This window comes from Lygodium microphyllum, chromosome 17 (assembly GCF_053477565.2).
Source record: "Lygodium microphyllum isolate KBCC chromosome 17, Lygodium_microphyllum_v1.1.10, whole genome shotgun sequence".
Taxonomy (NCBI): Eukaryota; Viridiplantae; Streptophyta; class Polypodiopsida; order Schizaeales; family Lygodiaceae; genus Lygodium; species Lygodium microphyllum.
In genome coordinates this window covers 126515023-126587111 of record NC_141151.1, presented here as the reverse complement: position 1 = coordinate 126587111, position 72089 = coordinate 126515023, and the positions used below count along the sequence as shown (strand labels likewise).

The following is a 72089-nucleotide window of genomic DNA, read 5'->3' as shown; positions in this document are numbered from 1 at the left end:
GCAATTGTAAGTGGGATGGTCTAGTAAGTCACTACATATGTGCCAATTGACTTGCCAATGTGTTATCTCTTATCCTCAAGCTTTGTTATATATGTCACCACATAGGTCAATTGATTCCCTAAATGCATGCATTGATTTCCTACATTGTTCTTGCGCGTCTGTAAGTGCGTGTAATAGGAATTATTTGCACATATATACGCGCAATTACACGCGCTTACAGACACGCCACGCAGGTATAGAAAAATTTTAAAAAAGTTGTGGCTTTCTTTCCAAACCTGTACTTTCCTACGTTTTTTGCACATTTTCTATAGTTCGAGCTCGACATCACTACTCGTGTCTATCTATCACTTCATGAAGACAACGAGGCAAGGAAATAAGAGTAAAAAGAGGAGAGGAGGAAAGAAGAGCCAAAGAGTAAAGAACAAGAGCCAAACAGCAAGGAAGAGAAGAAGATTCAAGCAACTTACTAAGGGAAGGGAGAAGGAGGACAAGGAGCTTGCAACCTAGCCGCCACCCGTTGGAACAAGCAAAGAAGGTGAGTTCTTCTTCTCTCTCTCAATCTTGTTTGCTTTCTCTATTTGTTTGTCTCTCTCTTCTCTCTCTTCACATGCTCGATCTTGTCATCTATGGAGGTTTTTTTGCACATTTTTTAAGCAAGTTTGAAAAGAAATGGTCCGACTGTGAGCGTCTATCAGCGCGTCCAAATGATAGTATAGACGTAGATGTAGATGCGGAAGTAGACGCACTGACAGACGCCCACAGAGACGCGCTGATAGACGCCCACAGAGACGAAGATATAGACGCACACAGAGATGCAGGTATAGACGCTGCATGTAATATGTTTTATCTGCACAGGGTAATATGATTTTTCTTGTGTAGATGTGGAATCTTGGAGCCTCTAGCACCCCATTCAACAAGGAGCAATTCATGGGGGAGATGATCAATTATCTTGGTCGCCCTCACACTGCAGAGGAGATTTTCAATGTGATGTCTGGGAAACCTATCACATCTTTGCCTACACAGGGATCAACTGAGGTACATTGATCGGCCGAAGCACATGCATCTATAGAAGCACATGTATCGAGTGAGGTAGAGGATAGTGCACGTCGAGGGAGGAGGGAGAGTGGTGCGGGAGGATGAGGAGGTCGAGGGCTTTGTGGGGGTTGCGTAGGTGGTGGATCTCGATCACCCTCACCGGAAAATGAGAGAGGTGAGCCTCCACAAATGTACTACTCTATCACTGATGTTGGTGGTATCTTGCATGACTTTGAGGGGAGGGAAGTGATAGCCTACTTGAGGAGTGTCATGCATGCCACATACAAAGATTGTATGATTTCCTTCAAGCACCAAAAAAATAGTTTGTGGAAAGAGGTGCTGCGGGAAGTACATTAAAGGTACCCTAATCCTGAGAATTCACGATTCTCAGATGATTGGGGACGGTCAAAGGTGAGAGACGCGCTTCATAACAAGAGGTCTCACCTTATGACGTGCGCCAAGGAGTCATTGCGGAGATAAGAGTAGGGACGCCCTGGATATGGCCAACCACCCAATTGCAATAGCAAGGAGTGGAAAGAGGCCAAGAAGAGAGCAACGGAGAAAATGACAAGTCACCAACATGCAGAGGTGCGACGTATCCAGATGGCAACCATGGGATTGTCACATTATGGATCAGGTGGCAGGGAGTCATGGGAGGCTGAGTTTGTAAGTATTATTTAGTTTCTTTTTTTAAATTAAATTTTGTAATTTGTTTCACTTCATTATGTAGTGTGTTTTAATACGTTGTATGTTCAAATTGTTTTGTAGTATCATATCGTTGTGGTAGGATGCCTACTCCTAGAGAGGTAGGCTACCATCGATGTCATAACTGGGCATCCACTTGGCAGCATTTCTACGAGAAGGGACTCATCACAGAGGAGCAATATAATCGCGCCATGAGGATTCCACCACCAGAAGAGGTATGCTTTATTTTTTACATGAAAAGTATAGATAACTTTAATTTATTGTTTGTAATGGTATTTATATACCTTAATCCTTTGTGTAGGCGAACCCTGATGCAGTTGAGGATAGCGAAGGGGGGACAAGCAGTAGCAGTGGCGGCAACGGCAGCGGCACAGGCACTGGTGGTGGTAGCAATGATGATGTCTCTTCTGAGAAGATATAGAGGAGCCCCATGCATGCATGCCTCCCCTTGGCTTGTAATTTTCATTTTTGATATGTATTACTTTCAGCTAGTGCTTGCGACCATGACGTCACAAGCACTAGAACTCATAATGTAAAAACGTTTCATCTATATATATGAAATTTCGTGTTCTACATACATTGTTTTGTTTTCAGTATCCAATCTTCAAAATAGTCTTTCTCTTTTTTCCCTAAGCATACAATTTGATGTTGATGGGGGGAAAAAAACCAGAGAGCATGTGGCTTGCAAAGCCACATGCTCTTTGTTTTTTTTTCCATACCTCTGTTTTGCGCGTCTAAATTGCAGGATAAATACGCGTCTATTCTCGTCAAAAACTTGCAGAGTAAACACGTTTTTAGATGTGTAGATACACGCGTGTATAGACGCACAATATGAATATATCCACTTTTTTATAAATATGATTATATATTTACATAGCGCGTCAATACGCACGTCTATATGCGCATCTAAGTGTGCATGTAACTCTGATCATAAGTGCGCTTTTAGACGCGATATGGTAGACGCAGAAATAGACGCGGTAATAAACGCGCGCGACATGTTTTTTCACAATTCAAATATTGTGTCTACAAGCACATCTATGGAGTCTTTTTGTTGTAGTGCACCACACTTGGGACATGTGGCCAACAATTCAAACTCTCCCCGGAAGAGAACACAATCATTGGGGCAAGCATGAATGCAATTATAATCCATACCTAGCTTTCCGAGAACTTGTCTTGCATCATCACGAGACTCAGGCATCGTGTTTTGGGTAGGCAAAATGTAAGATTTCAACGTTCTACAAATTGCAATGAAGCACGTTATTAGAGTACTACATAGCACATTTTAATGGCTTTCAATAAAGAATCATACACATCTAATATACCTGAATAGCTCTGTCACACTCGCATCGCTCCATCCATACTTTGTTTGTATGCTCAACAATGCAAGAAGTGTCTTCAAACGGGATACCCAACTCCCATCATACAATGGAATGGCAGCCTCCGCAATTAAAGGATCTTGGGATTCCGAGTCCGTTGGAAGCAATGATTCGATCATGTCCTCTAACTCGAGCTCCAAAAAAGTAGGAGGATCGTCCATGTCTCCAGGATTCTAACCCATAGAAGGGGGTTGAGAGTTATCACCTTCTATGAGACAGTTAGTTATCTCAGACGGCATTTATATAGAGTGCGGACGAACCCGTCTTACTGGACGCAAGAGATCTACAGACTGCAATGTATCATCATGGCCCTAACCCTGTAAAGGACCTTAAGGAGCTAACTTATTAGATAACCCCAAATTGTTATACTTAAATCAATTACATGTCATATAGTAATGAGAGAGAACTTACCGCAAACATGGCCCTAACCCTGTAAAGGACCTTAAGGAGCTAACTTCTAAGATAACCCCAAATTGTTATACTTAAATCAATTACATGTCACATAGTAATGAGAGAGAACTTACCGCAAACTCGTAATTCAAGACTGCTTGGTCGATTATCTCAACTCGAAACTCTCCATACCGTTGCACATGCTCTATGGACAAATGACGTTTCTGACGAATGGCTAATTTGTATTACGTGCATGGACAGGAGACACATTGATTGAGCCAAGCCTCACGATCCCCACCACGTTGGTCGTGAGTGCTAGACATCTTGACAGTGATGTAATGGAATGATAATTTAATAACGATTATATATTGTATATTGGGACCACTCCACTATATATATTTCAGGTCTTTTTTAAAAAATTTTCGTACCTATCTCTTTGAGTTCGGCTCTAAACTTATCTATCTTTGAGGTCGGCTCTAAACTATGCTCACATACATACATTTTTATAACAGTTAATAGATCTTCCACTATGCCTTGAAAGGCACAGCTCCTTTTGAAGCCTTTATTGGTCAAACGCTAGTAGTGAGTTGTTTGAAAGTTTTTGGAAGCATTACTTATGCTCATAGAAAGAAATTAGACTCTAAATCTCTCAAACATATTCTCATGAGTAATAGTAGCATCACCAAAGCATTTTACTTTCATGATCCTAGAAAAAGAAGTATGTCTACATCTAGAAATATAGTTGTGGATGAATATGTAGTTTAGAAAGATCTTGCAAAAGATACAATCCAAACAAAACAAGCATCTCATTTCTCTTTCTCTACAACTTTATCTCTCTCACTCTCTCTCTAAAATTATAATCAAACAAAACAAGCATCCCCCTTCACACTCCTTTCCATTTCTCTTTCTCTCAACACTTCCTACCCTATATATATTGCAAAGATTGAAGAGAACCAACACAAGAAAAAATATAAAAACACTTCTTCCATTTCTCTCTTTCAACACTTCCTAACCTACATTGCAAATTAAAGCAACACAAAGATTGAAGAAAAACCAACACTTTCTAACCAAAATTGCAAAGAATAAAAACTAACACAATAAAAAATTTGAAAACACTCGCTTCCATTTCTCTCTCTTTCAACACTTCCTAACATACATTGCAAAGCAACACAAAGATCGAAGAGAAACCAACACTTTCTAACCTATATTGCAAAGCAAAATAAAGATTGTAAAGAAACCAAAACAGGCATACCGTCGTCCTCGCGTGCGGCTCACGGCTTGCTTCCTTGCTCACCTCCCTCTCTTGCTCACCTCCCTTTCTCTTTCTCTCAGCCTTCGCCTTGCTTCTGCAGTTTGCACGCGCATTTGAAAGAAACATTCGGGTTTCTGCGAAATGTTATCAGAGTAAGTCGTCGCTATTAGCGTCGCTATTTACGTCGCTAAATAACAACTCTAATAGCGACGTTTCTAGCGATGCAGATAGCGACACTAATACCGACACATTTCTTGACTTAAAATATTTTTAGGATTAGCGACGTAAATAGCGACACAAAAAAAAAACGTCGCTACTTAGTGTCGCTATATGTGTGTACCCTTGTAGTGAGAGAGGGAGAGGGAGGGGGGAGGAAATGAGAGAGGGGGAGAAAGAGAAAGAGAGGGAGAGAAAGAGAAAGAGAAAGAGAAAGAGAAAGAGAAAGAGAAAGAGAAAGAGAGGGAGAGGGAGGGGGAGGAAATGAGAGAGGGAGAGTGCATTCTCTCTCTCTTTTACTTTCACTTATATGATTTGTGTATATATATTGAGAGAGGGAGAGGAAATGAGAGAGAAAGAGAGGGAGAGGGAGAGGGAGGGAGGGAGGGAGAGAGAAAGAGAGGGAGAGGGAGAGGGAGGGGGATGAAATGAGAGAACGAGAGGAAGGGAGAGTGTATTCTCTCTCTTTTTTATTTATTTTTTGTATAATTTGTATATAATGAGAGGGAGAAGAAATGAGGGAGAGGGAGAGGGAGAAAGAGAGGGAAATTAAAGAGAGGGAGAGGGAGGGGGAGAGGAAATGAGAGAGGGAGGGGGAGGAAGAGAGAGAAAATGAGAGAGGGAGAGGGAGAAGGAATGAGAGAGGGAGAGGGAGAGGGGGGAGAGACAAAAACATAATAGGGAAATGAAAGAGGGAGAGGGAGGGAGAAGAAATGAGAGAATGAGAGGAAGAGTGCAAAAGGAAATGAGAGAGGGAGAGGAGAGAGAAAAAAGAGAGAATGAGAGGACAGAGAAAAAGAGATAAGATGTTAAACATAATAGGAAAATAGAGAAAGAGAGGGTGTGGGTGAGGGTAAGGGCGAGGGAGGGAGAGGAAATAAGAGAGGGAGAGGAAGAGAGAAAAGGAAATGAGAGAGGAAGAGTAGAGAGAAAAAGAAATGAGAGAGAGAGGAGAGAGAAAAAGAGAGAAAGATCATTCAACCTAATGGAAAAATAAAGAAAGAGAGAGTCAGGGTGAGGGAGGGAGAGGAAATGAGAGAGAGAGAGAGAGAAAGAAAGAAAGAGAAATGAGACAGGGAGAGGAGAGAGAAAAAAATGAGAGAGGGAGAGGAGAGAGAAAAAGAGAAAAAATTATTAAATCTAATAGAGAAAGAGAAAAAGAGAGGGTCAGGGTGAGGAAGAAACAGGAAATGAGAGAGAGAGAGAGAGAGAGAGAAAGGTAAATGAGAGAGGGAGAGGAGAGAGAAAAAAATGAGAGAGAGGAGAGAGAAAAAGAAAGAAAAATCATTAAACCTAATAGGGAAAGAGAGAAAGAGAGGGTGAGGGCGAGGGAGGGATAGAAAATGAGAGAGGGAGAGGAAATGAGAGAGAGAGAGAAGAGAGAAAAAATGTGAGAGAGAGAGGAGAGAGAAAAACCATTAAACCTAATAGGGAAAGAGAGAAAGAGAGGGTGAGGGCGAGGGAGGGAGAGGAAATGAGAGAGGGAGAGGAGAGAGAAAAAGGAATGAGAGAGAGAGGAGAGGGAAGAAGAGAGAGGGAGGGAGAGGAATGAGAGAAAGAGAAAAGAGAAAAGGAAATGAGAGAGAGAGGAGAGAGAAAAATAGAAAAATCATTAAACCTAATAGGGAAAGAGAGAAAGAGAGGGTGAGGGTGAGGGAGGGAGAGGAAATGAGAGAGGGAGAGGAAGAGAGAAAATGAAATATTATGTACTAGGTACTGAGTACTGGATACTAAATACTAGTATTCTATGATACTATATGCTAAGTCATAGAAAAAGAGAGAGATGGAAGGAGAGGATAACAATCTAAAAAAAGAAAAGAATGATAACAAAAACAAATTGTTTGTTGTAACGTAGACAAAATGAAAAACGAAGAAGGTCCTGTTGTTCAAGATTGTGAGACGTATCTTAATCAGCGTGTCCCATGTCCTTGCTCTCAATGCAAGCTGGCAATTCGACGAAAACACGGATTGTTTATAGAACACGTACGATGATTTGGAGAGTTTCAATCTGAGATCATTGATCTGGCGATTGTGGATTTTCAGCAAATGGTAATTTGAAGTTAATATCAATCACGCATTGTACTCGCAAGCTAATTGAATACCATATACAATAAGATTGGGTCTCGCTGGCAAATTTTCTATCCAGGGAGATGATGTCTCATCCCAAGGGGGAGTTTACCCTTTGCGGCCAATTAGAAGAGTATGTGGGTGTGCGATGGATGGAGTGCAGGATCCAATCCACCACTCGCAAGGCCAATCTATACCGTCAATGCCAGAGGAGACAGGCAACCTTCCAGACCTACCTACAAACTTGGAGCCTGAGATGGATACAATGATCGATGCATTAATTCCCATGGATGTCAAGACTTCTTATCCGCTTAGAGAGGAAGCATCCATACCATTATATGATGGGTGCCGAGTATCTCGGCTGAAGACACTGCTTGCACTCTTAAGTGTGCAAGTAAAATACGGGTGGAGCGACATGTACCTTGTACATACGCTTCATTGAAATTTTTTTTTGACACTATTATTACAAATATTTGTGCTTTTTCAAGGTGTTTTATGATTTTTTAAAGGTTATTAAAATATCATATATTACCACCTGCAAATATCATGCCTGAGTCTTGTGATGATGCACGACATGTTTTACAGAAGCTTGGCATGGAATACAATAACATCCATGCATGTATTAACGATTGCATACTGTTTCGAGGAGAATACGAGACTATGGAAACCATCCCTCAAAAAGTTCTCAGACACTTTTCGCTTATCCCTCACATAAACCACATGTTTCGTACGTCTGGCATGGCGAGCTTGACAACATGGCATGCGCAGAATAGGTCCACGGATGGAGTTCAACGAATATCAGCGTATTCACGCACATGGAGCCACATTGACTCTACCTTCCCAGGCTTTGCCCGAGAGCCAAGGAATCTTCAGCTTGGTCTTGCAATGGATGTCGTGAACCCATTCGGTCTGCGCTCAACTTCTTACAATGTGTGGCCCACAGTCCTTGTCAACTACAATATCCCTCCATGGCTTTCTACGAAGAAAGGACATCTCATCCTTAGCTTGCTCGTCCCCGGCCGTTACAAAGTAAAAAATATGGACGTGTATCTTCATCCATTAGTCGATGAGCTTAAGATTTTGTGGGAGGAGGGGTCAGCGTGCAAGATATGAGCAGGCGCGATGGTCAGCGGCTAGCCAATATTCAAGCCATTCTCATGTGGACAATGCATGACTTTCCAGGATTTGGAGAGTGCTTAGGTGAGCAGGCCTCCGTTCTCGCTGGTAATATCTATATTTTATCTCGTTCAAGCAAGTATTCACTAGGTCGTGGTATTGGAATAGGTCTGGTTATCTCAGGTTATCATGCATGTCCATTGTGCGGGCCACAATTAGACTCCCGAAGGTCATAAACCATGAAGAAGATGGTATATCAAGGACACACTGCTTTCTTACCAGAGGATCATGAACTTAGGGAAGGTTTCCTTGGACGACCTCCAACATGTATGAATGCCGCAAGCTAGTATGAACTGAAAATGGTCCACGCGGAATCACATCAAAATGGAATGCGGTGGTTGTCAATTTTCTATGAGTTGCCATATTGGACCCACTTACAGGTCAACCACTTGTTGGATCCCATGTATATTTTCAAGAATGTGGGCAGCTTGTTATGGGACCACATCACAGGAAAGAGAGACACTATAGAGGCATGAATGGATTTGGAGGTAGGTAAGATAGAGACGCTTTGGCCGCCGTTGAGTACTCATGGTCACGTGCAGCTTCCTTGCACTCCTTGGGTTTTTTCCACTAAAGAAGAGCGCATTGTGAAGCAAGTAATCAAGTCTATCCGCACTCCGACAGGTATGATGCGTTCTCTCAGGACCGCATTTTCTAAAGACGACCAATTATCAGAGCTAAAATCCCATGACTGGCATAAGATATGTCACGTTTGTACTACAAATGGATTGTAATTGGAGTGGGCATTTTGCTATTTGGAATGTAGCCATTATTCATAATTCTTTCTTATTTGTGGCAATTTGTACTACCGATCACGATCGCAGGATGTCTTACTCCAGAAATATGCAGGGCCATTTACATGTTGTCGAGTTTGGTATAATGGATCTCATAGAAGGAGATTAAGACGTCCTCTATTGAATCTGCGAGGCGGGGAGCAAGGGAGATGGTCTGTCTCTTTAAGAAATACCTGCCCACCAGCATGCTCATATTACAAATCCACCGTCTTGTGTATCTTGTAGATGAAGTGGAGATTGCTGGACCTGTCCATATGCGATGGATGTTCTTCTTGGAGCGCTTCATGAAAACCCTGAAAGGCTTTGTGCGACAATGAGCTCGGCCAGAAGGTAGCATGGCTGAAGGTTGGTTAGTGTCCGAGGCACTAGTGCATATTTCACAATGGCTACCAACGGTGAAACCAGACAATGAAATGCTATGGTCACTGAAGGACGATGATAGATTGACTGGAGATGTGGTGGTTGGAAATGGGGTAGAAAAAATAATGGATTCGTCAATGGAAGAGAAGGTGAATCGCTTTTCTATTTTTCACCATGCCTCTATGGAGCCGTGCCGTGCCAAGTACCAGATCGCTAGGCAAGATCGAGAGAAATCACGAGCTGAATTCTGACGTAGTACGCATCATCAACCAATTCGATATCCCAAGGCATGGAGGAGATGCCACGGTTCATGTCAACGTGATGGTTGCATGGAGCTTTGATTGCAGTGTCTCACGAAGGGACAAAGGTCTCAATGGAGGAGTGGGAATTCTCGAGGGGATGTAGTCCAAAGGTGATGAGGGGTTTAGAATCTGTCGTATCTAAATTTTATATGCAATATCTAATTTGAGTGTTTCAATGTACATTACAAAATATATAGTGCAGCGTGGTCGCATGGACGGCATTTTCGTGTGGAGCGTATTGACAAAATGCGCTCCACAATGGATTGTGTATCATGGCAAGGTTCGAGCAAGAGAGCTAGCGACGAGCAACGGATCCAAACACGGTTGTGGATGAGATGGAGTATTTTGGGAACTTGCAAAGTATTGTTAAGGTGGATCACTGTAGCTTCTCCATGATACTATTCGATGTGCAGTGGCTCAAAGTGGTACTTGGAGGAGCTGGAGCAACAATTCGACAAGATAATGATAATTGGGGTTGGTAGGGTATAAACTATTGGAAACTGTGAGAAAGACGAGAGACGAAAGGAAGAGAGGAGAGAAGAGAGATATGAGACACCGAAAGTGGAACCCCAGAAGTGTGTCAACTGAGCACACATGATAGGAATATATAGAGGGGACCTGGGGCGCTATATATAGACAGACTATATATAGCTAACATGGGCACTATATATAGACAGACTATATATAGCTAACACCCCTGCTCAAATAAAGGTCCCTTACTATGGATGAAAAAACTCGTGGGGGCTCAAGGGAAAAACCCACAGCTCTATATAGGCTTACCGTTATATCAATATTCAAAATATAAAATTACAAAGTTGAACTTACAAGAGCCTATTCATAGGCATCAAAGGAGCTACATCACTCGTGAATTATAACATCAACAGAGAAGGAGCTACATCACTCAGGAGCTACATCACTCACATCACTCCTGAACTACAACAGCCTAATCAGAGGCATCAAAAGAGATTTATCACTCCTTAATATACAACATGTAAAATAAGGATAAGAGACATCACTACAAAAGATAAAATCTCCAAGAAATTTCTTCAATTGAACTTGGGATGTAAGCAATATATCTGTCACATCAAAACTTAAAGAAAAACATTACAGTGACATTAGAACAACACAAGGTCCATAGAGACGGTTCAAAACGCCGCTCTATAGACAACATAACATATGTGGGGCCCCATGAATAGAATATAAATAAAACAATTTGTCATCAGCTGGAATATAGATGGTCATCAACTGGAAATAATATAATGAAACAGTGTATCATAAGCTAGAATATAGACGCTCATCAATGGAATAACGAACGAGAACGATCATCATGAAGCATGTCAATATCAACATCCAAAAGTAATGTTGATGTTGAAATATAGAGAGAGAGAGAGAGAGGAATCTTATCTGCTAAGTGGCTCTTGTAAGCTACCAGGTTTCTAAACAACCTCTCTGTATCATCTCCCACTCTTATTTTGGGCAAATAGAGAATGGCCTTCTTAGCATCGAAACTAACTGAGTTCATGTAACTTGGTGCTACATGTTGGAATTTGATACCACAAATGTGAAAATCAACTGCAGATGGGAAGTGGGTTGGCTTCTCCTCAAGCTTTTGAGTTTGGGAGCCAATGCAAAAAGTAAGCTCTACACCATAGTATTAACTGTGCAAGACCTTCAGATAATTGACTATACCATAATAAGGGGCATGCTAACTCCTTTTAAACATCTAGTCCAAAGTCAGAATCTATCTTATCACAGGAATTCTTCATTTCCTTGATGGGACATCTTTCATTTGAATCAACTGAAACATAACCTGAGATATGTTCTTGTCTTTCGCATGAAGCTCCTGCTCTAGAATGCGGTTTTGAGCTTGTAGACGTTGCCACCCTCGCCCCAATATGAGAAGCCCTAACACTGCTGTAGCTATAGCAACTGACCAGAGAATCTTTACATGACCGCCATTGTAAACCTTCCACTGGATCAATTTTTTGTGTAACCAGGCTAGAGAGAATATGGACTTGAATGACCTCTCATGACCCATCGTCTGTGGAGGGCTGTCTAAATCATCATTCTCAGATATTGTGACTGCAAATCCCGAGTCCAATGCAAGAAACTCTTGAAGGACAGAGGTATGCTCTATGCCCTCACCATGCATAGCCACCTCCTCTTCTCGATCGCTGCTGTCTCCAGACTGCAAAACCGAGGGCAGAGATATGCTCAATGCCCTCACTACGCATAGCCACCTCCTCTTCTTGATCCCTGTTGTCTCTAGACTGCACAACCAAGGAGCAGCTCTCTTCAAAACCAACCGATTGATCTTCCTTTGTGCCTCCGATGTCTTCTACAATCCCCCTGTTCTCAATCCTTACTATCTCCAGGCTGCACAACCGAGGAGGAGCTCTCTTCAAAACCAACCAACTAATCTTTCTCTATGCCTCTGATGTCTTCTACAATCCCCTGTGCATGTAAAGCATCATACACAACTTCAGGGGTTACCGCAGCATCTGCATGGGTTAAAATGACATTAGAGGAAGTCCCAAGACCTTCAGATAATCGACTATACAATAATAAGGGGCATGCTAACTCCTTTTAAACATCTAGTCCAAAGTTAGAATCTGTCTTATCATAGGAATTCTTTATTTCCTTGATAGGACATCTTTCATTTGAATCAACTGAAATATAAGTTGAGATATATTCTTGTCTTTCGCATGAAGCTCCTGCTCTAGAATGTAGTCTGTCTATATATATAAACCCTAGCCCAAGGAAAAAGGGTAAACAAGAAATGTAGCTTTCCAAGCCCTTGGAATCTTGCCAAGTCGTGAACAATCCAGGATCGAATGCTGGGAGCATTCGGAAAGAAGGAATCACACCTTAGCAGTTGGTCATACGAACGACCACAAAAATGATTGTGATTGTACACTTAGGTACATTGTTTGAACTTCTTTGCTCAAGGAACTAATTCAAGGCCAAACACTTAATGCTTCAGGTCAATAGCCTAGAGGGAGAGGTAGGTTCAGTTACCTCTGACTGTGTGCTTGGCCTTATCCAAGGGGTTGTTAGCCGTGCCGAGTACATGGACCGAACCCGCCGTGAGAGGTCTCTCCGTGGGTGCTGCTTCAAGCGGGGAAACACTTGGGTGCTAGGGGAGGCTCTGGCTATAAATTCCTTGCCTCTGGATCCTGCACAAGAGGCCGACGTGACTTGAGATGGGATCTTAAGGCCCATGTACTAGTCTATTGGCAAAACTTGGAGCAGCAATCCTGATGATTGCTGGGATAGCCTTCGGACAAGATATTTGATATATTTCAAGACTATGATAAATAAAGAATAAATATTTGAAAAAGGAACTTGCTTGACTTTTTTTTTTGGCAGTGCCTAAGTTACATGAAGGAACCTGTGTTTAAATTGGTTAATTAAGGAAGCTGCCTTTGCATGTCAAACATAATGTGGTAGGTAATTAGATAACTAAGCAACCCGAGGAAAGTGTAGTGGACATGACTTGGGTCCGTCCTACGGAAGGGTGGTCCTGATTAGTTGGAAACTTTTCTCCAAAGATGTGATAGCAAAACTGTGAAGACCTAGAGTCAGTAGAGCTAGAATCTCGATTTATGTTGTTTTAGGGGAGCAGAATGTAACTATGCCTTATGGGCAGAAAGGTTGAGCTTCGTATCCCTCTCGTTTCCCATTCTCCATGAACCAATTGCAACATAAATCCACTTTGACTCTATTGTTCCTATGCAAAGTGGTTCATCTGAAGCTTGATGCTAGCTACTTCCTAGAGACTTGGCTAATAGGAAAACACCATGACTTCAGGTCGGTTGTAAGTGGGAACGGCTGGATACTTCCGTTTCGGGGCAGAGTCGGGAAGACCTAGATCGCAAACCCTGTGACATTCCTTGTGAGTGCCAGGTGGCGCTTTCTAGACTCTCTTCCCGATGGAATTCTAAGACGTGTCCCATAAGTGGATAAGCGGACACGTTACAATTCGTATTAGAGCCAACCAACAAGATGTAAAGATTATAAGGAAACTTAATGGAGAAAAATAAAGGGAATTTGGAAATAAACAGGGAGTGAGTAGAATAGAGTAGTGCTTTCTATTGAAAATATTTCTTTACTCACTTATGGATGCTAGGTTGCAGAGTCACGAAGCATGGAGCAAGTTCTTGGTGTTCCAGGTCATGTTCATGACTGCAATGCATGCTTCAAATTATTGTCAGAGGCTTGGCATGATGAATATTCTAGACTGCATCTATAATCCTTCGCCCCTATATGAGGAGCGGAGATGGATGGGAGACTCAAGAATATACCACATAGTAGTCCACCAACTTGCGTACCTTTAGACCAACTTGAAGAGAATCAAGTGGATGGAAAATTTAAAGATCGTAAAGCTGTTCATCTTTGTCGAAGCTCACATAAATGCAACTTTGCATGTTAGCAGTCGGCAAGTCAAGCAGAACAAGTATGTCTATGAAGAAGTGACCCATGTGATCTCTGCTGACAGAATCAAAGTGTTAGGGTGCTATGAGAAGAACAGGTATCAAAGGAAGGGATACCCCAAGCTTCCTATGACTTACCATTTCTTGAAAATCCATGACCCCACTCCATATTATTATTCTGTCTGTAGCCAATTGTAACACAATCCTATTTTTCCCAAACTGATGTATCAATCAGCCTATCCTACTTATCCAAAATAAATGTACTCAAAGGGTTATGCCTTCATGAATAAATAAGACTTTTTATAATTGTCTATCTTGATCATAAATGTTAACTAAGGTGTTAAGTGATTAAATCACTTAGCTAAAAAGTTGTGCTAGTCATATTAGTATAATATGAGAACGTATGATAAGATGTTAGTGTAAAGAATCTTATTATTCAGACGCAACCCCAAGTGCAGGTTCCAAATCCGACTCCTGCACTAAGTCCAGCTGCAGCTCAAGAGAAGAAATTCCTTCTCAAACAAATTAAGCCACCCGAGTTTGATGGCAAGGGAAGGACTGTTCAAGCCAATGCGGAGATCTGGATTGAGTCCATGGAGGACTATTTTGAGGCAACAGGAACTGCACCTGCTAACCAAGCCATGCGTGCCAACTTAAGCTAACAGGCAAAGCAAGACTTTGGTGGAAATAGTGGTGCAGAGACCAAGCAATCTCAGAGGGAATAGTCACTTGGGATAAGCTTAATGAAGCTGTGTGAGGGAGGTATCTGCCACCAGCCTACCGCACACAAAAGATGAATGGATTCTATGACTTGAAACATCTAGGATTATCCCTTGAAGCATATTATTCGAAGTTCGTCTCACTTCTAAAGTATACACCTCCAATGGATATGACATAACAGGTGTCAAAATTCTATATTCGATTGAATCCACCCATAAACACTCGATTGGAATCAATGTGTCCAACGGACCTACAAGATGCACTCATTCGAGCTACTCCAATAATATAGGAGGTGCAAACCAAACGAAGAAACAACAGGATTTGGCCTTACAAGGATCAAAGTAAGGGCATGTCTAAGTCTCAGACTAAGAGAACATAGGGTCAGAATCAGGGCCAAAGAAAGAAAGCTAGAGTCAAGGATGTTAACAGCTTTGTTCCAACACAAAGCAATGATCGCAACCCACATTGCTTCCATTGCAACGAGCCCGGACACTTCAAGAGGTAGTGTCCCAAGCTTGGCAGAGGGCATCGGCAGGGGAAATTCCAAGGTCAAAATAGAGGCGCTCATGGCCAAGGAACCACCGTTATGGCTAGAGCGAGAGCCTCCAATGTTTCCACCAAGGAGCTGGACAATGAAGAAGATCCATCCATGGATGTTGACATTGAGAGGGCAACGGTTCACGCCACTCTTTACAAGAAGGGTCCATGGTGCACAGATCGGATGACCTAAGCGTGCGTAGTGAGCGTCAAAAGGTCCCCAAGAACAAAAGAACTCTACGTTTTGCACACAAATCAATGTAGAAAGCATGCATGACATGAATAAGAGACCAATTGGGTGCAATCTCTCCCCATGCCTTGTGTGAGCGCTCCACAAAGCATGTATTTCATATATTATTCATCTTCAAGCTCAAATAATAGCCCAAATTACAAAATAGCACGCTTTAGCTTTTAAGTTCGCTTTTGTGCCAATAAAGAATTAAAGCTAATGGACGCCCAAGAAGTCAGGCGTACCCAAATATAATGTCCAATACAAATATATAAGTCGTGCGTCCATGCATATACAAAAATAATAAATAAATATCAAGCACTTTGATAAATAAGCACGACAAAATATAGGCGCCATGCCTAAGATACGCGCCCATCAAAATATTGATGATAAATTTGAATGCATGCTATCCTCCAATGCTTTCCACTGCCACCGCTGCTATCTCTACACATCAACTGAAGCATTCACAATTGTTAGAAAAATAATACAATTAAATCGACAAAAGTGAATACCTAGCAGTCTTCAGCTACATAAATAAATTGGTTAGAAGTCAATCCTTACCTTAATTTATCACGAGTGCACACTCTAAACTCATAAACTTTTATTAATTTAAATATGTATTTTGCAGAATCACCCGCTATGAAATCACCCATGTACACATAAAATCAACAAAATGCCCGAAAAGGATAGGTGTCCCCATTGACTTCTCGCACAAAGAATCCACTTTGTGTATGAGCCTCGGTAATAAAATTTTATGGAATCCACCGCAAAACCTCACGGAATCCACCGTGGCATAGAATCCACCGTGGAATATGCCTCCTGGCATCATACCCCCGGGGTGGGATAGCAATTGTCCTCAATTGCTATTAGCTCAATGTGGCGCTAATAGAGTGGGGAAAGCATTTAAGTCTCTAGCGTGCATCCATTGGGGCTCTTCAACAAGATGGTTTTTAATCTTGACCAAATATCTAGAATATCTACGGTCAGTTCTAGTGGTCATAAAGTCAGTATCTATAATAGTTTTAGGCTCAAGGATTTTAGTTTCATCATCTAATAAAGGAGGGTTTTCATAGACAGGGTGTATAGGTAATTGGCCGCTAAAGGGTCATAATAAATTGATATGGAAGGTGTTGTGGATTTTCCAATGTTGTGGTAGTTCTAGTTTAAATGCATTGTCATTGATTTTGTGTATGATCTTGAATGGTCCATAAAATCTAGGTGCTAATTTCACAACTAGGTATTTATCTACACTTTGTAATCTACGTTTTACTATGCGTAACCAAACATAATCATCAACTTTAAAATTCATAGCCTATCTTTTCTTTTTTTCTTGTTTTGTATATGATTGTTGGGCTTTGAAAATCATATCTTTAACTTGATAAAAAATAGTAGCATGCATGTTAGCAATATCATCAGCAGTTTGAATTTTGTTTGATAATGATGCAACAGGTGTAGACAATCTATATCCATAAATAACTTCAAATGGTGCTTTCTTTGTAGCTGTATGTGGTGTATTGTTATATGCAAACTGAAGTAAATGTAGATGTGTATCCCATGTGTGTGGTTTTAAAATGGTGTAAGTACATAAAAGATCTAAAATAGTACTGTTAGTAGCTTCTGTTTGACCGTTTGTTTCGGGATGAAATGCAGATGAAAAATCAATCTTTGTTCTTAAGTTAGCAAACAAAATAATCCAAAAATTATTACAGAATCTAGAATCACGATCAGAAATATTAACTTTTGGTAAAACATGATTAGTGAAAACAGTTTTAAAAAACAATTGAGCAGCTTGAGATGCAGTTAAAGTTTTCTCGCATGGAATAAAATATTCTTGTTTGCTAAACCTGTCGACAAGAGTCCAAATCATATCATGGTTAGCCTTAATGTTAGGTAAACCAGTGATAAAATCCATTGAAATTTGTTCCCATGGTCGTGATGGAATAGATAATGGTATTAGTAAACCATATTGTTTACCGTGGTGTCTTTTAACTCGTTGACAAACTAAACATTCAGAAACAAAGTTAGATACATTAGTGTCCATATGTGGTCAATAAAAATCTTTAGTCAATGTACGCAAAGTAGATATAATACCTCTATGACCTTGATATGGAGGACAATGAATCTCATGCAAAACAAATGATCTAAATGGAACTGTCACACATAATCTCTTTTCATAAAACATGAATCCATTATTGTAAGACAGTGAATCAATAGGAATCCAATTATTTGCAACTAATTTATTCCAATCAGCTTGAAAAGTAAGATCCTGATGATAAGTATCTTTCATAGGGATAAGGAAATCAAATGATATCACAGAAATATTATGAATTGTCGGTCTTCTACTTAAAGTGTCAGCTACAACATTCTCTTTTCCTGGTTGATATTGTATAAGGGGATGAAAACTTTGAATAAAATTGGCCCATTTAATGTGTCAGTTAGATATTTGTGGTTGATTAAGAAGATGTCTAATACTTTGTTGGTCAGTTTTGATCATAAATTCTGAATCCATTAAATAATGTTTCCATTGACGTAAGGCTTGTACTACAGCTAGCAATTTTTTATCATAAGTAGAATATTTAAGTTCATATGGTTTGAGTTTACAGCTAGAGTAGGCTATGGGATGATTATCTTGCATAAGGATGACTCCTATTCCAGATCCACTAGCGTCAATAACTACTAAAAAGAATGGTCTATTGTAGTCACATAGTTGTAATATAGGAGCATGGGTTAATGCATGTTTCAATAAATCAAAGGATATTTATTAATTGTCAGACCAATTATACACAATACCCTTCTTTAAAAGTTTAGTCAAAGATAATGCAAGTAATGAAAAATTTCGTACAAACTTTTTGTAAAAACTAGTAAGACCTAGAAAAGAACGTAACTCATGCACATTTTTGGGTATGGGGCAATTTAAAATTGCTTCTATCTTTTTAGGGTCGACTTTAATATCTTCTGATGAAACAATATGTCCTAGATATTCAATTTCCGTTTGAAAGAATTAATTTTTTTCTTGGATTAGCATACAATTGATTGTCTTTTAACAACTTGAAAACTAAAGACAGATGTTCATAATGCTCATTCTCATTTTTACTGAATACTAATATATCATCAAAGAAAACTATAACACAATGCTGATGTTTCAAGAATATGCAATTCATCATATGACTAAATGTAGCTGGTGCATTAGTTAGACCGAAAGGCATAACTAAAAATTCATAGTGTCCAAATTGTGTATTAAATGCAGTTTTGAATATATTAGATTTATCCAATCTTACTTGATGATAACCAGATTTAAGATCTATCTTACTGAATATGGCAAATCCTTATAGTTTATCCATAAGATCATCTACCCTAGGAATCGGATATCTATTCTTAACAGTAATTTTATTTAGGGTATAATAATCAATGCACATGCGATAAGTATTATTCTTCTTTTTCACTAATAAGGTAGGTGCACCAAATGGAGAACTACTAGGTCTAATTAATCCTCTGTTAAGCAATTCCTCTATTTGATTTTGAATTTCTTTATGTTCAATTTGGTTATGTCTATATGGTGCTTTACATGGTGGTTGTGTTCCAAGAATTAAATCTATTTTGTGATCTTCAAGACATGAAGGTGGTAGTCCAGGTGGTAAATTAGCACCAAAATAATCTTGAAATTGGGCAAGAAATTGTGTATACCTAGGATCCATTTGTTTTTCTTTAGCTTGAAGTTCATTCACCCATATTAAATAAGATTTGCTACTTTTACGTAATGCACGTTTAGCTTGAGTATGAGTAAGCAGTGGAAATTTATTAGAAGCCTGCATACCATGCAATGTGATTTGTTTTCCTTGGAAATAAATTTTAATTAAATTCATAGAATAATCTATGTCAGGATTATATTGATGACGCCAAGGCATTCCTAAGATAATGTCACTAGACTGCAAAGGTACAACTAGAAAATTTCTTCGTTCAGTATATTCACCAATTTTAATTTCTAAATTATGCACCTCTTGTGTTCCATTATATCTCGTGTCTAGAAATGCAGCTTTAATGCGATAATGTGTAGAAACAGTTTGTAAATTCAATTCTTTCACTAACTTTGCAGAAATAAAGTCATGTGTGCTATCATCATCATGTAAAATAGTCTTTTCTTTAGCATGCACAAAACATTTCATTGTTAACAAAGAATGAGGAGTTGGCATACTTGGCAAAGTAACCGAAGTAGTACCAATGTCGTCATCATCTTCCGTAAAGTCAGGCATTTCCTCGCGTTCTTCTTCTTCGATTGCTCCAAGATAATTGATATGGACAGGTGGCTTTTTGGTTTGACAATTGGTTGCTAGATGTCTAGGTTGATGGCATTTGTAACAAACTATGGGTTTGGCTTTAGATACATTATTGATAATGGCAGGAAGTTTAGGAATGTTGGGATTTGGTTGTGAGGATGGCTTAGGGTTTGGATTGGTGTTTGATGGCAAAGCAGTTGGTCGTGTCCAAGACTTACGGAATGAAGGTTGAAGAAAACGACTTTGATTGAAGCTTCAAAAATTTGAATTGAATTGTTTGGAACCATAGTTACCATTAGTTGGAAATTGTTGTGGTCGCTTGTCTCTTCCGTGAATCTTGTCTTTAGTGTCATGAGCCAAGGAAATTGCATCTTTAAGGGTTGTTGGCTTGAACATATTGACTTCAGCATAGAAATGTCTAAGTAGGCTAGACATAAACTTGTGTTTGTGAGTCGCTTCAGGTACATCTTCGAGCATGTGTAGTTGCAGTAGGGCATTCCAGAAATGTTCAGTGTATTGGGAAATAGGTTCGCGATCTCTTTACTGTAGAAGATCCCATTGCTTGATGGCTTTTTCATGGAATTGAGAAGGAAAGAAATTTTGCAAAAGCTTCTTTTGGAAAGTGTCCCATGTAGTGGGACAATCAATGCTCTTGCAGACCACAATCCACCACAAGGATGCTCAATCAACTAAATGATTCGTGACACATTTAATTTTGTTTTTCTCGGCATATGTTTCTTCATGGAAGTAATCATCAAATTGACTGATAAATGCAAGTACAGTTTTTTCATCTCGTGATCCATTGAGAGTACGAAATTTGAAGTTTCTTTTACTTATATTTGTTTCTTTGCGAATGGATTGGGTTTCAAGTGTCGCATCAATGGTACATCGTATAAGATCTTCGTGTTGCGGTCCATCTTGGTCAGTGGTAGATCGTTGCAAATTGGCCAATTGAACTTGCAAAGCTTATCGGGCTCTTCGTTCTTCTTCGAGCTGCATCATAATTAAATCCAACTTTTACTCCATCGTTGGTTCGGATAAATCACCTTCAGCCATAAAATCGTCCATGTTTGGATCGGTCATCCTGTAAAATCCAAAAGACCTTACACTCTCGAAATCCGATTAGTGGAATCAGCGTAGCTCAAAGGCGGGTATACAAGGCTTGTAAATTTTGTTTGGCTTTTATGGTCTTTGTCCTTTGCAATTGCGGTATTGGTTGTCACAACCATCTTTGTAGAAACGACGTATAATCTTCGTATGACCTGCATATGAACTTCTATTTTTGCTAAAATTGGTTCAGCAAGTCTACAGGTATGAACAGGGTGTGCTAGAGAGCAATAGGCTAGTTCTGTGCTTCTACGTATGAACTGCCTTTATGGGAGTTGTTGAATAAGTCTTTTATGGACCTCTATGACTTAGGTGACTTGCAGGAATAAGGAGGCTTAGTGGACTTGGGGGACTTAAGAGCTTAAGGATCTTTGTGATCAAGCGTGGATTTTTAGAACATGAATATGTCCTTGGCCGTTTTGACGCCGCCCAGTTGATACCATTGCCGCCGTTCATCAGATTCCTTGATTGAAGCTTTTATAATCTTCTTATAAAGCTTACTATTAAGCTTCATATGCTTTAAGCTAAAGCTTTAAAACTTTAAGCTATGGAGTTTATTGTTAACTCATGACTTGATAAAGGAGATGTCCACGTGGTCCTTCGCCTCCACAGGCTGGTCCTTCATGATCAGAGTGTGCAGAAGGGGATTCTTGACCACCATGAACGCACTGGTATTGACCGTTCGTGATGAAACTGACTATAAAACTCGATCTTTCCAAGAGCTCCACCTTTGCACAAGATGGTAAGCGATTGGAAGCTCTCGATCTCAGCTTCGCTTTGATACCACTGGTGCACAGATCGGATGCCGTAAGCGCGCATAGTGAGCGTCAGAAGGTCCCCAAGGACAAAATAACTCTACTTTTTGCACACAAATCAATGTAGAAAGCTTGCACGACATGAACAAGAGACCAATTGGATGCAATCTCCCCCATGCCTTGTGTGAGCGCTCCACAACGCATGTTTTTCATATATTATTCATATTCAAGCTCAAATAATAGCCCAAATTACAAAATAGTATACTTTAGCTTTTGAGTTTTCTTTTTTGCTAATAAAGAATTAAAGCTAATGGGTGCCCAAGAAGTCAGGTGTACCCAAATACAATGTCCAATACAAATATCTAAGTAGTGCGCCCATGCTCATACAAAAATAATAAATAAATATCAAGCGCTTTGATAAATAAGCGCGACAAAATATAGGTGCCATGCCTAAGAGACACATCCATCAAAATATTGATGATAAATTTGAATACACGCTATCTTCCAATGCTTCCCACTGCCACCGCTGCTAGCTCTACACATCAACTGAAGCATTCACAATTGTTAGAAAAATAATATAATTAAACTAACAAAAGTGAATACCTAGTAGTCTTCAGCTACATAAATAAATTGGTGCACTCTAAACTCATAAACATTTATTAATTTAAATATGTATTTTGCGGAATCACCCGCTATGGAATCACCCATGTACACATAAAATTAACAAAATGCCCGAAAAGGATAGGCATCCCCATCGACTTCTCACACAAAGAATCCACTTTGTGTATGAGCCCCAGTAATAAAATTTTATGAAATGTACCACAAAACCTCATGGAATCCACCGTGGAATATGCCTCCTGGCATCCGAATCGCCAATTCTTGGTGATTCAAACTCCATCATAATATCAAGGTAAAAGCTTCAAAACCTTGATTGACTGTGGCAGTACACATTCCTTCATTTCACCAATTTGTGCAAAAAGATTAGGGATAATAGATGCACCTACCTTATTTGTGGAATTAGCAAATGTGGTGAGGTCACTTGTACTAAGCAAACTGCTAAGGTGAAATTCCTACTAGGTGGGAAGCCAACTTCTATGAGATTCAGGGTAATGAACTTAGGTGTCCACGAATGTTTACTCGGAGTGGATTGGCTAATACCCAATGTTGCTCACATCCACTGTGGGAAGGGCCAAGTCTCCTTCTGCAATTCTGAAGGGAAACTAGTCACGACTCAAGGTGAGGCTGGTAAGCCAAAAATACAGTTGGTAAAAGCAACACGGATAATAAAAGGTGTTCAAAAGGGTCTACCTCTCTATCTGATTAAACTGAATAAGCCAGATCAGAATCAGGAATCCAGAGAAGAACCTTCATGGTTAAAGGATTACGCAGACGTATTCCCTGAAGATCTGATCATGGAGCTTCCTCCCCAAAGGGAAGTCAACCACGAAATCAAACTTGTGCCAAGAGCTGCACTGATCGCAAAGAGGCTGTATAAGATGTCCATCCCGAAAGCTATCAAACTAAAAGAGTAACTCAAGCAACTATTAGATCAAGGCTACATCTGTCCTAGCAGTTCTCCATGGGGAGCTCCAGTGTTGTTCCAAAAGAAGAAAGATGGAACACTTCACCTATGCATTGACTACAGAGGGTTGAACCAAGCAACCATAAAAAATAAATACCCCATTCCAAGAATAGATGAATTACTTGACCGTCTTCAAGGGGTGAAGATCTTCTCAAAGAGAGATCTCAGATCTGGATATTATCAGATAAGGATAAAAGAAGAAGATATTTCGAAGACTTCATTCAGTATAAGGTATGGAAACTTCGAATTCCTATGGGTCTTAAAATGGATTCGCAAGATGCCTATGGGTCTTAAATCATAATCTTAGGTCATAATCCCGAATACTACATTCAGTATAAGCACCTCTAACTGATCTACTAAAGCAAAGCTTGGTATCAGCACCCATCCTGAAACTTCCTAACCTTAGTATGGAGTTTGAAGTGGTAACTAATGCTAGTGCACTTGCTTTAGGATGTGTACTTATGCAATAAGGTCATCCCGTAGCATATTCTTCAAGAAAATTGAAGAGCCATGAAAGGAATCATGCTATCCACGACCTAATACAATATTAGTGAGTTTGGGAATCTCCTAATTTCCATGTTTTGAATACTAAAAAAGTGGCACCCGAATAACATGCCCATAAGTTTTCCAAAACCATATGATCTGACCTATCATTGGAAAGCGCTTGAAAAATGGAATCTATTGAGCTATAGAGTGATTTGGAGTTATAGTGTTCAAGTTATGACAAATCCAAAGATTTGACCACGTGTCCCAAACTTATTGTAAATCCCCATATTTCCCAATATGGTGTTACCTAGAGTTATTGGCTGTCATCCATGCTCTCAAACTTTGGAGACATTACTTGCTAGGTAACAAATATTCCTTAGTAATAGACCACAAGATTCTTAAATGGATTTTCACCCAGAATGAGCTCAATATGAGGCAACGTCGATGGATTGAAGTGCTGGAAGAATATGATTTTGAAATCAAATATAGGCTTGGAAAAGAGAATGTAGTTGCTGATGCACTCAGTCGCAAGGCATTTCTAAATTCTCTCATTTTGCAAGATCCATCAACAGCAAGATCTCTAGCTATAAAGGTATCAATGCCAAACAACCCGATTCTTGAGCTAGAAAAAGAAGGGGCATATCATGACTAAGTCTATCAAAAAATGCTAAGGGAGATCCCCATCAAGGATCAAAACCCAAAGCTAAAGAGGAAGTATCAAGATTTCTCCATCAGTAATGGACTTGTCTACTTTAGGACAAGATTATGTATCCATGCAAGCCAAACTCTCAAGCGGAAGATACTTTGGAAAGCCCATGACTCCCCTGGCATCCTGGTCATGCCAAGACCCTTAATACGGTCAGAAAGAGCGATTATTGGGAAAGGCTCAAGGGAGACGTACTCAAATATGTCCCTGAATGCTTGTCTTGTCAACACATTAAGGCAGAACATGTTAAAATGCCTGGGAAATTGCAACCACTTGACATTCCATAAATGAAATGGGAGTTTATTAGTATGGACTTTATTGTTGGCTTACCCCAAGTTCAAGGAGGATATAACTCTATTTTGGTTGTAATAGATATGCTCACCAAGGTCGCACATCTCATCCCTGTCAAGACGAACTATAAAGCTTCAGACATTGTAAGATTATTCATCAAGAAAATATTCAAACTTCATGGGTTACCTAGAAGAATCATTAGTGATCGTGACTCTCTTTTTACATCATACTTCTGAAGGGCTATCTTTGAGGCTATTGGAACTCAACTCTATTTCAGCACAGCTTACCATCCCCAAATTGATGGTCAAACAAAATGAGTCAATCAAGTCATTGAAGATATACTTAGGACATACTGCTGTCGAGAACCCAAAAAGTGGATTCAATACTTACCATTGATTGAGTTTGCTTACAATGCTTCTTACCAACAGAGTATTCAGATGACCCCTTTCCAAGCATTGTATGGGCATGATTGTCGTACCCCTTTGAACTTCTCGAATCCAAATTTGAGGGTAGAAGCTTCAAGAAAAATGCTGGAAGACATGGATGATCAAATCAAATCAATAAGACAAGACATTGAAGCTGCCAAGGATAGACAGAAGGCCTACGCTGACTTGAAATGGCAAGACATATCCTTCGTCGAAGGTGATATGGTCTTCATCCATGTACGCCCTAAAAAGAGTTCACTGTCCTTGGGAGAGTACAAGAAGCTAAGTTTGAGGTGTATGTGGACCTTATAAGATCATCAAGTGCCTAGGGCCTAATGCTTACAGACTACAGCTACTCGTAACTCTAAAGATTCATAATGTATTCCATGTTAGCCTATTGAAAAAGTATCTACCTAATTTGAATCATGTACTTGATGATCAGAAAATTGTAATGCCTAGCCAAGGAGTCCTTGAGCTACGGCCTGATAGAATCCTAGATGTTATGGAGAGGCATTTGAGATCAAGGACCTTGAGAGAATACCTCATCTAGTGTAAAGATTATCTCGAAGAGGATGCCACCTAGATGGATGAAAATAATTTCAACCAATAATACCCCCAGATCTTCTTAAGATGAGGACATCTCGATTCCTCTAAGGGGGAGAGGATGTAATATTTCGCGTGCCTCTCCCATAAGAACCCCCCCTTTTCAAAATTTTAAAATTAGCTCAAATTTTTTTACCTCTCTCTCCCCCTACCGACAGCATGCCGGGGCGAGAGAGAGAGAGAGAGGGAGTAAGACTGGGAGAGGGGGTATGCACCCCCCTAGGTGTGGGGTGGCGGCCCGCCAAATGGTTGCCAAATGGCCATCTCCCCCACCCATGAACCACCCCCCCACTATATAAGGGGAGCCCCCCTGGATCGGGGACTTCAGTGCCACCCCCTGCTTCTCCTGACACACCAAGCACCCCCCTACTTCGCCTACACGCCACCAGGCCGTCGGACTGGCGCCCCCATACCTTCGTTATCAACATTTTCTTCTTCTTCATCATTCCCAGCACGATTGAGGAGGAGGAGAAGTTGTCAGGCCGACTGACAGAAAGCACGAATCTAAAGAAGCTTCTTGAGAAGCTTTCTAGAAGCTTCCACTAAAAGCTTCTTTGGGGTACTTCACCCACAGATCGCGTGAAGGACACAACTCATTTGTGAAGGGAGTTCCCTTGCGGGAAGGAAGGACTGCCAACTTGTAGAAAATTTCAGCACACCCTCCACCTACCCGACTTATTCCCAAATCGCAATTGCGATAGCCCCAAAGTGCCACACAAGAGGAGCACACACAGGAGTAAGAGGAGCATGTGTAGGAGTCCCGACCCGAAGCACAATAATCGATAATACCCCTCCTGCGGATGTTCAGGTTCCATCAAATTCTCCCTTTTTCATTTCCGCATGATATGAGTGCATTAAGTATAGATTCGCATAGGAAAAACTTAATTGCATTGGAAATTTACTACATTAGAGCCCTTTGTTTTAAAAAGATCATAGGAATGTTCAAGAAAGTTTTAAATTGCATGTCAAGGTACTTATATTTATCGTACCATCATAATGAAAGGTTGTTGCACTTTGAATATATGGTTCATGTGTTAAAAGATGCACTTATGCAATAATGCTCTAGTCGCATCTCACATATAGGTTAAACTCTAGGATGGATTATCGATCAAGGCCTACGCCTTGGACATTTGGAGAGGATAATTCTAAACAATCATCGGATTGTTTGATTAGACAATCTTACTAGGGACAAGTGGTCCATAAGGGAAAAGGATGTGATCTTAGGGTTCTCATCTTAAAGATCGAAGGACCAAATGTTCAGATCTCACAAGAAATCCTAGAGCTAAATCAATCTTCAACCTAGTGGGACTAGGGTTTTGGATTTGGGTCAATGGAATTCCCAACTCCTATGCCTTGATCAAAGGTATTCTTAATCAAAGAATTCCATATGACATAAGATGTAATTTCTTAGGATAGGTATTGCTACCTATCTCGTGCAACAAATCTGCAAGGTCATATGCTATTGCAACTAAATCATAAGATGCTACTACTACATCTTAGGTCAAGGAAGGCGAGATCTAATTACAAGTTACATTCGTTAAGAGTCGAGTAGTCACCCTACTAGAACTCTCTCTCTTGGGGACTGATTTGTCAAACTTAGGGCAATCGTAAATTTCCAAGAAGCAAATTCACTAACCAAGGACGACGGGGTCGTCCAAGATCTATTTGACTATAGTACAATGATACCTAAGGTAATGATAATTGGGGTCAGTAGGGTATAAACCCTAACCCAAGGAAAAAGGGTAAACAAGCAACCTAGCTTGCCAAGCCCTTGGAATCCCACCAAGTCGCGAACGATCCAGGATCCAATGCTGGGAGTATTCGGGAAAAAGAAATCATACCTTAGCAATTGGTCGTATGAACGACCACATAATTGATTGTGATTGTACACTTAAGTACATTGTTTGAACTTCTTTTCTCAAGGCCAAACACTTAATGCTTTAGGTTAATTGCCTGGAGTGAGAGGCAGGTTCAGTTACCTCCGACTCTATGTGTTTCCCTATTCAAGGGGGTTGTTAGCCGCGCCGGGTACATGGACCGAACCCGCCACGAGAGGTCTCTTCGTGGGTGCTGCTTGGAGCGGGAGGATGCTTGGGTGTCAAGGGAGACTATGGCTGTAAATTCCTTGCCTCCGAATCCCGCACAAGAGGCCAACGTGACTCAAGATGGGATCTCAAGGCATGTGTACTAGTCTACGGGCGAAACTTGGAGCAGCAATCCTGATGATTGCTAGGATAGCCTTTAGGAAAGATACTTGATGTATTCCAAGACTATGATAAATAAAGAACAAACATTTGAAAAAGGAACTTGCTTGACATTGTTTTTTTTTTGTCAATGCCTAAGTTATGTGAAGGAACCTGTGTTTAAATTGGTTAATTAAGGAAGTTGCATTTGCATGTCAAACATAATGTGGTAGGTAATTAGATAACTAAGCAACCTGAGGAAAGTGCGGTGGACGTGACTTGGGTCCATCCTATGGAAGGGTGGTCCCAGTTAGCTGGGAACTTTTCTTAAAAGACGTGATAACAAAACTGTGAAGACTTAGAGTCAGTAGAGTTAGAATCCCGATTTATGTTGTTTTAGGGGAGCAGAATGAGACTATGCCTTATGAGCAGAAAGGTTGAGCTTCGCATCCCTCTCGTTTCCCATTCTCCATGAACCAAGTGCAGCATAAATTCGCTTCGACTCTGTTATTCCTATGCAAAGTGGTTCATCTGGAGCTCAATGCTAGCTACTTCCTAGAGACTTGGCTGATAGGAAAAAACCCTGACTTCAAGTTGGTCATAAGTGGGAACGGTTGGATACTTTTGCTTCGGGACAGAATCGGAAATACCTAGATCGCAAACCCTGTCACATTCCTTGCGAGTGCGAGGTGGCACTTTCTAGACTCTTTTCCCGATGGGCTGCTAAGACGTGTCCCATAAGTGGACAAGTGAACACATTACACACTGTTCTTTACTCTAGCTAGCATGGCAGAGGCGAAAAAGGCCATGGCTCTTTTTGAGGTTCGAGAGACACTCAAAATAGTTATGGATAGCATCAACAGAATGTCTGGCATGGCAAAAATACACAGGTCCAGTATGGATCTGGCAGTTTTAGAGGCAAGGGGAGATCACGCCATGGTAGAGGTGATGGATGTGGTTCATGGTAGTCAAACGATCAGTCAAATAGAGACAGTAACTGTCATTATTACAGTAGATATGGGCATATAGGCAAAAATTTTCCTAAGATACAGGTTGACATGAAAGCCAAGGGTCGACAACATGGAAATTATGCTTCATCTAGTGGAGTTCCTGATGATCAGGGTGACAAGTTGTTTGCCATATAGCATGTGTCTAAGAATGCATCTAGGTAGAACAGAGATGAGAGATGGTACATTGATTCAGTGGCTTGAAATCATATGACACCCCATGGAGAATGTTTTCATGAGATGGTTCGAGGTTCACATGGTTATGTGTGTACTGGGGATGATACCCAACATGACATTCAACACACAAGAATTTTTCCATTGTTATTGCCTGATGTAAAATATCAAATGGTTAAATGCAAATTTTTTTATTCCCCTCCCCAGCCGACTGTTGTGCTGGAAGGGGAGGGGAATAGAAAGGAGTCGGAAGCTCCTCGTTGGGAGCTTGCAGGGAGTAGTGCCATGCATGCTGACACGAAGGAGAGGGAGGATCCCCCTCCCCTCCCCTATTTAAACCTTGCGTTGCTGCCGCTAGGGGGGAAAAAGGAGGAATCGGACGGAATACGTGAGGAGTGAGGGGCCATTCTAAACGTTGAGGGAGAGAGAGGAGGGTAAAGCTAAGGCCACTGCCATAAAGAAAGGTAGGAGGTACGAGGGCCAGAAGAAGGTGCTGCCAAACGACACCAGCAGCAGCTGCCGTGAAGGGACGAAAGGAGAGAGTGAACCGCCGCCATAACGCCGTGTCGTGCTGTTGCCCTAAGGAGGGAGGGCCACCTCATTGCCGTGCTATGGACGAGGACTGGGCTGCCATGCAGCTAAAGGGAGTCGCTGCCTTCCTTTTTGCTGTCGATAGACGGCTCTCACATCCCCCCCCCACGTAATCTTTTGGAAGTTAGAAGCTTCCAAAGGGGGGGGTCTCCTTAGCCCCCTTCCTATACCTTATTATCCCCCTCTTGGTTTTAATCCCCATAAGCACCCTTTCACCCCCCTTGTTGTTGTGTCATCAAATCCTTTCCCCCCGGGTTTAAAATCCTCCTAACACTTCACCCTCGTGCTAAAACCCCTTCCATGGCATTTTGGAACCCCCTCGTGTTAAACCCTTAAGCCCCTTCTTTTGGGATTATTAACCCCCCGATTTTCAACCTTTATAAGCCCCCTTTTTCCTCTGGAAGAACTAAGGCCTCAAAGGTCTTATCACCCTCCGTGTTCTATAAACCCTTAGACCCCTTTTTGCGTGGATATTGGAATCACCCCTTTCTTTTTTCCCCCCGTGTTTAAACCTTCTCTAACCCTCCCCTTGTGGCGTATTGAGAACCCTTTCCTCCAAGTTGACCTAACGGTCCTTCGACCTTATTTATAACCTTTATGGTTACTATATTCCCTTAGAGTTCTCTCCCGCACCTTGTGTCTTTTCCATCCCTTTTCATTCCTCATTTGAACGAGTCATTAAAAGGCCATTAAGCCTTCCCCATGGCTTCAATGGGTCTTAGTCGTAAAAGATTCTGAAACACCCTTCCGAATTTCCGACTTCAAGGAGGGAGCCTTCCAAAAACTACTTTCGACGGACGGTGCAAGGGAGCGACGGTGGAATTCTGAAAAGGAGTGTAAAGCTGCTTCCACATTCAAAGGACTACAACTGTGATGCCTCCTAAGAAAGTCCAAGGAGTAGCTGGGGAAGGTGCATCTCCCGGTATCCATGTGGATATCTCACCCCAAAACGAGGTTTTTCTTCTTGGCTTTAATTCGGTTTTAAGTTAATCATGCAAAGAGAAATTGTTAGGGATAGGATATATTTGTCCGAGTTATTTGTAATGAAGGAGTTTAGCTTATTTGAATGAATGATAATGTATAGAACTTAGTTTCCTTCGAATAGCATCATGCATTATAAATTATGAGCAAGATTGTCTATTTACTATAGTAGTATATTTCAGTTAAATCCTAAAGGTATAGAAATTATATCTTGCACCATTAGTCTTATTCCTTTTCGCAACGAATCATTGTAAATGATTAAATTCATGAAAGGTTTCTTTCGTTGCTCAAATTACTAGGAAGTTATCATTGCTAATTGCACATCTTAGCAAGGGAAATGATTGTTATTTGGCATGAGTTCGTCTACAAGGAAAAAGGAAGATTAAATTGAATTGTATTGACTGAAAACTAAATTGTCACAAGGATAGCAAAACCGTGACAAAGCGATTAATATTAACTTCCAAAAGATAACCAAACCAATCTAAACATAGAAATACCATGCTGAAGAGAAAAATATGCCTTGAAATGATTTAAATACCAAAGAAACATTCATACCCTAAGCACTTGACTACTTTCCTTATCGTAAGGTCAAAAAAATTTCGTAAAGATAAAGAACTAGGGTTGTCCCCGAGATTCTTAAAAAGAAACCCTAGGCCCGACATACGTCAGCTTAAAGGATCTAAAACGGATTATTCCATCGCACGACTTGTGCAGCAAGTATGAAATCATTTAGTCTTGTGATTGATTCACAAGGAGAAAGGGTAAATACCCTCAACAAGGATGGCAGATCCCTATGCAAGTTATCTTAAAAAATGACGTATTTTTGGATATCCTTCTAAATAAGGAAAGTTGTAAACCGTAAACTAGCATATCTAAAGAAGTTTAGGGTTGACCAAGCTAGGTTAATAAGGTACGCCCTACACCGGAATATAAAGGATCTTGCCAATTTACAAGACACCTTGGGAACGAGTGCTGATACACTCAAAAGAAAAGAACACTTCCTTAGCAGTTTGCCAAACAACACGGTTGATTAATGAAAATGTTTGTGCTTGCTAGAGATTTTAGGGCTCTGTTTGAATTATGAATTACAAATTAAATGAGTACCTATACTTCAGGTTAAAGGCATGAAGGAAGAGGCAGTTTCAGTTACCCCCGATTACCTACCTAACCCTAACCAAGGGGGTTGTTGACCGTGTCGGGAACGTGGACCAAGAACCCATCGCGAGAGGTCTCTCTGTTGAGCTCTACTTGGAGCAGGAGGACGCTTGGGTGCCACGAGGGCTCTGGCCGTAAATCCCTCACCTTCCGGATCCTGCACAAGAGGCTAACGTGACTCGGGATTGGATCTCGAGGCCCGCATACTAGTTTACGAGCGGAAGCTTGGAATAGTAATCCCTGCGGATTACTGGATAGCCTTCGGGCGGATTATGGACAAGCCTACGGGTGGAACTCATTGCATTTCAAAGATAAAATGATGAAATCTTAACAAAGAACTTGCTTGATATTGTTCTATATGTCACGTGATAAGATTACGTGAAGGAACCAGTGCTTAATGGATTAATTAAAGAAGCTAATTGTTATATTTCAAATCAATGTGCTAGATAATTATATAACTAAAAATAAATCGAGGAAAGTGCGGAGGATGGGCCATGGGTCCGTCCTACGGTTGAGCTTTGCATCCCTCTGGTTTCCCATTCTCCTTGAATCAAGTGCAACGTGAATGTGCTTCGGACCTGGAGTTACTGCGTAAAGTAGTTTGCTCGAGTCCGACGCTGGTTGCTGTTAGTTAATGACCAATCAGGAAAACCCTAATTCCGGTCGATCCTAAGTGGAAATGGCCAGGATACTTCCGCTACGTGGCAGATGCGGGAAGACCTAGATCGCAAATCCCGTAACATTCCATGGGAGTGCCGGGCGGAGCTTTCTAGACGTCATTTCCAATGGACTTCTAAGACATGTCCTAGATGATACTAAGGGGACACGTTACAGTTGGTATCAGAGCCAACCAACAACAGAATTGTTTTTATAAGATCTCAATAAATTGAATTAAAGAAATTGTTGTTGTCCAAACATTTCATTACCTTCAATGCTGTCTTGCAGAATTATGAAGCGTGGAACAAGTTTTTGGTATTTTGGGTCCTGTTTATGACTGCAATGCATTCTCTGCTTTACAGACAAAGAATTGGGATGATGAACATCCTGGAGCAGATTTATAATCCATTACCTTTATACATAGAATGAAGATGGACGGGGTCTTCAGGAATCTACTATATAGCCGCCCACTGGTTTGCTTATCTACAGACCAACCTAAAGAGGATCAAGTGGTTGGAAGACTTGAAAATCGTGAAGCTGTTCATTTTTGTGGAAGCTCACGTAAATTCGACTTTACATATTCAAGGTCGGAGGGTTGAGATGAACTCATATGTATATGAGAAAGTAACCTGTGTAATCCAAGCTGACAGGATTAAAGTGTTGGGCCGCCATGAGAAGTATGGATTCCAACGGAAAGGGTATCCTGAACTTCCAATGAATTATCGATTCCTAAAGATCCATGACCCAAAACCCTACTATTACATAGTTCTTGTAGACAAATGCAATACAACATTGTTCTCCCCAAACTGAATGTAATGATTAGCTTATCATCACATGAAACGTTGTATTCAAAAAGGCAATGCCCATGTAAATACAAATAAAGACTTCTTTTTATCAATATCTAGCTGTGCATAAGAGTTGTTAAAAAGTTAAGTAGCTACATTGTTTATGAGATAGCTGAACTAAAAATGAAAGATAAGCTAACATCGATTATCATATAATAACGTTAAGAAAACCTTTATCCAGGCACAACCCCAGGTACAGGTTCCAAATTCGCCTCCTACATCAAGTACTACTGTGACCCAAGAGAAGAAGTTCCTCCTCAAGCAAATAAAGCCACCCGAGTTTGACGGGAGAGGCAGATTCGTCCAGGCTGATGCTGAAATTTGGATTGAATCCATGGAGGATTACTTCGAAGCAGCTGGTACTGCACCTACCAATCAGGCCATGCTCGCCAAGTTAAAGCTCATCGGCGAAGCTAGACTTTGGTGGAAGCAATGGTGCAGGGATCAAGGGATTTTAGAGGGGTTCGTTACCTGGGAGAAGTTGAAGAAAGCCGTGCAGGGAAGATACTTACCACCTGCATATCGTACACAGAAAATGAATGAGTTCTACGAGCTAAAACAGCTAGGACTCACTCTTGACGCATACTACTCTAAATTCGTCTCACTTTTAAAGTATGCGCCACAGATGGACATGACGTAGCAGGTTTCCAAATTTTGTGCCAACTTAAATCCACCAGTAAATACCCGTCTCGAATCTATGCGTCCATCAGATCTTCAGGATGCACTCATTCGAGCGGCGCCTATAATTCAGGAGGTGCAAGCTAGACCAAGGGGTAACAAAACTTGGTCTTATAGTGACCCGAACAAGGGAGCATTCACACCTCAAATGAAAAGAGTTCAAGGTCATAATCAGGGACAAAGAAAGAAAGCAAGGACAAACAACGTCAACAACTTTGTTCCTACTCAAAGTAATGGCCGAAACCTCCATTGTTTCGACTGCAACGAACCTAGTCACTTCAAGAGGCAATGTCCCAAGCTCAGCAGAGGACATCGTCAAATGCCTTTCTAAGGAGCAGGCCATGGTCAAGGATCCATTACCTGTGGAAGAGGAAGAACCTCTTGCATTGCCAATAGGCAAAGATGCGAAGAAGAAGAAGAGGAAGATCCGACTATGGAAGCTGAATTCGAAAAAGCGACAGTCCATGCCGCTTTACACAAGAAAGGGCCGAATCGCCAGTTCTCGGTGATTCAGACATCGTCGGACTATCAAGGTAAAGGTTTCAAAACCTTGATTGATTGTGGCAGCACACATTCCTTTATCTCACCAGCATGTGCAAAAAGTTTAGGAATAACCACAGTAGAAGCACCTACCCTGCGTGTGGAATTGGCAAATGGTCGTGAGGTAACTTGTACCAAGCAAACTGCTAAGGTGGAATTCTTTTTGGGAGGAAAGAAGACTTTAGTCAAATTCAGAGTCATGAATTTAGGTATCCATGAGTGTCTACTCGGGATGGATTGGCTTAAACCCAACGACGCCCACATTCACTGGGAAAAGGGTCAAGTTTCCTTTCAAAACTCTGAAAGGGAATTTGTCACAACTCAAGGTGAAGCAGGAATGCCAAGAATCCAATTGGCCAAAGTATCTCAGATCATAAAAGGTGTCAGAAAAGGATTACCCGTTTACCTGATCAAACTCAACAAGTTAGATCAAAAGCAAGAGTCTCATGAGGGACCTTCTTGGCTAAAGGAATACGTTGACGTATTCCCTGAGGAATTGACTAAACTTCCGCCTCAAAGAGATATAGATCATGAGATTAGGCTAGTGCCTAGAGCTGCACAAATTGCAAAGAGACCTTATAGAATGTCCATACCAGAAGAAATTGAGTTGAAGGAACAACTCAAGCAACTGTTAGATCAGGGTTACATCCGGCCTAGCAATTCACCGTGGGGAGCTCCAGTACTATTCCAGAAAAATAAAGATGAGACACTTCGACTATGTATTGATTACCAGGGGTTGAATCAATCAACAGTCAAGAACAAGTATCATATTCCTAGAATATATGAGCTTCTTGATCGTCTTCAGGGTGCAAAGATCTTCTCCAAGATTGATCTCAGGTCAGGTTACTATCAGATAAGGATCAAGGAAGATGATATTCCAAAGACAGCCTTCAATACAAGATATGGGCACTTTGAGTTCCTGGTTATGTCATTCGGGCTTACCAATGCACCTGCCACCTTCAATAGATTAATGCAGGATATTTTTAGACCATATCTTGATGATTTCGTGCTTGTCTTTTTCGATGACACTTTAGTCTATTCTAAATAGGAAGAAGATCATGAACCTCAACTTTGGATTGTCCTTGAGACAATGAGGTCACATAAGCTTTATGCAAAAATGAAGAAGTGTGCATTCTTTAAGCGGCAGATTGAATATCTGGGATTCATAGTATCATCACAAGGAATATCAGTAGACCCAGCCAAGGTCAAAGATGTGCTTGAATGGCCAACACCAGTATTTGTCAAAGAAATACGCAGCTTTCTTGGATTGACAGGATGGTATAGGGTCTTCATAAAAAACTATGCTTTGATTGCAGCACCTCTTACAGACTTATTAAAGAAGCAGACTTCCATTACATGGTCAACTTCTGAACAAAATAGCTTCGACAAATTGAAGCAAAGTTTGGTATCAACACCTATTCTAAGACTTCCTAACCTCACTAAGGAGTTCGAGGTAGTAACTGATGCTAGCATTCTTGCCTTGGGGTGTGTACTTATGCAGGAAGGTCATCTAGTAGCATACTCTTCAAGGAAATTGAAGAGTCATGAAAAGAATTATGCCACGCATGATCTGGAATTACTAGCTGTCATCCATGCTCTAAAGCTTTGGAGACACTACCTATTGGGTAACAAGTTTACTCTAGTAACCGATCATAAGAGTCTCAGATGGATTTTCACCCAGAACGAGCTCAACATGAGGCAACGTCGGTGGATCGAAGTATTGGAGGAATATGATTTTGAAATCAAGTACCGACCAAGGAAGGAGAATGTAGTTGCCGATGCACTCAGTTGCAAGGCATTCCTAAATTCCCTAATCTTGCAGAATCCATCAACGGCCAGATCTCTGGCTACAAAAGTATCTATGCCAAACAACCCTATAATTGAACTAGCTAGAGAGGAAGCATGCCATGATTTGGCCTACCAAACAATGATAAAGGAAATATCTACCAAGGAGCAGAATCAGAAGTTGCAAGCTAAGTATCATGAATTTTCCATTGATAATGGACTTGTCTACTACAGAACAAGGTTGTGTATACCAGCAAGCCAGTCACTTAAGCAGAAGATATTATGGGAAGCTCATGACTCTCCTTTCGCAGGACATCCTGGCTATGCTAAGACTCTAAATGTAGTTAGGAAGAGCTACCATTGGGAGAGGCTTAAAGGTGACGTTCTCAAATATGTCATTGAGTGTTTGTCTTGCCAACGTATCAAAGCCGAGCATGTCATGATACCAGGGAAACTGCAACTGCTTGACATTCCCCAAATGAAATGGGAATTCATCACTATGGATTTTGTTGTGGGCCTACCCCAAGTCCAAGGAGGATACAATTCCATTATGGTTGTAGTTGACATGCTTACTAAGGTTACACACCTTATTCCAGTAAAGACAAACTATAAAGCCTCAGACATTACAAGATTGTTTATCAAGGAGATATTCAAGCTACATGGTTTACCCAGAAGAATCATTAGTGATCGTGATTCTCTTTTCACGTCACACTTCTCGAGAGCTATCTTTGAAGCTATTGGGACTCAACTCTGTTTTAGCACCCCCTACCATCCCCAAACGGATGGCCAAATAGAGCGAGTAAATCAAATCATCGAAGATATGCTTAGGGCATACTACTGTCGAGAGCCGAAGAGGTGGATTCAATACTTGCCATTAGTTGAGTTTGCCTACAATGCTTCTTACCAGCAGAGCATTTTGATGACTCCTTTCCAAGCATTGTATGGTCATGATTGTCGAAGTCCCCTAAACTTTTCTGATCCAACCCTAAGGGTTGAAGCGTCAAGACAGATGTTGGAAGACATGGACGATCAAATAAAGTCAATAAGACAAGACATACAGGCGGCCAAGGATAGACAAAAGGCATACGCAGATTTGAAACGTCAAGAAAGAGTCTTCGAAGAAGGAGACATGGTCTTCATTCGTGTATGCCCTAAAAAGAGTTCTCTATCCCTAGGAGAGTGCAAGAAGCTAAGTCCAAGGTATTGTGGGCCGTACAAAATCCTCAAATGCCTAGGACCCAATGCTTATAGATTGCAACTCCCTGAGAACCTAAAGGTTCACAATGTATTCCATACTAGCCTATTGAAAAAATATGTACCCAACCCTAATCATGTACTTGATGACCAACAAAATGTAATGCCTAGTCAAGGAGTCCTTGAACTAAGGCTGGATAGGATCTTAGATGTTAGGGAGAGACAGTTAAGATCTAGAACCTTGAGAGAATGCCTCGTCCAGTGGAAAGATTATTCCGAAGAGGATGCCACCTGGGTAGATGAAGGCACTCTCAACCATCAGTATCCCCAGTTTATCTCGAGATGAGGACATCTCGATTCTTCTAAGGGGGAGAGAATGTAAAATATCAAATGGATAAATGCAAATTTTTTTATTCCCCTCCCTAGCCGACTGTTGTGCGAAGGGGAGGGGAATAGAAAGGAGTCGGAAGCTCCTCGATGGGAGCTCGCAGGGAGTAGTGCCATGCATGCTGACATGAAGGAGAGGGAGGATCCCCCTACCCTCCCCTATTTAAACCCTGTGTTGCTGCCGCTAGGGGGAAAAAAGGAGGAATCGGACGGAATACATGAGGAGTGAGGGGCCATTCTAAATGTTGAGGGAGAGAGAGGAGGGTAAAGCTAAGGCCACTGCCGTAAAGGGAGGTAAGAGGTACGAGGGCCAGAAGAAGGCACTGCCAAACGACACCAGCAGCTGCCGTGAAGGGACGAAAGGAGAGAATGAACCACCGCCATAACACCATGCCGTGCTGCTGCCGTAAGGAGTGAGGGCCGCCTCATTGCCATGCTGTGGACGAGGATTGGGTTGCCGTGCAGCCAAAGGGAGCCGTTGCCTTCCTTTTCACCGTCGATACACGGCTCTCACACCCCCCCCCCCAACGTAATCTTTTGGAAGTCAAAAGCTTCCAAAGGGGGGGCCTCCTTAGTCCCCTTCCTATACCTTATTATCCCCCTCTTGGTTTTAATCCCTTTAAGCCCCCTTTCACCCCCCTTGTTGTTGCCTCATCAAATCCTTTCCCCCCGGGTTTAAAATCCTCCTAACCCCCCCTTCACCCTCGTGCTAAAACCCCTTCCATGGCATTTTGGAACCCCCCCTGTTAAACCCTTAAGCCCCTTCAATTGGGATTATTAACCCCCCCGGCTTTTAACCTTTATAAGCCCCCTTTTTCCTTTGGAAGAACTAAGGCCTCAAAGGTCTTATCACCCTCAGTGTTCTATAAACCCTTAGACCCCCTTTTTGCATGGATATTGAAATCACCCCTTTTTTTTTTCCCCCCCCGTGTTTAAACCTTCTCTAACCCTCCCCTTGTGGCGTATTGAGAACCCTTTCCTCCAAGTTGACCTAAGGGTCGTTCGACCTTTTTTATAACCTTTATGGTTACTATATTCCCTTAGAGTTCCCTCCCGCACCTTATGTCTTTTCCATCCCTTTTCATTCCTCATTTGAACGAGTCATTAAAAGGCCATTAATCCTTCCCCATGGCTTCAATGGGTCTTAGTCGTAAAAGATTCTGAAACACCCTTCTGAATTTCCGACTTCAAGGAGGGAGCCTTCCAAAAACTACTTTCGACGGACGGTGCAATGGAGCAACGGTGGAATTCTGAAAAGGAGTGTAAAGCTGCTTCCATGTTCGAAGGACTAAAACTATGATGCCTCCTAAGAAAGTCCAAGGAGTAGCTGCAGGAGGTGCATCTCTCGGTATCCATGTGGATATCTCACCCCAAGACGAGTTTTTTCTTCTTGGCTTTAATTCGGTTTTAAGTCAATCATGCAAAGAGAAATTGTTAGGGATAGGATATATTTGTCTGAATTATTTGTAATGAAGGAGTTTAGCTTATTTGAATGAATGATAATGTATAGAACTTAGTTTCCTTCGAATAGCATCATGCATTATAAATTACGAGCAAGATTATCTATTTACTATAGTAGCATATTTCAGTTAAATCCTAAAGGTATAGAAATTATATCTTGCACCATTAGTCTTATTCATTTTCGCAACGAATCATTGTAAATGATTAAATTCATGAAAGGTTTCTTTCGTTGCTCAAATTACTAGGAAGTTATCATTGCTAATTGCACATCTTAGCAAGGGAAATGATTGTTATTTGGCATGAGTTCGTCTGCAAGGAAAAAGGAAAATTAAATTGAATTGTATTGATTGAAAACTAAATTGTCACAAGGATAGCAAAACCGTGACAAAGCGATTAATATTAACTTCCAAAAGATAACCAAACCAATCTAAACATAGAAATACCATACTGAAGAGAAAAATATGCCTTGAAATGATTTAAAGACCAAAGAAATATTCATACCCTAAGCACTTGACTACTTTCCTTATTGTAGGGTCAAAAAAATTCGTAAAGATAAGGAACTAGGGTTGTCCCCGAGATTCTTAAAAAGAAACCCTAGGCCCGACATACGTCAACTTAAAGGATCTAAAACGAATTATTCCATCGCAGGACTTGCGCAGCAAGTACGAAATCATTTAGTCTTGTGATTGATTCACAAGGAGAAAGGGTAAATAGCCTCAACAAGGATGGCAGATCCCTACGCAAGTTATCTTGAAAAAGGATGTATTTTTGGATATCCTTCTAAATAAGGAAAGTTGTAAACCGGAAACTAGCATATCTAAGGAACTTTAGGGTTGACCAAGTTGGGTTAATAAGGTACTCCCTACACCGGAATGTAAAGGATCTTGCCAATTTACAAGACACCTTGGGAACGAGTGCTGATAGACTCAAAAGGAAAGAACATTTCCTTAGCAAATTGCCAAACAACATGGTTGATTAATGGAAATGTTTGTGCTTGCTAGAGATTTTAGGGCTCTGTTTGAATTATGAATTACAAATTAAATGAGTACCTATACTTCAGGTTAAAGGCCTGAAGGAAGAGGCAGTTTCAGTTACCCCCAACTACCTGCCTAACCCTAACCAAGGTGGTTGTTGACCGCGCCAGGAATGTGGATCGAACTCGCCGCGAGAGGTCTCTTGGTTGAGCTCTACTTGGAGCAGGAGGATGCTTGGGTGCCAAGGGGGGCTCTGGCCGTAAATCCCTCGCCTTGCGGGTCCTGTACAAGAGGCTAACGTGACTCGGGATTGGATCTCGAGGCCCGCATACTAGTTTACAGGCGGAAGCTTGGAATAGTGATCCCTGCGAATTACTGGATAGCCTTCGGGTGGATTATGGACAAGCCTACGGGTGGAACTCATTGCATTTCAAAGATAAAATGATGAAATCTTAACAAAGAACTTGCTTGATATTGTTTTCTATGTCACGTGATAAGATTACGTGAAGGAGCCAGTGCTTAATGGATTAATTAAATAAGCTGATTGTTATATGTCAAATCAATGTGTTAGATAATTACATAACTAAAAACAAATCGAGGAAAGTGCGGAGGATGGGCCATGGGTCCGTCCTACGGTTGGGTGGTCCCGGTTAGCCAGGAACTTTTCTCAAAAATCTCGAAGAACAGTAGGATGATCATCAAAACGAATAACGGAAGCAATGACCTAGAGTTATGTCTTACCTGATTTACGCTATTTTATGGGAATGGAATGGGACTATGCCTTATGGTAGAGAGGTTGAGCTTTGCATCCCTCTCGTTTCCCATTCTCCTTGAACCAAGTGCAATGTGAATCTGCTTCTTACCTGGCATTTCTGCGTAAAGTAGTTCGCTCGAGTCTGACGCTAGTTGCTGTTAGTTAATGACCAATCAGGAAAACCCTAATTCCGGTCGATCCTAAGTGGAAACAGCCAGGATACTTCCGCTACGTGGCAGACGGGGGAAGACCTAGATCACAAATCCCGTAACATTCCATGGGAGTGCCGGGCAGAGCTTTCTAGACATCCTTTCCGATGGACTGCTAAGACGTGTCCTGGATGATACTAAGGGGACACGTTACGCCTGATGGCAAGAAAAAGAGCATGCATGATGTACTACATGTACCTACAATAACCAAGAATCTTTTATCTGTTGGATAGATGGTAGAACAAAATGTACAAGTGAGATTTAATAGAGATAGATGCTTTGTTGAAGAATATGGTAATTGTAATATTTCCATTGTGAGAATATTTTTAAACCCACGTGATAGTCATGCAAGGGAATTCCAACATCCAAAAATACGCTGATGGTGTAATTTTCGAATTACATACTACGTATCTTGATCTCCACTTGCATAAACGAGTTAAAAGAATTTACATAGGAACCTCCTCCTAGAAACCCAAAAGGATAAGCTTTAGAATAAGGGAAACTTTTTTTAATTATTATTTCCCCCCTTTTCCCCCCAGCGACTGTCGTGCTGGAGGGGAGGGGAATAGCAAGGATGACTAAGCATCCTTGCTGGGGGTCGTAGAGGGACTAAGCCCATGCACGAGCCGTGTGGGGGAGGGGAGGTACCTCTCCCTCTCCCATATAAACCCCTGTGGGGGGAAGGGAAGGATTAGAGAGAGAAAAAGAGAGAGACGGGTAGCCATCGCTTTGCGGGAAAAACCACGAGTCGAGAAGGGGACGAGTTCTGTTGGTTGCCAGGGAGATCAAGAGGGAGGAGGAAGCACCGCGTGAGGCCGCATCATTCACCAAGAGTGGAGGGAGGAGACGCCAATCTCCTGGCGGCTGCTGTGGAGCCAGGAGAGGTCGCCGCCATCTTCAATCTCGTCCTTCGCTGCCTATCTAAGTAGCTGCCAGGCTAGGCCGACAGCCGCCAGTCGACGATTTGTCCTTTATCCCCCTCACGTGACTTCGTAAACCCTCTAGAAGGCCCTTGGAAGCTTCCAAGGGGCCTTCTTAAGCCCCTTTCCCACACCTTTACTTATTCTCCCCCCCCTAAGCCCCTTATTCTTCCCCCCCGGGGTTTTAAATCCCCCCCTAAGCCCCTTATTCTCCCCCCCCCTCCCGGGGTTTTAAATCCCCCCCCCTAAGCCCCTTATTCTCCCCCCCCCCCCTCCCGGGGTTTTAAATCCCCCCCCTAAGGCCCTTATTTCCCCCCCCCTCTCGGGGTTTTAAACCCCCGTAAGACCTTGTTTCCCCCCCCTCCCGGTATAATCCCCCCCCCTAAGCATTGTTCTTTTTCCCTCCGGATTTTAATCCCCCAAAAGTCCTTATTACCCCCCCCCTCCCCCCCCGGGTTTAAATTTCCCCCCCCTAAGCCCCCTTGCTTCCCTTTCCGGTTTTAATTTTCCCCCTAAGCCCTTGTTCTATTTTTTTTTTCCCCCTCTTAGCTCTTTTTCACACCCATAGGCCTACCTTGTCATTAGGCTACCTTGCGGACTTCCATCCTCTTGCATTAATTCCTTCACTCACTTTTAAATCTTTTTGTGCAAGTGCTCTCATAGTTGAGCTTGGTGTTCTTAGTCTTATCAAACAAGCCGGTGTCCACACACTCCCATGTCCTAAAAATACAATTTATCATCATGACTTCGTATGGTATCCCGTAAAGGAAGAGTGGGGAAAAAGGGAAAAGAAAAGGAAGGAGAAAACAGTGGAATTCCAAGAAGAAAAAGGAAAATTCAAAGAAAAAAACTATGATGCCGCCGAAGAAAGTCCAAGGTGTAGCTGCGGGAGGGTCATCTCCCGGTATCCATGTGGATATCTTACCTCAAAGCCAGGTTTTTCTTCTTGATGTTAATTCGGTTTTAAGACAATCATGCAAAGAAAAATTGTTAAGGAAAGATATATTTGTTCGAGTTATTTTTACGAAGGAGTTAGCTTATGAATGACAATGTATACAAATTAGCTTTCTTCAAATTGCATCAAGCATTATAAAATTATAGGCAAGATTAACCATTTACTATAGTAATATATTTCTAAAGTGTAGAAATTATATCTTGCACCATTAGTCTTATTCCTTTCGCAACGAATCATGGTAAAATGGCTAAATTCATGGAAGGTTTCTTCGATGCTCAAATTACTACGGAGTTATCTTTGCTAGTTGCACATCTTAGCAAGGCAACTGTTGTTATTTGGCATGAGTTCATCTTTAAAGAAAACAGAAGTTAAATATTAGGAATTAACAAGTATAAAAATTAGATATACGAACTCATTTGGAAAGAAAATGTAATGGGAAATTGCTGGATGACAATCTATTAATACTTTTCCCCTACTATTTGAGGACTTGAAACTAATAAAGTGTGTATACACTAAATTCTCAGCTAGGCCTTTTGTCCTAAGGAGTATTGTCGCCTTTGTATCATTTTGGCATTTATGCTATATGCCAAATTAAACGGTATTGATTGGGAAAGTTAATTGTCACAAGGATAGTAAAACCATGACAAGACAAGTAAGATTACCATCCACAAGCTAACCAAACCAATCTAAACATAGAAACATTCATACCCTAAACACTTGACTACTTTCCTTACCGTAAGGACAATAATTTCATAAAGATAAGAAACTAGGGTTTGTCCCTAAATGAAGAAACCCTAGGCCTGACATACGTCAGCCTAAAGAATCTAAACAGATTATTCCATCGCAGGACTTGTGTAACATGTATGAAATCATTTTTGTGATTGATTCACAAGGAAAAAAGGAAAGAATACTTCCTTAGCAATTTGCCATACAACGGGGTTGATTAATGAAAATGTTTGTGCTTACAAGAGATTTTAGGGCTCTGTTTGAATTATGAACTACAAATTAAACAAGTACCTATACTTCAGGTTAAAGGCCTGAAGGGAGAGGCAGCTTCAGTTACCCCCGACTGCGTGCCTGACCGTAACCAAGGGGGTTGTTGACCGCACCGGGAACGTGGACCGAACCCACCGCGAGAGGTCTCTCTGTTGAGTTCTACTTGGAGCAGGAGGACGCTTGGGTGCCAGGGGGGGCTCTGGCTGTAAATCCCTCGCCTTTCGGATCTTGTACAAGAGGCTAACGTGACTCGGGATTGGATCTCAAGGCCCGCATACTAGTTAACGAGTGAAAGCTTGGAATAGTGATCCCTGGAGCTTCTTGTTAGCCTTCGGGCAGATTATGGAAAAGCCTACGGGCGGAACTCATTGTATTTCAATGATAAAATGATGAAATGTTAAAAGAACTTGCTTGATGTTGTTTTTCTATGTCACATGATAAGATTACGTGAAGGAACCAATGCTTAACAAGGTTAATTAAAGAAGCTGATTGTTATATGTCAAATTAATGTGTTAGATAATTACATAACTAAAACAAACCGAGGAAAGTGGGAAGGATGGGCCATGCGTCCGTCCTACGATTGGGTGGTCCCGGTTAGCCGAGAACTTTTCTCAAAAATCTCGAAAGATGGTGGAATGATCATCATCATCAAAAAGAATAACGAGAGCGATGACCTAGAATTGCGTCTTACCCGATTTACGCTGTTTTAGGGGAATGGGATGGGACTATGCCTCGTGGCAGAGAGGTTGAGCTTTGCATCCCTCTCGTTTCCCATTCTCCTTGAACCAAGTGCAGTGTGAATCTGCTTCGGACCTGGCATTTCTGCATAAAGTATTTCGCTCGGGTCCGACGCTAGTTGCTGTTAGCTAGTGACCCATTAGGAAAACCCTAATTCCGGTCGATCCTAAGTGGGAACATCCAAGATACTTCCGCTACGTGGCAGATGCGGGAAGAACTAGATCACAAAACCCGTAACATTCCATGGGAGTGCCCGGTGGAGCTTTCTAGACATCCTTTCCGATGGACTGCTAAGACGTGTCTTGGATGATACTAGGGGACACGTTACAGTTGGTATCAGAGCCGACCAACAACGGAATTGTTTTATGATATCTCAATAAAATGAAATAAAGAAATTGTTGCTGTCCAAGCATTTCCTTATCTTAATGCTGTCTTGCAGAACTATGAAGCGTGGAACAAGTTTTTTGGTGTTTCGGGTCATGTTTATGACTGCAATGCATTCTCCGCTTTATAGACAAAGAATTGGGATGATGAACATCCTGGAGCAGATTTATAATCCATCACCTTTATACATAGAACGAAGATGGACGGGGTCTACAGGAATCTACTACATAGCTACCCACCGGTTCGCGTATCTACAGACCAACCTAAAGAGGATCAAGTGATTGGAAGACTTGAAAGTCGTGAAGGTGTTCATTTTTGTAGAAGCTCACGTAAATTCGACTTTACATATTCAAGGTCGGAGGGTTGAATTGAACTTATATGTATATGAGGAAGTTACCCGTGTAATCCCAGCAGACAGGATTAAAGTATTGGGCCGCCACGAGAAGTATGGATTCCAACGAAAAGGGTATCCTGAACTTCCAATGAATTATCAATTCCTAAAGATCCATGACCCAAAACCCTACTACTACACAGTTCCTGTAGACAAATGCAATACAATATTGTTCTCTCCAAACTGAATGTAATGATTGGATTATCATCACACGAGACGTTGTATAAGGCTACACCCATGTAAATATAAATAAAGACTTCTTTCATCAATATCTGGCTGTGCAGCAGAGTTGTTAAAAAGTTAAGTAGCTTCATGATTTACGAGATAGCTGAACTAAAGATAAGCTAACGTCAACTATCATATTATAACGTTAAGAAAACTTTTATCCAGGCACAACCCCAGGGACAGGTTCCAAATTCGCCCCCTACATCAAGTACTGCTGTGACCCAGGAGAAGAAGTTCCTCCTCAAGTAGATAAAGCCACTCAAGTTTGACGGGAAAGGCAGATTCGTCCAGTCTGATGCTGAAATTTGGATTGAATCTATGGATGATTACTTTGAAGCAGCTGGTACTGCACCTACCAATCAAGCCATGCTCGCCAAGTTAAAACTCACCGGCGAAGCTAGACTATGGTGGAAACAATGGTGCAGGGATCAAGGGACTTCAGAGGGGTCCGTTACCTGGGAGAAGTTAAAGAAAGCCGTGCAGGGGAGATATTTGCCACCTGCATATCATACACAGAAAATGAATGAGTTCTACGAGCTAAAACAATTAGGACTCACTCTGGACGCATACTACTCTAAATTCGTCTCACTTTTAAAGTATGCGCCACAGATGGACATGACGCAGCACAGGTGTCCAAATTTTGCGCAGGCTTAAATCCACCCGTAAATACCCGTCTCAAATCTATGCATCCGTCAGATCTGCAAGATGCATTCATTCTAGCGGCGCCTATAATTCAGGAGGTGCAAGCTAGACCAAGGGGTAACAAAACTTGGTCCTATAGTGACCCGAACAAAGGAGCATTCAGACCTCAAGTGAAGAGAGTTCAAGGTCACAATCAGGGACAAAGGAAGAAAGCAAGGACAAATAACATCAACAACTTTGTTCCTACTCAAAGTAATGGCCGAAACCTCCAATGTTTCCACTGCAACGAACTCGGTCACTTCAAGAGGCAATGTCCCAAGCTCAGCGGGGGACATCGTCAAACGCCTTTCCAAGGTGCAGGCCGCGGTCAAGAAGCCGCCACCCGTGGAAGAGGAAGAACTGCCTGCATTGCCAATAGGCAAAGATGCGAAGAAGAAGAAGAGGAAGATCTGACTATGGAAGCAGAATTCAAAAGAGCGACAGTCCATGCCGCTTTACACAAGAAAGGGCCGAATCGCCAGTTCTCGGTGATTCAAACAGGACTATCAAGGTAAAGGTTTCAAAACCTTGATTGATTGTGGCAGTACACATTCCTTTATCTCACCAGCATGTGCAAAAAGATTAGGAATAGCCACAGTAGAAGCACCTACCCTGCTTGTGGAATTGGCAAACGGTCGTGAGGTAACTTGTACCAGGCAAACTACTAAGGAGAAATTCTTTCTGGGAGGAAAGAAAACCTCAGTCAAATTCAGAGTCATGAATTTACGTATCCATGAGTGTCTACTCGGGATGGATTAGCTTAAGCCTAATGACGCCCACATCCACTGTGGAAAGGGTCAAGTTTCCTTTTGAAACTCTGAAAGGGAGTTTGTCACAACTCAAGGTGAGGCAGGAGTGCCAAGAATCCAATTAGCCAAAGTATCTCGGATCATAAAAGGACTCAGAAAAGGATTACCTGTTTACCTGATCAAACTCAACAAGTTAGATGAAAAGCAAGAGTCTCATGAAGGACCTTCTTGGCTAAAGGAATACGCTGACGTATTCCCTGAGGAATTGATTGAACTTCCGCCTCCAAGAGAAGTAGATCATGAAATTAGGCTAGTGCGTGGAGCTACACCAGTTGCAAAGAGACCTTATAGAATGTCCATACCTGAAGCAATTGAGTTGAAGGAACAGCTCAACCAACTGTTGGATCAGGGTTACATCCGGCCTAGCAACTCACCGTGGGGAGCTCCAGTACTATTCCAGAAAAAGAAAGATGGGACACTTCGACTATGTATTGATTACCGAGGGTTGAATCAATCAACAGTCAAGAACAAGTATCCTATTCCTAGAATAGATGAGCTTCTTGATCGTCTTCAAGGTGCAAAGATCTTCTCCAAGATTGATCTCAGGTCAGGATACTATCAAATAAGGATCAAAGAAGAAGATATTCCAAAAATGGCCTTCAATACAAGATATGGGCACTTTGAGTTCTTGGTTATGTCATTCGGGCTTACAAATGCACCTGCCATCTTCAATAGATTAATGCAGGATATTTTTAGACCATATCTTGATGATTTCGTGCTTGTCTTCTTCGATGACACTTTAGTATATTCTAAACAGAAAGAAGATCATGAACCTCAACTTCGGATTGTCCTTGAGACAATGAGGTCTCATAAGCTGTATGCAAAAATAAAGAAGTATGTGTTCTTCAAGCGTCAGATTGAATATCTGGGATTCATAGTATCATCGGAGGGAATATCAGTAGACCCAACCAAAGTCAGGGATGTGCTTGAATGGCCAATACCAGTATCCGTCAAAGAAATACGTAGCTTTCTTGGCTTGACAGGATGGTATAGGGTCTTTATAAAAAACTATGCTTTGATTGCAGCACCTCTTACAGACTTACTGAAGAAGCAGACTTGTATTACATGGTCAACTCCCGAACAAAATAGCTTCGACAAATTGAAGCAAAGTTTGGTATCAACACCTATTCTAAAACTTCCTGACCTCAATAAGGAGTTCGAGGTAGTAACTGATGCCAGCATTCTTGCCTTGGGGTGTGTACTTATGCAGGAATGTCATCCAGTAGCATACTCTTCAAGGAAATTGAAGAGTCATGAAAAGAATTATGCCACGCATGATCTGGAATTATTAGCTGGCATCCATGCTCTAAAGCTTTGGAGACACTACCTGTTGGGTAACAAGTTTACTCTAGTAACCGATCATAAGAGTCTCAAATGGATTTTTACCCAGAACGAGCTCAACATGAGGCAACGTCGGTGGATCGAAGTATTGGAGGAATATGATTTTGAAATCAAGTACCAACCAGGGAAAGAGAATGTAGTTGCCGATGCACTCAGTTGCAAGGCATTCCTAAATTCCCTAATCTTGCAGAATCCATCAACGGCCAGATCTCTGGCTACAAAGGTATCTATGCCAAACAACCCTATACTTGAACTAGCTAGAAAGGAAGCATGCCATGATTTGGCCTACCAAACAATGATAAAAGAAATATCTACCAAGGAGCAGAATCAGAAGTTACAAGCTAAGTATCAGGAATTTTCCATTGATAATGGACTTGTCTACTACAGAACAAGGCTGTGTATACCAACAAGCCAGTCACTTAAGCAGAAGATATTATGGGAAGCTCATGATTCTCCTTTCACAGGACATCCTGGCTATGCAAAAACTCTTAATGCAGTTAGGAAGAGCTACCATTGGGAAAGGCTCAAAGGTGACGTTCTCAAGTATGTCACTGAATGTTTGTCTTGCCAACGTATTAAGGCCGAACATGTCATGTTGCCAGGGAAACTGTAACCACTTGACATTCCCCAAATGAAATGGGAGTTCATCAGTATGGATTTTGTTGTGGGCTTACCCCAAGTCCAAGGAGGATATAATTCCATTATGGTTGTGGTTCACATGCTTACCAAGGTTGCACACCTGATTCCAGTAAAGACAAACTATAAAGCCTCTGACATTGCAAGATTGTTTATCAAGGAGATATTCAAGCTACATGGGTTACCTAAAAGAATCATTAGTGATCGAGATTCTCTCTTCACATCACACTTCTGGAGAGCTATCTTTGATGCTATTGGGACTCAACTCTGTTTTAGCACCACCTACCATCCCCAAACGGATGGACAAACAGAGCGAGTGAATCAAATCGTTGAGGATATGCTTAGGGTATACTGCTATCGAGAGCCGAAGAGGTGGATTCAATACTTGCCATTAGTTGAATTTGCCTACAATGCCTCTTACCAGCAGAGCATTCAAATGACCCCTTTCCAGGCATTGTATGGTCATGATTGTCGAAGTCCCCTAAAATTTTCTAATCCAACCCTAAGAGTTGAAGCTTCAAGACAAATGTTGGAGGACATGGATGATCAAATAAGGTCAATAAGACAAGACATACAAGCAGCCAAGGATAGACAAAAGGCATACGCAGATTTGAAATGTCAAGAGAGGGTCTTCGAAGAAGGAGACATGGTCTTCATTCGTATACGCCCTAAAAAGAGTTCTCTATCCCTAGGAGAATGCAAGAAGCTCAGTCCAAGGTATTGTGGGCCGTACACAATCCTCAAATGCCTAGGACCCAATGCTTATAAATTGCAACTCCCTGAGAACCTAAAGGTTCACAATGTATTCCATATCAGCCTATTAAAAAAATATGTACACAACCCTAATCATGTACTTGATGACCAACAAATTGTAATGCCTAGTCAAGGAGTCCTTGAACTAAGGCCGAATAGGATCTTAGATGTTAGGGAGAGACAGTTAAGATCTAGAACCTTGAGAGAATGCCTCGTCCAGTGGAAAGATTATCCGGAAGAGGATGCCACTTGGATAGATGAAAGCTCTCTCAACCATCAATATCCCCAGTTTACCTCGAGATGAGGACATCTCGATTCCTCCAAGGGGGAGAGAATGTAATATTTCCATTGTGAGAATATTTTTAAACCCACGTGATAGTCATGCAAGGGAATTCTAACATCCAAAAATACGCTGATGGTGTAATTTTCGAATTACATACTGCGTATCTTGATCTCCACTTGCATAAACGAGTTAAAAGAATTTACATAGGAACCTCCTCCTAGAAAGCCAAAAGGATAAGCTTTAGAATAAGGGAAATTTTTTATTATTATTATTTCCCCCCAGCGACTGTCGTGCTGGAGGGGAGGGGAATAGCAAGGATGACTAAGCATCCTTGCTGGGGGTCATAGAGGGAATAAGCCCATGCACGAGCAACGTGGGGGAGGGGAGGCACCTCTCCCTCTCCCATATAAACCCCTGTGGGGGGAAGGGAAGGATTAGAGAGAGAAAAAGAGAGAGACGAGTAGCCATCGCTCTGCTGGAAAAACCACGAGTCAAGAAGGGGACGAGTTCTGTTGGTTGCCAGGGAGATCAAGAGGGAGGAGGAAGCACCGCGTGAGGCCGCGTCAACCACCAAGAGTGGAGGGAGGAGACGCCAATCTCCTGGCAGCTACTGTGGAGCTAGGAGAGGTCGCCGCCGTCTTCAATCTGGTCCGTCGCCGCCTGTCTAAGTAGCCGCCAGGCTGGGCCGACAGCCGCCAGTCGACGATTCGTCCTTTATCCCCCCCACGTGCCTTCGTAAACCCTCTAGAAGGCCCTTGGAAGCTTCCAAGGGGCCTTCTTAAGCCCCTTTCCCACACCTTTACTTATTCTCCCCCCCCTAAGCCCCTTATTCTTCCCCCCCCTCTCGGGGTTTTAAATCCTCCCCCCATAAGCCCCTTATTCTTCCCCCCCCCTCCTGAGGTTTTAAATCCCCCCCCTAAGCCCCTTATTCTCCCCCCCCCCCTTCCTAGGGTTTTAAATCCCCCCCTAAGGCCCATATTTCCCCCCCCCCCTCCCGGGGTTTTAAACCCCCGTAAGACCTTGTTTCTCCCCCTCCCGGTATAATCCCCCCCCTAAGCCTTGTTCTTTTTTTCTCCGGATTTTAATCCCCCAAAAGTCCTTATTACCCCCCCCCCCCAGGTTTAAATTTTCCCCCCCTAAGCCCCCTTGCTTCCCTTTCCGGTTTTAATTTTCCCCCTAAGCCCTTGTTCTGTTTTTTTTTTCCCCCTCTTAGCTCTTTTTCACACCCATAGGCCTACCTTGTCATTAGGCTACCTTGCGGACTTCCATCCTCATGCATTAATTCCTTCACTCACTTTTAAATCTTTTTGTGCAAGTGCTCTCATAGTTGAGCTTGTGTTCTTAGTCTTATCAAACAAGCCGGTGTCCACACACTCCCATGTCCTAAAAATCCAATTTATCATCATGACTTCGTATGGTATCCCGTAAGGAGGAAGAGTGGGGAAAAAGGGAAAATAAAAGGAAGGAAAAAACGGTGGAATTCCAAGAAGAAAAAGGAAAAGGCTATCTCACATTCGAACTATGATGCCGCCGAAGAAAGTCCAAGGTGTAGCTGCGGGAGGGTTATCTCCCGGTATCCATGTGGATATCTCACCTCAAAGCTAGGTTTTTCTTCTTGATATTAATTTGGATTTAAGACAATCATGCAAAGAAAAATTTTTAAGGAAAGATATATTTGTTCGAGTTATTTTTACGAAGGAGTTAGCTTATGAATGACAATGTATACAAATTAGCTTTCTTCAAATTGCATCAAGCATTATAAAATTATAGGCAAGATTAACCATTTACTATAGTAATATATTCCTAAAGTGTAGAAATTATATCTTGCACCATTAGTCTTATTCCTTTCGCAACGAATCATGGTAAAATGGCTAAATTCATGGAAGGTTTCTTCGATGCTCAAATTACTACGGAGTTATCTTTGCTAGTTGCACATCTTAGCAAGGCAACTGTTGTTATTTGGCATGAGTTCATCTTTAAAGAAAACGGAAGTTAAATATTAGGAATTAACAAGTATAAAAATTAGATATACGAACTCATTTGGAAAGAAAATGTAATGGGAAATTGCTGGATGACAATCTATTAATACTTTTCCCCTACTATTTGAGGACTTGAAACTAATAAAGTGTGTATACACTAAATTCTCAGCTAGGCCTTTTGTCCCAAGGAGTATTGTCGCCTTTGTATCATTTTGGCATTTATGCTATATGCCAAATTAAATGGTATTGATTGGGAAAGTTAATTGTCACAAGGATAGTAAAACCATGACAAGACAAGTAAGATTACCTTCCACAAGCTAACCGAACCAATCTAAACATAGAAACATTCATACCCTAAAAACTTTACTACTTTCCTTACCGTAAGCAATAATTTCATAAAGATAAGAAACTAGGGTTTGTCCCTAAATGAAGAAACCCTAGGCCTGAGATACGTCAGCCTAAAGAATCTAAACAGATTATTCCATCGCAGGACTTGTGTAACATGTATGAAATCATTTTTGTGATTGATTCACAAGGAAAAAAGGAAAGAATACTTCCTTAGCAGTTTGCCATACAACGGGGTTGATTAATGAAAATGTTTGTGCTTACTAGAGATTTTAGGGCTCTGTTTGAATTATGAACTACAAATTAAACAAGTACCTATACTTCAGGTTAAAGGCCTGAAGGGAGAGGCACCTTCAGTTACCCCCGACTGCCTGCCTGACCCTAACCAAGGGGGTTGTTGACCGCGCCAGGAACGTGGACCGAACCCACCGCGAGAGGTCTCTCCGTTGAGTTCTACTTGGAGCAGGAGGATGCTTGGGTGCCAGTGGGGGCTCTGGGTGTAAATCCCTCTCCTTCCGGGTCCTGCACAAGAGGCTAACGTGACTCGGGATTGGATCTCGAGGCCCGCATACTAGTTGACGGGCGAAAGCTTGGAATAGTGATCCCTGGAGATTCTTGTTAGCCTTCGGGTAGATTATGGAAAAGCCTACGGGCAAAACTCCTTGTATTTCAAAGATAAAATGATGAAATGTCAAAAGAACTTTCTTGATGTTGTTTTTCTATGTCACGTGATAAGATTAGGTGAAGGAACCAGTGCTTAACAAGGTTAATTAAAGAAGCTGATTGTCATATGTCAAATTAATGTGTTAGATAATTACATAACTAAAACAAACCGAGGAAAGTGCGGAGGATGGGCCATGGGTCCGTCCTATGGTTGGATGGTCCCGGTTAGCCGAGAACTTTTCTCAAAAATCTCGAAAGACAGTGGAATGATCATCATCATCAAAAAGAATAACGAGAGCGATGATCTAGAATTACGTCTTACCCAATTTACGTTGTTTTAGGGGAACGGGATGGGACTATGCCTCATGGCAGAGAGGTTGAGCTTTGCATCCCTCTCGTTTCCCATTCTCCTTGAACCAACTGCAGCGTGAATCCGCTTCGGACCTGGCGTTTCTACACAAAGTAGTTCACTGGGGTCTGACACTAGTTGCTGTTAGCTAGTGACCCATTAGGAAAACCCTAATTCCGGTCGATCCTAAGTGGGAACGGCCAGGATACTTCCGCTACGTGGCAGACGCGGGAAGAACTAGATCACAAAACCCGTAACATTCCATGGGAGTGCCGGGTGGAGCTTTCTAGACATCCTTTCTGATGGACTGCTAAGACGTGTCCTGGATGATACTAGGGGACACGTTACAGTAATGGATGCAAATTGATTTTTAGAGGCCCAAGAGATGGCAGAATGTTTACTCTTGATGCGTCAATTCCATAATTGAAAGTAGCCATGTTTGCACATGATGATGGTACTATACAAGATGTTGAGATATGGCATAAGCGGATTGGCCATGTGAATGTAGAAAAGCTGAAATCTATGCAGTAGAAGGAGATTGTGCTTGGATTGCCTAAGTTCACGTATCATGACTTTGGACATGTATGTGATGCATGTCAGTTTGGAAAGAAAGCACAGTTTCCATTTATGAGACATGTACAGAATATCTCATGACCCTTGCAAATGGTACATTCAGATGTATGGGGTCCATCTCATAATGCTTTGTTTGGTAGTGCTCGTTACTATGTATCCTTCATTGATAATTTCAATAGATATACTTGGTTTTACATACTAAAACATAAGGATGACGTGTTTTATGCATTCAAGAACTTCAACAAGCATACAAAAAATGATTTGACCTAAAAAAAAATCATATCTTAGATCAGATGGAGTTGGAGAATATGTCTCTAATTACTTTGACAAGTACCTTGCTAAACATGGGATAAGAAGACAGTTAACTTGCAGCTATACACCACAACAAAATGGTATAGAAAAAAGGAAAAATAGGATATTGATGGAATTGGTAAGAGCTATGCTGAATGAGAAGAGTTTGCCAAATGGTTATTGGACTGAAGGAGTAGTGATTGCTATCTATGTGCAGAATAGAACCCCTACAAAAGGGATTCATGATGTAACTCCATATGAGAGGTTGTATCGTCATAAGCCTCACATTTCACACTTGAAGCTATTTGGCAGGATTGCATATGTACATGTTCCTGATGAAAAGAGGAAGAAATTGGATTCTAAAGATGTCAAGAGCGTATTCCTTGGTTATGCACAAGACCAGAAAGCTTACAAGTGTTATGTACCGTCTACACATGAGACATTGATTAGCACAGATGTTTTTTATGAGCTCGCATTGTGGTATGGTACTCCGGTAGTAGTGGCTATTGATGGATGAGTCAGCACTAGTATTGCAAAAAATACACCTACAGTGAGTTCATCCATGAGTGGTCCTATAGGTGATGGGTCACCTACAATAAGTCGGTTAGAATGCTTGTCGAGTTGTACTCCTACGTCCATCAACACGAATATGTCATTTAGGGGGAGATTGGATAAGGAAAAAGAAAACATGCTTGAGGATATGATAGGTTCACTTATAGCAGGTTTTGAGTAATCTAACAGTGACAGTTTGGATAGTGAGTTGGGCATTCCGCCTATTATGATGCTTGGAGCAAGGCAGAGTTGTTATGTACCACCTCATGAAAGGCAAGCTCAGAGTGAGTCACAATTACAGAGATTTGAGAGAGTCAAAAAACCAGTTAAAAGGTTTGCATACACTGGTTATTCAGCCCGCCATTATGCATATACGGCTAGTGTGGCAAGTTACAAAGAACCTACAAAGTTTAATGATGCAATTACAGATGATAACTGGTGTGCAGCCATGGATGAGGAGTATGCATCCCTGGGTGAAATGGGACATGGGAATTGGATGAGTTGCCTATAGGCAAAGTCCCCATTGGCTACAAATGGGCGTACAAGGTTAAGTGCAAGTCAGATGGTTCGTTAGAATGCTATAAGGCTAGGCTAGTTGGAAAAGGGTATGCACAACAATATGGCCTTGACTATGAGGAGATTTTTAGTCCGGTGGCTAAAATGACAACAATCAAAACTATCATTGCTTTGGCATCATGGAAAGGCTAAAAATTATGAAAAATGGACGTCAAGAATACTTTCTTGAATGGTGATTTGGTTGAGGAATATGGAGCAGCCTGAAGGCTAAGTTCACCCGGACTTTCTTACACATGTATGTAAGCTGAAAAAGGCTTTATATGGACTAAAATAGGCACCTAGAGCATGGAATTCTAGGATCAATAGTTGTTTATAGAAAAATGGATTTAGATTGGGTGATGCAGATCATAGTCTGCTCACAAAGAAGGCAGATCATGGATATGTGTTTCTAATGGTTTATGTAGATGACCTTATCATCACTGGAGATGATGAAGAGGGCATTGCTAAAATTAAATCATGTTTACAGGTTGAATTCAGAGTCAAAGACCTTGGTGAACTAAAGTATTTTCTTGGGATTGAGGTAGTCTGTACGACTCAAGGTATATGGCTGCTACAGAAGCAGTATGCTCATGACATGTTACATAAGTATGGTATGGTTCAATGCAAGCCTATGAAGACACCTCTTGATCAGAATGTCAAGCTACAGATTGATGTTGGGAATGGCATAGAGAATGTGACCATGTATTGACAGATGATGGGCAGCTTGATATACTTGACTATTACCCGTTGACTATTGCCTATCCTAACTTATGTTATGTAGTGGGGCTTAATAGTCAGTTCATGCAGAAGCCTCACAAACCACAATTAGATGCAATTAGGAGGATCATGAGATATATAAAGAGTACTATAGATTATGGGTTGTTTTATGCATATGGAAAATCCATTGACTTAATAGGGTTTACTAATGTTGATTGGGTTGGTTGTGCCTATGATAGGAGGTCAACCAGTGGTTTTGCATTTGAACTGGACAGCTATATGATCAGTTGTTGGTAGAGTAACAAATAGCCTACTATTCCATTGTCTAGTACAAAAACTGAGTACAGAGGAGTTGCCTTAGCGACTTGGAAGCAGTTTGGTTGATGAAACTACTGAAAGACTTGGGAATATAGCTAGAAAGAAAAGTGAGATTGCATTGTGATAACCTGAGTAGTGTTATGTTGGCTACCAATCCTGTCTGCCATGCTAGGTCCAAACATATTGAGGTTCACTACCATTTCATTAGAGAAATGGTTCTTATAGGGTAGATTGACTTGATTTATGTGAAGACTGAAGACTAGGTAGCATACATATTTACCAGGTCTCTTGGTAAAGAAAAGTTCAAATACTGCAAAGAGCTACTTGGAATTTATCAGATGGTTTGAGCTTGAGGAGGAGTGTTAGAATATCTAGCTCTTGTTACTCTTCAATCAGTCTATCTTTATGTGTGTGACTGTGGATACAGCTGTACATGTATGTGACATTCAATAAGTTGGTGTAGTTAGTGACTTAACCAGAGTTAGTCTTGGTTAGTCAAACCTATGTGTATAAGTCTCTTTTAGTAATTATGATGGAAGAAGAATGGAAGAAGAACAAAAATGAGCTAAGGCTCATCTTCTGCTCCACTTTGTCTCTCTGCCTCTCTTCCAACAAAATGATGTAAAATTTTCCCATGTGCATTGGCCTTGATGAAGAGACATTATCAGAAAGATCTAGGTTTCACCAGCATACCATTGAAAATCCTCTCATTGAGAGATTATGTGGCATCTAGATGGCATGTAAAAGAATTGTTGTGAACTTGTTGATGACTTTACGGGCATCTATGGAGGCTATCTAAACTCTTCAGATGAGAATCTAGGTTGGATGATCTTACTAATACTACTACTTTCAATCATGAATATGAAGATGACTCCTCACATGATATATATATATATATATATATATAATAGGTTTATCTAATATCATTACGCACACACACACATTATTTTAGATATACATTTATATATAGACATCAATTTATAAACATCTTTATAAAAGTAAAATTTATATACATCAATTTTTTTAGCTGAGACTTATGTTATGATAATATAAATACATAATTTATATTTATATTGATGTAATTTATATAGACATCATTATAATAGTAATTTCTATTTGTCAATATTAAAGTTAATCTAATATTTAGATTTTATAGTGGTTGTTACCCTTCATTGAGGCGCTAGGGCCATGAAAGGTTTGAGCCTTGTTTTCCCCATAACTTCTTTTATACTCTCTGTAGGGTCTCTTAATCGTGGGATTGTGCATATGTGATATGAGACAAATGGAAGAAAGCACCCATTGCATGTGGGTGTTTGCAGTTCGGCATGCAGGTCAACACATGGCCATCATAAATACATTCTCAAGGAAGGCTTGGAATGACACATGTCCTCCCTCACGAAGCTTCTTTCTAATAATAATAAAAATAACAATAATAATAATAGAAGATTAACAAGGCTCTATGAGAACACCTAGAGATTGCTAATGAACATGGAAAAGTGGTCAGATATCCCAACCGGTACCATTGCAAACGTTTGAACGGGTGTCGAGAAATTTGGTCTACCCATGTGTCATGAGTAAAGCTGTCTCACACATAATTTCACTATTATGAAAATTTGGAGGAAAAAAAAACACCAAGTATGTGTAAAACTAAAACATGCTCAAAGAGCCAAGCTTCAAACTGGAATCATTAGAATTTCTATTTGTATAAGGATTGATTGGAGGGCCTATCGTCCCCCTCTCTGTGTTGTTCCTCTGAGCTCGCGGCTATGGTGCAGCTCATCGAGTTGCTGTAGGCTCCCCATTGCCTCACCCCTGACCTCCTATATGAGGATGACATCCAGCTTAACATTGACTTCTCCCAAGTCAACCATGACGACATTAGCTTACTCCCCGATGAAGATTTCGAGATCAAGAGGTGTGCGTGGCTACCATTTTCTTGATGCCAAATGTTTCCAGAAAAATACGAGAAGCTTGAGGGTGTGGTTTGAAAGATTTCTGGTCAAGTTGGAGTTATTAGAGAGCATGGCCTTTGAATGCCCAAGGATGAAGAAACTAAAAAGACTAAAGGCTATGCTTTTATAGAGTACACAATGCCTTAGGTCTAGCTACAGCCTCAAATATGAATGCCAATTTGTGGATTGTTGTTTGATTTGTGTTTGTGTGGTATACATAGAAGTCCACATTTGGATCATACAATTGGTCTTTCAACTTATAATTTATACAATTTTCATGCTTTCAGGAGGCTCAAATAGCTAGAGAACAAACTAATGGCTACAAATTGGATAAGTCCCATGTTTTTGCAATCAACATGTTTGATGAATTTGACAAGTCTATGAAAGTGCCAAATGAATGTCTTTGGGTGATAAACATGCGTGCTCTATTCAAAATTCAAAAGGAAAAACACAATTTTAAAAAAATATTAATATGGAGGGTTTCCCAGCAAAGTGCTGCCTTCAATCGTTGTACTAGCCCATACACTAAAAGCTTCATTCTCATCATATAGAGAAGCTTCCACTATTATACATCAAGCTTCTCCTTCCTATTTCTAACTATCCATTAACCCACTCCGGCTACACTACACCTGCACTAATCAATTCTCCTTATCTTCTCCTCTCCTCTGGTAGGTGCATTGTACCATTCTAGATTGCTCATGTATCATCTCACCCTGATTTACATGTATTCAAGAAAATATTTTAACTTGGCTGACGGATGAACGAGGTCAAGACCAGTTTGTCATTTGGTTTGGATCAGAGAAGGTATGATCTCATCCTGATTTACGTGTATTCATGAAAATCTTTTTACTTGGTTGACGGATGAAGGAGGTCGAGACCAATTTGTCATTCAATTTGGATCACAGACTGAAGTTTATTGGAATGATGTCAGATTAGGGAAACCCGACCTTATTTACCACCATTCTATAAGTCAAATTTTCTACAATTTAGATGGTTGTAGCAAAAGAACATGTTGTATATTGACAACTAGCTTTTGTAATAGTTTTGGATAGAGAGCTTTATGCAATGGTCTCCGCTTTGGTCTTACCTTGCCACAATTCATAGACAAGGTATAGCTATATGGGGTGGTGCCCAAACCTTTAACCAAATAATGCGATACATTCATCCTCAAGTATGACTCATCTTCTCTGGTCTATGGTTTGTAAGTTGGGAATGTTGTTGAATATGAATGTTTTCTCTTGTATCAATTCTGTGATCTGCTCTTTAAATTAGGTTGATTGACATTTCTCTAGGAGAGAAATATATCGTGACATATAGTAGTCATGAACCAAGCAACCTTAGAGATACACAGTTTATTGATGAATTTTTTTGTTCTTTGGAAAACTGCATGCACAAGTGTTTACTGATGTCTAGATATGTTTATCCAGAGGGTGACACTTAATATTTATGCTGTGAGGACTAGGAAAGTGCTTAGAGAATCTAATGGAAGTGCATATGATTTTGCAACTCGTGGAACAAGGGGTGTGGTAGGTGTCTCTTGGCCAATGTTTAGGTATAGTTATTCTCTGTTTCTCTATTATCATTTTAAGTTAACTGAGATTAATGGAGGCTTTCTTTCTGCTGCAGATGGGCAGGAGGCAAAGATAATAAGTATTTTTATTGGATAGGCAAGAATGCAATCAATGTGTATGAGACTGAGACCATGGGTATTCTTGATAAGAAATCTTTGAGAGTAGACAATGTCGTGGACTTTAGTTGGTATTAAAATTGAATATTTAGCTGGAGCAGTTTCTTTTCCTAGCCAAATTGTACAATTTACTTACTTATGGCCTCGATATTTATGTGTGTGTGTGTGTGTTTTGATAATTCAAGTACGTGTTTCCTCGGAGCAAATCAACCAGACATTGCTGAGCCTCTTTCTATTCCGTGTGCAGGTCTTTCTTAATAATTATTTGTGTTGTCTTAAAGGGCTTTGTTGTAGTGTTCAATAATCATCAAGAAAAGCTAGAAAAGTACCTGATCGGTGGGGGGAATATTGTCGAACTAATTGCTTCACATCTCCAGTTGAATCTTCTAGTGTTAAAAAGGTGTGCAACTGAATTGTGGGCTTGTTATCACTCTACTTTCCCATTTTTAAAGCTACAATTAAACTTTGTGCATGTTTAAGCTTTCTTATGCCAACACGTATTGTTACAGTGTTTGGTCAGGTAGTCTTAAGGAATTTACAGGCTTTTCTTTTCTCAATAGAATTCTTCTTTGTTTAAGAAAGAGACACATCATCCAAACACTGTATTAGAAGAGAAGCAACTGGATGCAGAACTTGAATCAGTTCCTACCAAGCTACATATTGTATGTTAATGTTTTGAGTTCAAGGCCAGACTTGCACCTTGCAAGTTTCACTATATACATATGACGACACATGATTTCATTGTGCTTTGATCAAACACTCTGGTTGGTATATGTGTGATAGGTTGGGAAAGAGTCAGCAAGAATACACAAGGAGTTGTGCAACTTGGAAAGATTTTTAACTGTAAAGAAAAAACATGAAGATGCTCTACATGATGTTGTAGTAAAACTTAAAGATGAAGAGTATCATGACATGCTACAAGGTACACATTTTTGACATTTCATTGTAAGCCATAGTTACATACATAAGGGTTGCAGACACATGGAGTTTATGAGGCTTTTTTCTTAGAGTACATAGAGCTTTGGATACCACGAATGAAGTTGATGATTAGTATAGCAGGCTTGGATCTATAAAAATGCTATAGCTAGTGGAAAACTCATTCTATGCTCATGTGTTTTCCTGCATCACTAATGCCCGCACCCAAAAGAATCCCATGGAAAAATTTGAGATTGCAAATGCTTGCATTCCTAGTGCAACTCCAAATCATTGAAAGTAGCTAAAGCCTGAAAGTGAATAAAGTAATACCCACACCCAAAACAAGGCCATGGTAAAAGATAACTGTTGGTGATATTCAACCTTGTTGATAGCATTTCAATCTTCAATCCATATTTTTAAGCTATCTCAAAGATGTGGTTATGGATTCTTTGGCCCTTCTTTTTTCAAAGGGGGATTTTGAGGATCATGAGGAGGTTCTTTAGCGATTATAGTGTCCTTTCTTTCATGTGGCAATCTCTTTTCTTTGTCATCAAGCTACCATCCCCTATTGCTTGTATGCCTATCCCATGGCTTTTGGTTGCTCTTTTTTGGTAGGCTATGATGCCTTTAATATCCTTGCTATTGCCTCCTAGTTGGTTCATAGGATTGGCTCACCCATTCTTGAGTGGACATCCCTTAGGTAATCCGTTCGAGGCCTCTATACTCCCCTTAGTCCTATGACTCTGCAAGGTGATTTACTATAGGTTTTTCTGTCCATCCGAGGGTATCATCACTGCTGGTGACGTTTCTTTGGTGCATGTTAGTGATGTTGGTACCTTTCCCCTATTATCTTCGAGCTCTATTTTTTAGGCCCTACATGTTCTTGACTTGGGCTCTTTTGTCAATTCATGGTCTTCCTAGTCTCAGGACTCGTATTGTCTACATCGAGCTACCCATCTTTGTTGCGGATTCTTCTATAAGAAACACTTTTGTAATAGGTTGATAGGAGACGGGGCTACAAGATCTCATGTCAGTCTTGCAAATGTCTCTATCAAAGCATATGGCACATGCAATACTTTACATCCATTAGATTCAATCTAATCATGTTCAGAAAATTGTCCTACAGGACCACCCTGTAGAAAATGGCTCGTATCTTTTGAGCCATAACTTAGATCGCCAAGCTTTAAAAAGGAAAAATATAGCCCCTCTCATGATATAAAACCTATTCTAAAGACACATGGACGAAATTCTGAAGATTTCAGCCCCTAAAATTTTATGCGCAACCTGCAACTGTTCATCACAGCATGTAGTCCTAACTAGACGTCGACCTTCCCAACTTTGTATCTCCTGCATACGAACTCAGATATTAACCAAACTTTTTAGAACCCTTCCCAATGTATATAATCCCATTTTGGGTGTGTCTATCACTATTAATCCTCTCCCAATTAAAATAATTTTAGACATCTTCACTTCAGTTGTGTTTGTCCACTGTAGATTGCAACAGCCATATCGCCCTCTTAGGTCAAACATCCACTAGATAGTGGACCAATAAGGCATAAATACATGCAAGACATCCCCTTTGGCTTTAAATAGCTTTCATATCACAAGGAATATGCCAAGATCAAAGATCCACGTCATTAACCTACTTAATTTGTTTAGGTCATCTTTCTTTGCATCCTAAACAATGGTATCCTCTATAACCTGCATCAACGTCTCTCATGTATTTTCTATTATTTGTTTACCCTTAACATTATCCACATTCTCTTTCTCAGTATCATTCATTCCTTCGAACTTTGTAGCATCTACATCTTCAGTCTTCATAGTTGCATCATCAAACTCTGGGTCATGTTCAAGCTCCTTTTTCATCCTGAATCTCTATATCATCTGAAATCTCTTCCATAGTTTCCTCTACATCATCAAGTTTTTCTGCATCCTACATGTCATGTGCTCCATCTGTGCTAATATTGCATTTGTAACTACCATTAATGCATCTTATTGTTAAGAAAAAGTCGAAATCTCTATATCTTTGGTATTCTCCTATAATGCCTTTAGTGATGTTGGTACCTTGCCTCTATTGTCTGACCGTTCATTGAGCTTTGTTTTTGAGGCCCTACATGTTCTTGACTTGGGCTTCTATTTTCTCTCAATTCATGGTCTTCCTAGTCTTGGGACTCGTATTGTCTACATCAAGCTAGCTGTCTTTGTTGCAGATTCTTCTATAGGAGCTACTTTTGTGATAGGTTGGCAAGAGAGGGGGATAAAAGACCTCATCTTAGTTTCAAATGTCTCTATCAAAGCATATGGTACATGCAATACTTTACATCCATTAGATTCAGTATGATCTTGCGTAGAAAACTATCCTATAGGACCACCCTGTAGAAAACTGCTGCATCTTTTGAACCATAACTCAAATCACCAAGATTTAAAAAGAAAAATGTAGGCTTGCACGTGATCTACAACTTATCTGAAGATACTTGGACCAAACTCTGAAGATTTCAGCCCCTAAAATTTTATGCGCAACCTGCAACTGTTCATTATAACATGTAGTCCTAGCTAGACATCGACCTTCAAAACTCTGTATCTCTTGCATACGAACTGGGATATTAACCAAACTTTGTAGGACCCTTCCCAAGGTATAAAAGCCCATTTTGGATGTGTCGGTTACCATTAATCCTCTCTAAATCAAAATAATTTTAGACATCTTCAATTCATCCCTACCTGTACATTGTAGTCTCCTACTTGCTTGAATATCCATTGGATAGTTGACCAAGAAGACACACATACATGCAAGAAATCTCCTTTGGCTTTAAATAACTTGTATATCACATGGAATATGCCAAGATCAAATATCCACATCATTAACCTATGGTCGATCACATTAGATATACAAATATAAATTGAAGTTTGCTTTCATACACCCCCCTCTCCCAAAGGGGGTTGGTTTATTGGATGCTACACATTCTTAATCTAGGCCTATTTGGTTTTGGAGAACTTGCTAATTGGGCAGAGAGGGTGTAGAAGGAGGGTGGCTCGCCTTAGCTACAGGCTACTGACTGATTGGCCTCATCGAATTACAATCCCTTTTTGTGTTGTAATCTACAATCAGCTCCTTTAATAACCTTCACATCTGTCGTTGTCATTAACAACTTCTTTCCCTACAGCACCCATCAAATTCTATCTGATAATATTAGACAAGTCTTGCAGATTCTGACACCAACAAGTGAAGCAATTTACATATCAATCAATATTGTTAATTTTTAGATCTGTTTGGTGGCTGGACAAACTAGTACATTTGTTAATTCTGTTAAGGTAGTATATATGTATCAAACCTCAAACTCTCAGCATGGCTAATTCTAGACCTTTTTTGATTGAACAATGGTTCCATTTGCCCTCTTCAAAGAACTTTGGATTGTATCTTTACACAGGTTGTTTCCATAGAACCCTTTTGTTTCAATTATATAGACATCATCTCTAATCCTACAAATAGAAGTTTTCTCTAGTAGTCCACCTATGAGTTAGAGAATCATGGCTTAGAAAAGAGAGAGGACGATGCATGCCTCTAGCCCACCCAATGATACTCTAATCTTAGGCAGCACCACAACTGTCCGTAGTAAGAAATAGAAAGAAATAAGCTTCCCCTTTGTCAAGTAACAATCCTAGGTACTTCATTGAGTAGTAAAGAAGGTATATGGGGCTTAATGAGCACCACCCAAGCATCAAAGGGATGAAAATGTACATGTGTGGCCAAGGTGAATAGCACTAGGCCTTGAGGCTGCCTAGAAAGGAAAAGGGTGCATCTTCATCTACCCTATCATATTTGTTTTTCTTTTGTTAAGTCCTCCACTGCACACTCTTCTATATCTCTTCTCTTAAACGCTTTGCACATTTTCCCTTCTCCAGGTATCCTCATGTCAGTCCTATCGACCTTTGTTAAAGTATATATCACATACAATACTTTACATCCTTTAGATTCAATCTCTTTGTGCCCAAAAAATTGTCCTATAGGACCACCTTGTAGAAAACTGCACCTATCTTTTGATCTGTAACTTGGATTGTTGAGCATTCTTCTACAAATTTGTAGCCTTAATTTTGATCTACAAGAGTTGTGAAGAACTCATAACTAAATTTCAAATATTTCAGACCCTAACATTTTCTGCATAGCTTGCAACTGTATTTTACTACACGCAGTCTTGGACAAACATCGACCTTCTTTTCCCTGTAACTTTTGCATACCAAGTCAAATGACAACCAAACTTGGTAGGCCTCTTCCCTAGGCATAGAAGCCCATTGTAGAAGTTTCAGCAACCATAAATCCTTGCTAGCATAGAACAATTTTCAAGATCTTCAATTCTGTTCCAACTTGACTACTACAGTAACCTACAACAATATCCCTCCTCCTGGATCAAACGGTTGTTGGATAATCGACCAATAAGGCATGCATCCCATACATTTACTTTTGGTCTAAACAACCTATATATCATACTTAGCAACACATGGATTCTGCTAGGATTGAAAACTTGCTTCATCATTCTACATATGTTGCCCTCTTAAAGACAATCACTTGAATATTCTATCATTTCTTTTTCAGGTTGGTGAAACTCTTGAAATCCATAGATAAGTATGTATACATCTCCTTGTTTTAGCATCCATGTCTAAAGCACAAGTTGAGTATTATCACCCCCTCTAGCTTTGCAATCCATAGCATATCTCTCTGTGATTAATTTGGGAAGAACACCTATGAAAGTATCTTTGTCTTGTACAAGAAACATTGTCACAATGTCTTTTTTTCTCTCCTCTCTAACTTTTGCATCTTGCATATGAACACCCTCAATTAAAATGTTCGGTTCTTTTGTATCATCTTGAGTTTATAACATCTACATGCACTTTATCCATTTCATCTACATTCTCAAGTATTTTAGTATTAATACTCCTAGTCAAGGTATCATTAGTATGCTCTTTCAGTGTCTCTTTTGCATTCATTGTCGATATAGCTTCGATCTTTCTAAACATTGCATTAGTAGTGAGCATATTCTCCTTAAAGCATTGTCTCTTTTCAAGAAGCAAGAACTCCCCATTCCCAATCTTCAATTTTTCCAATGTCTTTATTGAAAATAATTTTTTGGATTCCTCAAATTCAGTTGCTTGGCAACCCTCTTCATTTTCTCAACATTGCTAGGAGGTAACAACCCTGCAACTGGTTTCACTTTCTTGTCAACTTTTTTGTACTTGGTTTGAACCTTGGCTTCACTCTTTTTCTCTTGTAAACCCAAATTTTTCTGCAAATGGGGAGTACCCAACCCTATCAGCTCAAATAAATCATTCATAATCTCTTTGGACTACATATAAATAGCCCCAAAATTTGTATGCTAAAATGAATCAGCATAAAACTCTTTTGGTTGAAATAACTCATTCCCCTGTGACTCTTTTGGCTGATAATTCAGCCTTCTTCTTTGTTTGCTGAAACATGTAAGCAAATAACTCTTTTTGTTGAGAAAACTCAGCACCCAACCCTCTTTGTTGCATAAAATCAACAATGTCATGGTGCATATCTAGGGAATGTACTTGCACAAAATTCAAACCACTTTGCACCTGTGTTTTCAACATATCTTAAATCTCTGTAATAGTATTTGCATAAGACAACCCATCATACATCCCATCAATGCACTCCTTATCTTGCAATAAACTTGCTCTTCTCAATCCTTTTTCCTTTCTTCATGCATATTGCTTGGCAGATCTAGACATCTTTGAAACTTTGTGAAAACTAACAGAACTCTCAGTTGAAAGATCAATAAATCTTGAAGAAAAAGAATCATTACTAGGAGGCGAGAGCTTTTCTCTCCTTTTACCACCGTCATCTTGTAGGATAGAGGAACCTAGTGAAAATTTGGCTCTTTTGCGAGTACAGGAGAATCCCACAATGCAGGTAATCATTACATGTACATGATCCTCTGCAGTGCACTGCTTATATACTCTTCACAATCTTTGGATATACTGCAACTCTCTCAACAAGAATTTCATCATCACTCTCCTTAGTTAGCTCCTCAATTGTGATACCCTACATGAGAGGCTCTTCTATAGTCTGAATCACATGTTTCTTTCTCTTTATGATGTCTATAATTTCTTCGTGAAACTCTCTTTACAATTCCCAAAATCTCTCCTAAGGTGATTTCAATCTTGCTATTCAAGATTCTCTCCTTTAATACACTTTTAAGATCTATTTCGGACTTAGTATCTGAAGCAAGCTTGTAACTTGGTTGTTTCTTTAGACTAGCATATTGTTTCTTCTACTACTTCTCTGCATCCTCGTTATTCTATTCAGGCCGTGGTCTAGAAGGTGGTGCTATAGGTTCAACCCCTGTAGTCTTCTTGGAAGTATTTTCCTTATATGTACCTACGTTCTTTGTTAAATAGGTATAAAATCAATATTTATCAATTGGAGATCCCCACCCAATCTTTGTTGTAATGCTCTTCCTTACACCAAATAAATCTGCTTGCTACACTTAGTCCTTATTTCTAGTCTGTAAAGCAGAAATCCCTAACTTTGATTTACACGTTGATTTCTTTTCAATTTGAACACCATAAGTCGAAGCATCTCCTACTCTGGCTACATAATATGTCAAAGTAGTCATATCCTCAAAAAGCTTCTTTATTCCACCCTTACCAAAATTTATAGCAATATACTTATTAGTCTTGGTTGCACAGATCTTTCCATCTAGCCAAAAAATCAAAATTTTTTACATAACATTCTTAATTGTTCACAATCTTTGTGCTCGTGCTTAGGGCTATCACACCATATGCATCTACGCAGGAAAATATTCGTAGGCGGAGCCTGTGAATGACCAGTTTTCCCAGAATCTTCCTACTTAGCCAATTTAATATGCAAATCTCCATAGTTTTTCACCAGCTTATTAATGACATCCTTTTTCCTTGACACTTTAAACCTTTTATTATTTTATTTTTTTCATTAAAAATATCCGCCAACTGATTATAGGATATCTTTGGTTTATAGAGCAAATATCCACACTTTCAAAATTCTAAAATGAAAGTTTCGCCACATATTCTATAACATGAAAGTATACGTTGGCTCTTAAAATTATCTATGCTCGACTAAATTTTCTCCCAATTTCTAATAATCACCATCTCTTGCAATCCAACCTTGGTCTCGAATAAGAAATTTATGAAGATTGTGGAAGCGGGAGCTACTAATAACATTGCGAGTGTGACTATTACAAACAAAATGGTGAGTACTAGGATTACAAACGATGCTACAAATACCAACATCAATCAAGCACTCATCATAAATTGCGATCTACCATATTTGATTATTATTTGAAATATTAAGGTCAACAAATAGGTCATCATCCTACTGGCTGGTAACAAAAAGCTGCATTCGTAAGAATATGATTTTTTTTTAAAATCTCCTGCATAAAATAAATCCTAGAGAAATTCTTAACCTCAAATTCCAAGGAATAATTTGGGTTTGTACAAGATGCATTGGAAATAGGATGCAAAGAAGATACTAAACTTTCCGAAAGAGTTAAAAAGATTGATTTGTATTGAATTGATGGAACCTCTAATTGATAAATACAAATGCTAATTCTCATTTAAAAAAGTCTTTCGATGAATTTGTTTAAAATACTTTTCATAATAAAAATAACCAAGAATGTCAACTTATCATTAGAAAATGACCCATAAAACTACATAAAGAAAAAGAAAAAGAATATCACAGGAGTTTCTTGATTTAAAAAATAGAAGTTTAGGAGAAACAAACCCTTCTTGAAGTTTATCTTGGGATAGATTCCAAGGGGGAGAAAAAGCAGAGAAAATATTGGAAGATGTGGTCACTTACCCTAAGTTTAGCCCTTATATTGTTATTCTAAAAAAGGGATTTACCTTGAAAACAAAATTGTTGAAAAGTTTGTGTATAATGCATTTGAAGTAAGATATTTGTGATTGTAAACTAGGTACTAATCTTTCCTAAATTATCAAGCTAAGAGATAGTTAACCGAGTACAAATCACAGATATTGAGGCAGTATTCTGATGGGCACAGAGGCGACAAGTGAGGCAGTGTTCTTTGATGGTGCTAGACCTCCCCAAGGTCATCTTGAATAAAACCTACTTCAAGGGGTCTTTGTTTTTGTGTCAGTGAGTACAAACCTATCATGACACGAAAGGTCCTATTGTAGGGAACTCTAGTTGGCAGGAGGAGGTGAGGATACTAAGGGGGCTCCAATCACACAAATTCCTTAGACTCTTACAAAAAACAATCAATTACCTTTGGAACCTAGATAGTATTCTCTAAGTTCAAATACTGGTCTAGGAGCTGAACATGGAAATAATAATACCTTAGGGTTGACATTACATCTAGCCAGGACAGAAAACACTGTAAAAAGATATTTTTTCTCAAATGAACCATTGAGAAAGAATTACTTTACACTTTTTTTGTGTCGTGAAATAAAGACTTGTAACGAATTTGTGCTAAGAGATAATCAAATAATCTGTTGTTATATGCCAAATCTAAAGTGGTAGGTAATTAGATAATTAAAAACACTCTATCAAGGGAAGCACAAGGATCCATCCCCGACAAGTCGAGACCTATGGTTGGGTTGGACTCGGTAAGTCCAAATCTTTCCTCAAAAGGAAAAATTTACATTCATAAATAGATAAATGAATTACCAATCCATAACTTCCTCCTTGATAGAGAAATATACACACACCAAGGCAAACCAACTCTCGCACACATGCCAACAAAAAACTCTTGACATGCAGTAGCAAGATGATGAAAAGATGGCCATGTGGGAAAAGATGGTAATCAAGGGTAATTTTGCACCATTTGCATTGGCGAGTTGAAATCACCAAAGCTTAAAGCTCTTCATGTCCCTAAGAGATAATGGCACCTTCATTAAAAAAAACACCCATGGAGTGTTGAAATTTCATAGAATCATGGATGAGCTCATAAGGAGAGCTCTAGCCATCAAGAAATATCTTATGATATTAATAAAGCTCTCAACAATTCAAAGTCTCAGGTGCTCTATCAATCTTACAAAGATGTTGTAACAAAACTATTCTACAAGCCCCTTAGCTATTCTTGAGAAATTTTTAGAGCTATAGTAAGAAATGATAGAATGCTCCTCATCCTCCCTTCCATGGATGAATTAATTGGGAGCCCCTTTATCATGTTAGCACTTCATGTGCCTTCTCTAGAGTATTCTAATATATCAATGGGTTTCTATCTATAACACTACGTACCCCCAAAAGTAGTGTTTGTTTTAGGACCTTCTTTAGCATAAATCCATAATCCAAACGATGTCACATTTCTCCTCCCTAAAAACCTATATTTGTCCTCAAAACAAGTGGGGGAAAGAATTGTGTGAAAACTATTCATTCGTGTTGCATCCTCTCTCCCATGTTGAACTCTTTAATGGAAAATCTTTATGCTTAATTCAACATTACACCCTTTATGAACTCTAGGTTGCCTGCTCTTCTCATGAGTGTCTAATATGTTTTTGTGGCTCATGTGGAAAAAGTTAATGTATCGGTGAGTTCTTCAGATTAACTTCTTGATATTTTTCCTTGAATAATTCAAGTAGTGTTCACTTACAAGTGAGTTGAATGAACCTCATGTTATACTCTCGCTTTTGGTACCTCTACATCAGGCAGGTTGACCTCATTCCAATCATAGAAGGCTTGAGTCCCACTCAGCGCCACGGCCACTTAGCAAGCTGCCAATGTGGGTCTCTCTGGATTCTCTAGGCGACACCTGTAGGTGCGACTGATGGGGTCGCCCATGGTGCCATGGCCACTCCCTACGCCCAGCAGGCCGTACACCACCACCATAATAATAATAGCACCCACATTAACTGATCCCCATTACCATCTGATCCCCATCCTCGCACTCTTACCACCAATATCGCCCAATAATTTTCTCATCCTCCTTATTCGGCGCATGAAGCTGCACATTCGGGATTGCCGAAAGACGGGTGAGGATATATAGGATAGATTCTAGCTCCTTCGTTTCTAGTTTAGTGGATAGCTCTTGATTTTCCTACAGCGGTGGTTGGTTTTTCTATTGTTTCTTGAGCTAGGTACGTCCGAAATAGTTTCGTTTATTCTTGTGTGCCATTGTACCTAATGCCTAAAAATGCAGCTTTTATGCGATAATGCGTAGGTACTATATGCAATTTCAATTCCTTTACCAATTTTGCTGAAATAAAGTCATGGGTACTACCGTCATCATGCAATATAGTTCTTTCTTTTCCATGCACCATACATTTCATAGTCAACAATGAATGTGAAGTAGGCATATCTGGTAAAGTGTCGGAAGTAGTAGTAGGATCATCCTCATCTTCAGTGAAATCTGGCATATCCTCATGCTCTTCTTCGTCCATGGCTCCAAGGTAGTTGATATGTGCTGATGGCTTCTTTGAATGACAATTTGCTGCGAGATGCCCTGGCTGGTGACACTTGTAACATACTATTGGCTTGGCTTTGGTCACATTATTTGAAATGGCTGGGAGTCTGGGTACATTTGGATTTGCTTGTGGAATAGGCTTTGGATTTAGATTTACAGTGGATGGTAATGTAGGTGGTTTAGGCCAATTCTTGCGGAAAGATAGTGATGAGAATCGTCCTGGATTAAACCTTCTGAAATTTGAATTGAATTGTTTAGATCCATAATTACCGT

At 40.5% G+C, this 72089-nt stretch overlaps 1 pseudogene; it reads left to right on the top strand.

The window, feature by feature from the left end:
- The first annotated feature begins 28811 nt into the window (after positions 1-28811).
- On the top strand, positions 28812-61425 carry LOC148022331 (eukaryotic translation initiation factor 3 subunit B-like; annotated as a pseudogene).
- The last annotated feature ends 10664 nt before the right edge of the window (positions 61426-72089 follow it).